Genomic DNA, 62,866 nt, shown 5'->3' with positions numbered 1-62,866 from the left:
GGCATTGGTGTCACTCACATAAATATTTGTTGAATGAAGGAATGGGTGTCCAGAGCCCTGGCTTCTGTTTGTGGCTGTGTGCCACTTGCAGGCTGTCACATAATCTTTGGCATTCCAATGTCTTCATCTATGTTATGTCCTCTCCGTGCATCAAAGGTCCTTGCTGGTGAGGTCCTGTGTACTGTTTACCCAGTTTCCCTCAATGGTGACATTTTGCAAAACTATCGTACAATATCACAACCAGGATACTGACATTGACACAATCCACAGATCATGTTCAGATTTCCTCAGTTATATTTATAGTCATTTTTTAGTTTGTATTTAGTTCTGTACAACTTAATCATGTGTAGGGTTTACACTACATTCAAGATTCTGAACATTTCCATCACCACAAGGATCCCTCCTGTTACCCTTTTATAACCACACTCACCTCCCTCCAGCAAGGCCCCCCTTCTGTAACTCCTTGCAATCACTAATCTGTTCTCCATTTCTAAAAGTTTGTCATTTCAAAGCATGTTATATAAAAGGAATCATACAGTCTGCAACTTTTTAGGATTGGCTATTTTTACTCAGCAGAAGCATAATTTCCCAGAGACTCATGCCGTGTGTGTATGTTTTATTTATTACTGAGTAACAATATTCTATGGTATCTGCAGTTTGTGCAACTAATCACTTTTGAAGGACATCTGAGCTGTTGCAGGTTTTTTAAAACATAAATAACAGCTTTATTGAGATTTATGAATTTTACCAAAAAATTTATACTTTCAGTGCCCAATACAGTGGTTTTTAGTATATTCAGAGTTTTGCAATCATTGCCACTAATATCAGAACATTGTTATCACTCCCCCCAAAACCGTGTAACCATTAGCAGGCACTCTCCATTCATCCCTCCCCCAGGCCCCTGGCAACCACTAATCTACTTTGTGCTCTGGATGAGCTGTTTTCAAGGTTCATCCATGTTGAAGCACATATTAGTACTTTATTCCTTTTTATTGCCGAGTAATATTACAAGTATGTATGTGTATGGCTATATCACATCTTGTTTATTCATTCATCAGTTGTTTGGACATTTGTGGTTTCCATTTTTTGGCTATTATGAATAATGCCACAATGAATGTTCAGGTACACTTTTTGTGCACACGTTTTCATTTATTTTAGGTATATATGTAGAAGTAGAATTGCTTGGTCAAATGTTAACTCTATGTTTAACCTTTTGAGAAATTGCCAGACTTTTATTTTTTTAAATAAATACATTTATTTTTGGCTGCGTTGGGTCTTATTGCTATGTGCGGGCTTTCTCCAGTTGCGGTGAACGGGGGCTAGTCTTTGTTGCGGTGCATGGACTTAATTGCGGTGGCTTCTCTTGCTGCGGAGCACAGGCTCTAGGTGTGGGCTTCAGTAGTTGTGGCGCATGGGCTTAGTTGCTCCGCGGCATGTGGGATCTTCGTGGACCAGGGCTGGAACCCGTGTCTCCTGCATTGGCAGGCGGATTCTTAACCACTGCGCCACCAGGGAAGCCCTGCCAGACTGTTTTCTAAAGCAACTGCACCATTTTACATTCTGACCAACTGTGTAAGGGTTCTAGTTTCCCCATATCCCTGATAACCCTTGTTATTGTCTGATTATAGCCATCCTAGTGGGTATGAAGTGATTTCTCATTGTCGTTTTGAGTTGCATTTCCCTGATGACTCATGTTAGCGTCTTTTCATGTGCTTATTGGCCATTAGTATGTTTTCTATGAAGAAGTGTCTATTCAGACCCCCTTTTTATTATCGAGTTGTAAGAGTTCTTTATATATTCTGGATACAAATCCCTTATCAGTTATGTGATTTGCAATACTATTCTCAACATTTTTATAAGATTATCATTTAAAAAAAAAGAAAAAGTTGGTCTTTCAGTTATTAGATATAAATAAACCAATAATTTCTATTAAAATTGTTTTCCAATCAACTATACTCCAATAAAATTAATTTTAAAAATTTCCACAGGGCTTCCCTGGTGGTGCAGTGGTTGAGAGTCCGCCTGCCAATGCAGGGGACGCGGGTTCGTGCCCCAGTCCGGGAGGATCCCGCGTGCCGCGGAGCGGCTGGGCCCATGAGCCATGGCTGCTGAGCCTGCGCATCTGGAGCCTGTGCTTCGCAACGGGAGAGGCCACAGTGGTGAGAGGCCCGCGTACCGCAAAAAAAAAAAAAAAAAAAAAAAAAAAATTCCACAGCCTACAAGTAAGGAAAAAAGTTTCAAACAAAATTCTCAAGTTGGTTGAGTGAGCTGGACTTTGGCTGTTTAGATGTAAGCCTAAGGCAGTTGTTCTAATAGCACCCAATGGCTGGCCCATGCATCAGCTGTATCTGCACCACCTAGAAAGTTTTGTTTTTCTCATTAAAAAAAATAGATTTGCAAGCCTTACCTGAGACATATTGAGTCAGAGTGCCTAGAGGTAAGGCCAGGGAACTAATAATAATTAAAAAAATCCAGATTTGGGAACTATCCTACCTCAACTGATGGTAAACAAGGCATGACTACTCTTTCTGGGCAGGCAAGCTACCTCCTCCATCAAGTGGAAGAACATCTTAGACCCTAGTAGGAAATGAGGAAAAGGTTGATGGCCAACAGACTGAACTGTGAGGAAAACATCAGGTTCACACCCTACATGACTTTTCAGTGAGGAATAGGACTTGGTCCAGGGTGAGCTGGAAATACATGTGTTTAAAAATAACAAGGTCAGTCGGGTGGTCAAGTTCCTTTTCCAGCTGAGGTCTTGGCATCCAACTTTGAATCATTTTGGCTCCAGACAGGGAGACTTAAAGCAGTTTCTTCTAAGCTAGGCAGTCATCTCCTTTACAGAGCAGCTGACTAATATGTTTACTGTTTCCCCACTTAAGATAGTTTCCCAAAGACATTCGGGGAATCAGTCCATTCACTTGACCTTTTACCACCTTGGTGTATCCATTAGCAATAGGAACACAGAAAGCCAAGAAGGAGTGAGCCCATGATATACTGTGTCTCTCAGAGAGCGAGGAGAAGCAAGGGGGAACGAACAAGTTGAGCCTGCTTTCCCCTCCCAACAATAATCAGAACGCTGTGGTTGGGCTCTGGGCCTGAGTCCTGCTCCACTGCCTGTCTGCCCAGTAGCTGTCCTATCCTGAATGGCTCCTGGCATTAAGCAGAAGGTGATAGAATTACCTTGGGATGTCTGCTGACAGAGCATATAACTTTATAGTAGAGGCTGCACACTGGCGATCCACTGTTTGCATCTTGCTTGCAAATCATTAAAAAAAGAAAAAAAAAGAGTTGCCAGCTTTTAAGCATCAATAGACCTCCCATAAAAATCAGGATTTCGGGGCTTCCCTGGTGGCGCAGTGGTTGAGAGTCCGCCTGCCGATGCAGGGGACGCGGGTTCGGGCCCCGGTTCGGGAAGATCCCACATGCCGCGGAGCAGCTGGGCCCGTGAGCCATGGCCGCTGAGCCTGTGCTCTGCAACAGGAGAGGCCACAACAGTGAGAGGCCCACATACCACAAAAAAAAAAAAAAAAAAAAAAAAAAAAAATCAGGATTTCCATTTTACTTGAAAAATTTAAGACCTGCAGCCCTGGGCTTTCATTTTCACAGTGCCTGTCACTTACTTCCCTACTATGCCTCATCTCTGAGGATGCGGGCTGGTCACTGACAATCATCTCACACCCAGTTCACATCGCTTTTTTACTTTACATGCACTGTTTGTTTTATATTACCTACTTGACTCCTCTAGACACCCAAAGTTGCCACCTCCCCTCCCCATCTCCTCATCACTGCCTCTATCCACAGGATCCTTTGAGGCACTCCATTTACTTGTCTACCAAGGTCCAAAGGATTGTACCAACATTTTCAGCGTTGTTGGACTGGACATGAGGAATGACACGACAAAGAGGTGGCTTTGGTTTACATTCGAAACAGCTATAATATCTCTTGGCTTATGGTCATCTGGACACAATTCCAGATTCCAGGGATACATACCCACTCCTAACCTTTCATCCCATTAAAGAAAAAAGATAACATGGTAAATGGCGGTTGGGTCTACAGTAACTTTATTGTAACAGAGAGACCAGGCTGCAATAAGTCTACATGATTAGAGCAAATGGTGGTTATCCTTCCAAAGGGTGAAGCCTGAGCCCAGCTGGCAGCACACAAAAGTTGAAATCAAAGCCCAGAACATCCTCTTTCCCGATTCTATCCTGCATTGCCTGACTCATGATATGAAATGAGTGACTGCACAACCATACTGAACAAAGCTACGAGGTCCAACTGGGCAGAGGCAACATCCCTACAGGAGATGACAATCATTGAAGGGGATGCTGAAATAAAGTGCAGTTACCTACTCTCCGCTATTCTTTGCCAAGAAAAGCGAGGGTATGGGATGAGCAGTAAATAATGTTCTTCATTCTTCAAATAAGTAAATCCTATGGGATGGGACTGATGGTCAATCAAGGAGTAGAACAGGATGAAAATCTAGGCTAGTTATAGATCTTTGTGCCTAAGGAAAAGAACAGCAGTGAGTAAGAAGAGGAACATTAAAATGCCTGCAAGTACTAAAAAGGAGAGCCTTCTTTCTTTTTTTCTTAAATAAGACGGGAAATTGCATCTTTTCTTTGCTGCAGCGGTAGCAGACTCGCTGTAAAACATGATTTCTGTCATACGGTTTTTTGATAAGGTTGCTCAATCATGGGAGGACAAACATGAGGTTGACTGTTAATGTTAGAACTAGGTCTTTTCACAAAGCCTCTAATAGGTGCTATTTTCACGCTGGTTTTACAGAGGAACCCGCAACACCAAAAGGTGCTTCTGTTAAAGCTTCTGAAATATTGCAATGGTGTGATTGACAGGTATTTTTTGGGCTTATATCTTTCTTGTACATGTAAACTCTGTTGGAAAAACTGGAGATAAAAGGATGAGTGAGAGTTTGGTTTACAGCCACAAAGTTCCCAACACCAGCCACAGGTGCCTCCGCCCTATTTCACTGCACATTCTTTTCTGAGAAACACATTCAATCGCTGAGTTTTAAAGTACTGTGGTTGAAAAAAATGATCCGCTCACCACCATCCACTCTCCCTCTTCCTCCATGTGAATCTCACAATAGCAGAGGCTGAAGACAGGAAGGTTGTCTCTGTTCCCTCTGACCAGGGGAATTACTTGGTGACCTGGTGAATGGCATGAGCAAGGTAGCCCACGTTGCCCGAGGTGACCCCTGCCACAGAGATACGGCCATCCTTTGTCATGTAGATGGAGAACTCCTTGGTCAGCCGCTCCACCTGCAGAGAGAAGAGTGTGTGGGCACTTCCTGGTCAGGGGGGTCTCCCCAGCCCTGGCATGGCACAATTAGCCAACAGTTAGGACAGGAAAATAACAGGTCTGTTTTCTCACTTAAACCCTATTCCCAGAATTTGGTATGCTAGCTTAGAATGAAAGAAGAATAAAAAGCTATTTTAAAGTAGGGTGTTGAATTCTGAAGTGTGACCAGGTGAAAAAAATCTTATATATATATTCAGCCTTTGTAGAAAAATTGATCCAGAATCCAGCTATGGAACAGCTACTCTTCCTATCAATATTCAGGCTCCTGCTTGTTCTGGAATCTTTCTGAGAAACAGCAGTGTTTATAAAAATGATCAAAACAGGCTCTGTTTTTCAGAAGTTTGCAACCTCATAGAGGATACAGACAGGTAAACGACCAACAAAGAAGAAAACGAAATGAAAGCTTCATATTTCTTTTACCTATGAATGAAGCTTCAAAATGACTGTTTTTAGAGTAATCCTAAATGGGTAGGTGACCTGAGGAATTTTGGTTTGCAAGCACTGACCAACTGGTCTGCTGCGGAGAAATCGGAGTCCACTCACCTGTTCAGGCTTTAGGCCTGTGAAACAAAACATGCCAATCTGGTCAACGATGTGCTGCCAGTTGTGGGAGGAGCCCTCCTTCTTGAGGTTGGAGACCAGCTGAGTCCGCATGCTAATGATGCGGTCGGCCATGCCCTTTACTTCTTGTAACCTGGAAAAAACCCCCAAGATGGAGCTCAATTCTGGCCAAGCACTAACAGATAAGCCAGTTCCCGGCATTTTTACCTCCCTTGAGTACTGCTCTAGCTTGCCTCAATTCTCCGTTTTTGACCGAGTCCTGTGCTGTCACTGGTCTCGGAAGAAAGCTATTTTACAGCATCCTGCTTTCTATCAGAACACCATTTTGATCAGGCAACTAAAATAGCTGACATTATTGAGTTATTAAGAAAAATGAATGCGGAGTGCCTTTCTATTTACTAGATGGATACTGCCCAATTCATGAATTATTTAATAAAGCCAATTAGATGTTCAATTTAAAAAAAAAGAAAAATGAATGACTAAATCACTCTAAAACATAGGAGGACTAAGGCTCTCCATCCCTTACTCAAGGGGCAAAAGCTGCAAATTAAACAGTAAAATATAACCTTATTCTTTAACATGGATGGAAGAAACATTGCTGCCTTCACAATTAAAGACGGTGTGCTGTGAACCTACCATGTGCCCAGCCATGTGCTAGGCGCTGAGGAGAAAGGGAGGACTGAGACCCGGCCCCTCCCTTTAAAAGCTTACCATTGTGGCTGGCAGCAAACCTGCAAACAACTGACTATGGAACAAGGTGGGATAAGAATCGACAGAACTGTGCTGTGTTAAGAGAGGCCCTGAGAAGAGAGGATGAATTTTATCTGGGGGAGCACAGAAGGCAGTCCTCTGACTGTGCATGCTCGCTGGATTCAGGACACAGTCTTCCCCTTCCTCAGAATCTACCCATTCATTCATTCTGTTCCTATGGAGCTATGGGAAATTCTTGTTGGCTCTCACTAACTAGATGACTGTAAATAATTTATCTCATTGTTCTTACGTGTTCACTTTTCAAACCATCTCTCCACCATGATGTCATGCATAGGTAGAACAGAGGTTACATACTGCCAATGAAAGGCCAAATAAGAGTCTTCATCATGTCTTATTTGACCCAGTTAAACATTCTTAGATTTGGTACATGCACATAAAGACGTGGATTTGTAGCCTCTCTTGAAAAACAAGAAGCTGGCAACACTGCACCAGCCTTGTGATTACCGGCTGGAGCCCCCAGCCCCACTAAGGATGGCATATGATTTTATATTTCCTGTAGTCCTATCCATCCAGCTTCATTCACTTTGAGGCCTGGGCCCTAAAGGCACTGAGTACATGACCATGGCTAGATCCAGGGCCACCTTAGCAACCACTGCCCCCGCCCTGCCCCCTCCCGCCCCCATGCTCCTTGTTGTCCACAGAATGAAGTTCTAACTTCTCACAATATCAAGGTGCTACACGACCTGCTCCCACCTTCCCAGCTTTGCTGCCTTCTCCACCCTCCTTACACTCCGTGTTTCTGCTACAAAACCCACTTGGTTTGAAGCACACCCTGCACGATGCACATCACGTGCCTGTGCTGATCCTCACGCACATCTTTCCCCTTCCTTCCTTTCCTTTCCTTTCCTCTGCCTTCTTTCTTCAAGGCAGAGCTCAAATGCTGCTGTCTGCATCACTTCCTCCTGCATTCCCCACTAATCAACAGTTCTTCCTTTACTCAGCATTTATTCCATCTATCTTGTAGCAATGCTATACGTGTATCTCTCACTAGATTATAAACTCCCAAGGGAAGAGATATCTTAGTCACCTAGCACAGTATCTCTGTCATCTCTGTACACTACAGACTTCAAATAAGTATTGAAATGAACACATTAAAAAAATAAACATCTTGATAACCATTAAGGACCATGGAAATATTTTTAAAAACCACTTAAAAATATTAAGAAAAAAAGCTTAGAATAATTCTTAGTGACAAAAACAAAACCAACCCTACACACACATATATAACATATTTACACATACATATGATACATGGACATACTATTCATGTTACAACTATGAATAATAACAGGCAAAGAAAAAAAATCTGGCTTATAGTGACTTGCCCAAACTTTCTGAAATGTACTCACACATTAATTTTACAACAGATCTAATTTAAAAATTAGTTGATTTTTTGGTAAGCCTTGCATAGATCTGTTGTACTGAAAAGAAATATCCTGAACCAGACTCTATTTACTTCAATGTTCAGAGGATTAATCTAAGGTAGAAAAAACAGTTGTTCCATGATGACCAGGTGAGCTGTGGAAGAAGTTTCTCACAGACTTAGCTTTTCTATCCAATTAGCTGCTTAGGGATCTACACCCTCGGTTAATCAGCTACACAGGATAAACTCTTATGTAACAAATCACACCTTCCATGACTCCGAATTATATATAGCAGGGGTTGGCAAGCTTTCTCTAAAGGGCTAAATCGTACATATGTTAGGTTTTGTGAGCTGCAGACTCTGTCACAACTGCTGAACTCTGCTGTTGTGACATGAAAGCATCCATACACAATTCATCAAGAAATGGGGGCAGCCTAGATTTGACCTGCAGAACATAGTGTGCCAACCCCTAATCTAGACCAATGTTTTCTCTTACAGGGAACAACCAACTTATTTGTTCGAAAGTGCTGACAAAATGTACACTCCTCTCTCCTTCCTCCCCTTCCACATATGGAAGCTGAGTGACACTGAATGTCCCTATAAGCCAAGTATAAAGGAGCTCTGAAGGATCAGTGGTGGGAAGGGCAGACGGCTGGGGAATGGCAAAGCGCCTTTACCATTGTTTCCGCAAATCCGGGCTGGTCAGAATGGTGGAGGCAATCCGGGCACCATTGAGAGGAGGGTTGGAATACATGGGACGGATCAGGATCTTCAACTGTGATTCTACCCTCTTGGCTTCATCAGCATCTTTGCAGACCACAGTGAAGGCTCCAACACGCTCACCTGAAAAGAAAAAATGGATCTTGTCTTCTGGTTCTCCTATCTAAAATACTAAAGGCAGTCATGATTCCATTCGCTATGTGTTATCTGTTTCCACGAGAAGCACAAAATAACGCTTTGTTATAAACAAGAAGTTTTCAACAACCAGCATGGTGAATCTACAACAGAAAGTTGGAGTACTACAGAGTGGTCACAGGTCTCTCTTCATTGTATCTATCTTCCTGGCTCACAGAGCAGTCGCTTTTTGTTTAGAGAAGCCGTGATAGGTTTCTTTGCTGGAGGAATTCAGGGACACTGAATAAGATATGGCTTAGAGCAGTAAAATCCACTTTCCCCGTCTTTCCTCTCTGGTTAAGAGGGACATGGACAACACACGCACACGCACAACCCACCCCTTCCAAGACTCTACACCTTTGTGGCACCCTCTCCCACCACTTCTTCAATCTCAACAGAACACATATCACCCTAGGTCCTTTAGCTTACCGTATAAGCCCATGTTCTTGGCATAGGACTGGCAGAGACAGACATTAATGCCCTGTTCGATGAAATAGCGCACAGCCCAAGCATCCTTGTTACCATCGCCACTGGCAAACCCTTGGTAGGCCATGTCAAAGAATGCAAAAAGATTGTTTTTCTGGAAAGGAAAGAAAAGATGACCAAAGCTTTAGGCAGTTCTTCTCAAGATGCCCCAGATGGTTACCTGTGCTTATTGGGACCATGCCTGCTTCACTCAGACAAAGTCAACAGTTTTCTCCCCAGGTGGCAGTTTGGAGATGTTTAATTTTCCTAGAGTTAATATATCAACATATATAGTTTTTTGTTCAGTACTTTGGTGGATATGGGCCTTCAAGAAGACATTAAGAAAAGATAATCTTAATCCAACCTGGACAGAATGCTGTCTGGTCAGACAGGAAGCATGGCATGTGTGATCTTAGTTCCAGTGACCAGGGATCGAACCCATGCCCCCTGTATTGGAAGCATGGAGTCTTAACCAGTGGACCACCAGGGAAGTCCAAACAGGAAGCTCTTCTAAGGCCCACAGTGGTCTGGGTAGTTATTTTGGTCCAGCCAACACAGGACGAGCCTCAGCCTTTCCTGGGGCTAATGAGACTCTGGCAGGCCATCTTATTCCCAGGGTTCAGGGGACAGTCTCACTATAACCATCTCATTTTGAAAGTGCTCTCTGAATGCTGTTTCTCTGTCCCACTCTGTTCGCAGCTTAGGTTTGACAGAACGTAAAGAAAGGGAAACCGAAAGGAATGAGAATGGGGACACGAGCCAACAGGAATATCTTCCTCCTTGGGAATTTTGACTAGTGCCTTCTCTCACAGAAGAATAAGAATCACTGTGAATAATTAACGGCAATGCCAAGGAGAGTGGAAAAGACAGGAGGGGATGTGAAAAAGAGGATAAAAGGATGAACAAGGAGCCACTGACCAGGGCAAGTGTAGGCACCAACAGCAGATATCCTGGGGCCAGGGGATACCGACTGTGCAGACTAGCCAGCGACAAGTTTTATCAGAATTCTATACATCTTAGCTGAGGAGCAAAAATTATTTTCAAACTGCTCATGTATCATCAATTACAGAACTGCTAATTATGCAAACAAGGAGTTCTTTCTTGGCAACTACACAATGCGTGGAAATTTCATGCAGTCTCGAGGTTAATTCTCACTGTTAAGACTTCGCCAAGTGAAGCATCCAAGGCTAGTTACTAAACACAGAACAGTCACCGGTCAGTTCACCTGCCTCACCTTCACCACTGCAGCCATCTCCTTCCACTGTTCAGGACGAGGGTCCACTCCCGTGGGGTTGTGGGCACAGGCGTGCAGGAGAATAACACTCTCTGCTGGTATTTTCTGAAGAGAACAACAACCAAGAGATTACTTTGCAGCTTTAAAGGAGATCATTTACCTGAAATGCCATAGGGTCACCATTATTTGATAAGTAACGAAAATAACATGAGGTCTGGGAATTAGCTCATCCTGGTATTTTTGGTTTCTTTTTTTGGCTGCTCTGTGCGGCATGCAGGATCATAGTTCCCCGACCAGGGATTGAACCCGTGTCCCCTGCAGTGGAAGCATGGAGTCTTAACCACTGGACCACCACCAGGGAAGTCCCTCATCCCAGTGTTTTAAGTTGGATATTGAGACCTAAGTGGGAGACATCAAATCTCCACAGGGAGGTTTATTCCTTGTTCCTTCCCTGTCCTGCCCTGAAAGCCACACTTACTGAAATGTCCTCAATAGCGCCTGTGAAGTCAAAGCCACACGTCTTGGGGTCGTAGTATCGATAACTATGTAGCTGCATGCCAGCGTCCCTGAAGATGGGCGTATGATTTCCCCAGGTTGGTTTGGGCAGAAAGACATCTCGGCTGAACTTAAAAAATCTTTGCTAAAAGATGGAATGAAAGGGAATGGAAAAATGAAGAAAGGAGAGGCAAAGACAACAACAAAAAAGTTGATATATTTAACTGAGAAGACATTTTTCTCTACTGAAAGTTGGCTTCTCTCTAAGACTGAGAGACAGTGATGACTCAGCAGCGAGACTGCCTAGGTTGGAATCAGGCTGCAACAATTACACTGGCTATGTAGCCAAGGACCTGTCTGGGCCTCACTTTCTTCCTCTGTAAAATGGCATTAACTAAATCTCCCTCAGAAAGATTAAACAAGTTAAGATATAAAAGCTCCTAGTTACAGTAGGTGCTCAATAAATTGTACTTATTATTATAATTATCTCTTCCTTATAATTTCTTCTAAGTACTTCCATTCCCCCCTCTCCTCCCAACTCCATTTATTAAAGAACCGGAAATCTTCCAGCTTTGTGGAAAGAGGAAATCTACTTCTGGGTCAGAAGTCAAACACATATGCAAGCGGGAACCCCATCATCCCCAGCTTACAGACCGTCTTACAGAAGGAGTTTCCAGACTCACCAGAAAATTGGCTCCAATCCTTAAGGCCCCGGTTCCAGAAATGGTCTGCACGGTGATATACTGAAGGAGAGACACCCCTGGTCAGTGAGGTGCAGCACTCTCTCTACGGGCCCACGACTTAACAAACTTGAGCTCAAGCCCACAGGGAGGCACCGTATGGTCAGTACCCTTCTTTTTTCAGAAGATGAAGACACCCTTCCAAATGAATATTTAGAAACAAGAGAACAGTACTACTGTTTCATTCCATTTTCTAAGAGAGAACAACTCTCCTTACAGGTTCTCAAAAGAGTTGGCTCTTCAGTTTCTAACACCTGTGCTGATGTGGAAGCTAATTCCTTATGGCCTGCCCTGAAAGTTGTTAGTATCATACTGTGTTATATGAGAAACTTTCAGGACACAGCCCCCCACGAGATATGAAAAAGGAGTGATTTATACAGAGAAAAAAAGACACGATGAACAGTCACTACATTAAAATATTATTCTAGACTTATATGAAATTGAATGACTCTCTGAACATCAAAAAGCAAGTCATCTTAAAAAGTCAACAAGTGGGCTTCCCTGGTGGCACAGTGGTTGGGAGTCTGCCTGCCGATGCAGGGGACATGGGTTCGTGCCCCAGTCCGGGAAGATCCCACATGCCGCGGAGCGGCTTGGCCCGTGAGCCATGGCCGCTGAGCCTGCACGTCTGGAGCCTGTGCTCCGCAACAGGAGAGGCCACAACAGTGAGAGGCCCGCGTACCACACACACACACAAAAAAGTCAACAAGTATATTAGAACAACATTATTACATGAGTAATATTCTATGAGTTTTCATAATCTGAAAATACTTTTTGGGTAACAGGGAGATGGCATGAGGTAAATCTTCAAATTGGTCAACTTTAGGGGATGAGTAAGAAGCTACAGTAGGGTTTTTTTGTTTTTGTTTTTGTTTTTAGGCACCATAGAAGTACAAGGCTCTACAAAACATAAATCTACTTTCTGGACTGGGAGGCAATGGATTAAATGGCGGGAGGGGGAACTCTACTAACAAACTCTTTAGTAAACAAAGTTTGCCTGTGCAAACTTTGGCATGTTAGAAATAAAAACCTAACTGTAAATCTGATAATAAGAATCAGAAAGGCATAGCAATTTATAAAAGAGAAGCTGATGTGATTTTAAGATAGGCCAGTCTTACACTTAGGTTACAATTTGCTAGATGATACACAGACTAAGCAAAAATTATAGAAAAATACAGACGTTTTAATGAGAGGTTAACAGGTGGTTGATTATATGGATAGCAATCAAACCATATTTTGTCCATGACTTAGGATCATTACTACATTACCCTGGGGTCGAGGTTTACCCAGAAAAATAAATATTTAAACACACAAATCTATTAAAAAACCACATTTGTTTCAAAAGCAAGGAAACTATAATGCACATGAGACCACATGTCAGGCTGGCTGGCTGCATCCCACCTGCATGATGTGAGTCTTCTACTACAAGTGCTGGGCCTGTGTTTACTCTGTGGGTGCATACAAGAATCTGTTTGTAAAAAGCTATGTTCAGTGACCTTTAGGGACCTCTTTCTTCCACAGTAAGAGGGCCCCCAGGGAGCTGGAGGGAGGAGACACCTGGGAACCACTTGTGCTTCACCTCTTGGCTGCAGTGATGCTCTCTGCCCTCTGAGAAGGGAGACAGCATGGAGGGAGCATGGTCTGCTCTTTCAACATCCAAGCTGGCTGTGAAGGGGTGGCAGAGGAGTGCCAGGCTTGTCCTGGCCCTGACAGTCACCCCGTGGCTTGTTTTCTGCCTGTTTCCTCTACCTAAGCTGGCAGCTTGGGACATGAGGGTGGGGCCTAATTATAGGCCTTAAAACTTGACATAGTTTGGCATTCCTCAAAGCCATTCAGTGTAAAATGAACATAAGCACACACAGAGACTAACAGCAAAAACTGTCAAATCTTAAGTCAAATCACTACATTTTTAGGATTACTACTACATTTTTGGAATTGGTATTATATGAAATCTTTTATTGAATTAGTGGCAATTTACTACCTAAAGAAGAGATATTAGTCATCGTGCGGCTACCTCAAAACAATCATCACACACAAAGTGGTGTATCTTTTCTTATTTAAATTATTTCATATTTGTTTAAACTGCTAGATTTAAAGAGACCCGTATGGTGCCAGAGTCTGTTCTCCTTACCCGGCCACTTTTCAACACTTCGTTGCTCTCACCCAGGGCTAGTTCTGCAGATGCCTTACAAAATTCAGCCAGTCCCCCAATGGGCAGGTATTCTTTGTCCAAATTTCTTGCAGCAATCTGGGCCTCTGCCTAGACAAGAGAAAATGCATCCATTTAGTTTCTTCTCCTTACCTGGAATTACCATGAATAATATCTAATGTTTTATAAGTTAAATTTTAGAAGTAAAGCCTTTTAAAAAAATTTGGAGATATTGTTCAAGAAGAAGGGTAAGTAGAATATATCTTATATTACAGAACAGGAATATTAAATTTTTATCATATTTTACTTCATTTTTAGAAGTTAGACTTTAAAAAAAAATTTATTTATTTATTTTTGGCTGCATTGGGTCTTCATTGCTGTGCACGGGCTTCCTCTAGTTGCAGAGAGCAGGGAGCGCAGGCTCAGTAGTTGTGGTGCACAGGCTTAGTCGCTCTGTGGCATGTGGGATCTTCCCGGACCAGGGCTTGAACCTGTGTCCCCTATACTGGCAGGCAGATTCTCAACCACTGCACCACCAGGGAAGCCCATTAAGTTAGGTTTTATGTGAATGGGTAGGTATATGGTGTCTCTCGGTTTAAAAAAAATGGCATTCTTGGGATGCACAAGAACAAGGTTTAAGAGCAACACTTAAAATACATGTAAGATGATAAAACCAAAACAAATACATAAAGAAGTATTTCAAGGTATATACCAGTCTAAGAACTTCAAAAGGTTAATAGTAATAGTCACATATCTTCATGCTTTGGAGTCAGAGGCCTGGCTGTCCCTTACTAGCTGTGTGACCCTGGGTGATTTATTAACCTCCCTGAACCTCAGTTTGCTCACCTGTTGAATGGGGGAACAGCTGTTTCTACACCTCATACGACTGAGGTGAAGAGTTAAGAGGTAATGTACAAAAGTGTGTGGTGGTGTTTCAGCTTGTATCAATAGCTAACACATGCTGAATACTTTAAACTGATTTACTGAGAACAAAAGCAATCCCTGCATGACCTGAGACCCAGTAGCCAGCAGTTTTTTGTGAGTCTTCTCATCACAACCATTTCTTGAGTCCTTTTTTCTACTCAGAGAATTAGAGAGAGGACACCTAATCCACACTCCCATACACTCAGAAATTTCTTCTTTCAGTGGTTCATTCAGCCCATGCTCTGTTACTACAGCGACTCAAGAGGGCCTGAGCCAGCCTACTGCAGCTTAGATGATCACAGGGTTCTTTATTCCCACCCCAAAGTATGCTTCTGTAACTTCCACTCAGGATGCCTAGTTCTGCTATATGTGGGAACAACACGTCACTACCCCATGTTTGGAAGTGACAAAGCAGCACATATTTCGTCAGAGGAGGTGCAGATGGAAAGGAAACACATACTTTCTTTTAAAAAATTGTTCTGGGGGCTTCCCTGCTGGCGCAGTGGTTGCGAGTCCGCCTGCCGATGCAGGGGACATGGGTTCGTGCCCCAAGGCCGGGAGGATCCCACATGCCGACGAGAGGCTGGGCCCGTGAGCCATGGCCGCTGGGCCTGCGTGTCCGGAGCCTGTGCTCCGCAGCGGGAGAGGCCGCGGCGGTGAGAGGCCCGCGTACCGCAAAAAAATAAATAAATAAAAAAGTTTAAAAAAAAAATAATAAAAAAAAATAAATAAAAAAATAAAAAATTGTTCTGGGACTTCCCTGGTGGCGCAGTGGTTAAGAATACGCCTGCCAGTGCAGGAGACACGGATTCGAGCCCTGGTCCTGGAAGATCCCACATGCTGCAGGATGTGCAACTAAGCCCGTGCGCCACAACTACTGAGCCTGTGCTCTAGAGCCCGCGAGCCACAGCTACTGAGCCCATGCACCCTAGAGCCTGAGCTCCGCATCAAGAGAAGCCACTGCAGTGAGAAGCTCATGCACCGCAACAAAGAGTAGCCCCCGCTTGCTGCAACTAAAGAAAAGCCCATGCGCAAAGAAATTAAGACCCAACGCAGCCAAAACAAAACAAAACACTGTTCTAAGGAAATTAGTTACGTTATTTAAGTTGTGATAACCAATAGAAAGACTACTAATAAAAATACGACAAAATAAAGAAAATTATTCTATAGTTCAATAGGAAGAAAGGACAGAACACGCCTGGGTAGGAGGGTTTTATTAAGGCAATCAAAATGAGAGAAATGGAAAATAACAATGGTAACCCTCATCCACAAAGGGCTATTCCTATCACCAAGAGACAATGTTTAAATGCTTGGTCCTTTTGTGCATCCTCAGGATAAAACATGACACTCTGCCTGTTTTACAGATAATCATAGAAGTTCAATCTTGGAAAAGACCATATAGTTCCAACCTCTCACTTTTATAGCCAAGGAGACTACAGCCCAGACAACCTATGTGATTCAAGCAGTATCAGAACTAGAACCCAGGTCTCCTGACTCCCAGTCCAGGAGTCTTTCTGTCTCTCTTCAGGACTGCCCTTCAGTTATTCATCCCCATCAAACAGATGTCTGGCAAGCTTACCTTCCGGACACTGGGGAGCACGTAAGGCTTTCCGTTATCATCCCGGTAGGCACCAACTCCCAGATTCATCTTTTTGCTGTTGGTGTCTCTCTTAAAGGCTTCTGTGACTCCCAGGATGGGATCTGGGGGCCCCATCTCCACATGAGCCCACCAGGAGCTGAAATGGGAAATATAAGACATCAGTCACAGCAACTAGATTTCCACGGCCAAAGACATCTTGGATCTGCCAAAAATCCATTTCAACAAATGTTTGCCTGTCTACCATGCACATGATATAGCAATAGACACCAATAATCCAACAATGCATGACTTCAAAGCACCTTGCAGAAGAGTGGAGGCCAATAATATTAATACAAATGCTGTGAAAAGCAAAAGGTAGGGGCACCTGAATCATCCTGGGGAGGACAGGGTGCATGTGTACACTTTCAAAGCAGTCCAAACCTGACCTGGATTCCCAGGCAAAGGATATTTCAAGTAATTTGGCAGTGAGAAGCTGTGAGTGGTAAAAGATGAGACTAGAGAAGTAAGCAAGGACCAATGTAAGGGTGTTCTGTGACATCCAACCAAAGGGATTGCATTTTATCCTGTTCCCAAACTTGTTAAGGGCATCATTTGGAAAGCTTATTAAAATACAGGTTCCTGGGCTCTACTTTGGATGTAGTGAAAATATACAGAATCATTTAAGGTTTTTTTTGGAGGGGGGATGGTGATCAGGTAAGAACAGTGACACGAGGAGACTTGCATTTTTGGAGCTCATCTGGTCACAAGGTGGGGTACTGAATGCAGAGAAGGAGGGGAAACGCAGAAGGATCACTGAAAAATCTGGTTCAGCAACCAGCGAGAGAGAGAAAGATGAGGGCTTGAACCAGGATGGGGGGAGTAGAGGTGGAGAGGATGACAGAGAATTGCCAGGTATTTAGAACTGGTTGTAACATCTTACTGATTTCCTCATTACTTATTGAGTTAAAATGCTTAACAATATTCGTTATTTTATATTTGTATGAGTCATGATTTTACATTAAAAAAATATCTTTTAAACGAAATCTTGCCATTTGCAGCAATACGGATAGACTTGGAGGGCATTATGCTAAGTGAAATTAAGTCAGAGAGAAAGACAAATATTGTATGATATTACTTATATGTGGAATCTAAAATATACAACAAGCTAATGAATAAAGAAGCAGACCCACAGATATGGGGAACAAACCAGTGGTTACCAGTGGGGATGGGGGAGGGGTGATATAGGGGTGGGGAGTGGCGGGTACAAACTACTGGGTGTGAGATAGTCTCAAGCATGTATCGCACAACACAGGGAATACAGCCAATAATTTGTAATAACTGTAAATGGAAAGTAACCTTTAAAAAATGTACAAAAAATAGGGACTTCCCTGGTGGTCCAGTGGCTACGACTCCACACCCGCAACGCAGGGGGCCCGGGTCTGATCCCTGGTCAGGGAACTAGATCCCACATACTGCAACTAAGAGTTCGCATGCCACAGCTAAAGATCCCACGTGCAGCAATGAGCACGCAGCAACAAAGATCCCGTGTGCCGCAACTAAGACCCGGCATAGACAAATTAAATAAATAAATAAATATTTTAAAAATGTATAAAAAATGAGAATTAAAAAATAACTTTAAGCTCTCCTGACAAGCTGAAAATTGTCTCAGTCTCAGTAGCTGTAATTGGTATGTACAACTAATTCTCTCTTAACAAAGGGTGGATTATTCCATTTGCAGATGTCCCAGGCTTTTACTTCTTTTAATAGCTTGCCCTGTGCAATGTCAGTAGGGCAAACTGCATGGATTCAAATGCTCAGCCACCTACCAGCTGTGTGAGCACAGGCGAATCAATTAACTTCTCTTAAGTCTCAATTTTTCTTACCTGTAAAATGGGGGCACAACAGTACCTATCTCTCAGGGCTGTTACAAGGATGAAAGGAGCTATTAAATATAAAACAGTCAAAAACAGAGCCTGATACACAGTGCTTGATGTTAGCTGGTATCACTGTTACTAAATTATTACTACTACACCTTTATTTATAACCACCTTGCCCCTAGTATGAAGACTGGTGAGGCCAAGTATGTAAAAAATTCAAGAAGCATAAGTCATAACTTTATGACCAAATGCAGGTCTTTCCTGCTTTTCAATTATTACTATTTAGTTTTCTCTGGAGTCTCTGAGATGTTATCATTCTTCCTCTTCACTAGCACTACTGCCAGGACTCAAAATCCTTCTCATTCTTTTTTCAGTGTTCTAGGCTGCTTGGTTGTCCCAGTATCTAAGCAATAGTAAGAAACAGATACTACCTCGAAGCAACTTCTGAACTGGGCCTGACAAAAGCTTTCATTATGTCCTACCCATGATTCAGACCCTGAAAACATGTAGCCACCTGCCCACCTATATCACTGTCATTAACTGATGAGTGCAAGGAACACCTTGAATGCCCAATGACATACAGAGAACTTTTAATAAACAATTTTCAATTTTAAAAATATGGTTGTTTCCAGGGCCTTCCATCAACAATGACAGAGCCACTGCTCCTAAACCACAAGGAGAAGGCACCATTCTTATTAAAGGGTGTGAAAAGCACTTATTTGTCAAGTTCTTTAAAAAGTTTATCTAGTAGAGAAATTCTCTCAGAAATCATAGCCTTAAGTCTTCTAGCAGAGAACTGATTGAGAGTGGTATCTTTTAAGAAGGATTCTAAAAAAATTTCAAAACATTAAATCTGAAACAATCTAAATAAAGGAGCAGGAATACTTAATTTGATTAGTCAGTCCTAAATCAGTAATGATGTTTCAGTCCTCTGCCCTTTATTATTCCATTCCTTCTAAAGATAAAGATCACGCCCACATTGCAAGAACTCTAATGATTTTAAGGGACAGTACTAGAGGAAACCAAGAGTGTTCCAGGGACAAAACTGATACTGATAACTTGCGGCCTACAAAGCATTCCTATCTATGTACTTTGGACAAAAGTGCAAAGCTTCAGCCATTGAGCAATATTGACCAGCCAGCCAAAAGATGTTAGGTACAAAGTATTCAGATAAGCATTTCCAACTCAAATAGCTTGCAATTTTTCTGGGAGTCTACCTAGTGCTTTATAGTTTTTAGAATGTTTTCCCTCACATTCTTATTTTAAAATAAGAAGAGAAGTTAATTAACTTGCTCATGATCATAGAGCTAAAAAATGGCAAAGACAATACTACAATCACGATCTTCTTACTGGTTATTGTACCACTACTGAGCACTGCCTTTCTAAAGGGTCTCATGATACTCCTTCAGTTATTTAACTACAAATTAAATAATGAGAATTAAATAATTAAGAATAGGTATTTATAATAAAAATACATTAGCATATTTTCCTTTCTTCACTGACCTGTGACTATGTCTGATTTCATGTTACTATGCTTTTACAGCACAGGTCAGGAAGAAAAGGTTAAAGGTTAGTTCCTTCTGTATAAAAAATGCAGCTATAGGAACACTTGAACTTAGAGAGTTCCATTTAAATGACCCAAGTATGAAAATTAAGTATGTCATAGGATAAATCCTCAGTCCTTCAGAATACCAACTGCCAAGGTTTCACTGTATTAGATGAGCTGTTTTTTTAAAAAAATAAAAACAAAAAAAACTTCAATTAGTTGTTTAAATGTTTTCCAATTTTACCATTTGGCTTTAGGTAAAGATCATATCCACCGTGGCAGGAGTGGAGATTCTTAACTTCCTTGTTGTCTGAACAGTTAACAATCATAGTTAGATATGGCATCTGGTTCTATCACTGAATCATGCATCATTGTTAAACCTGAACAGCACCTCCTCAACTGCAGGGGCTCAAATATTTTAAGACTTTTTTGGTACACATTTTGAACCACTCTGGTTCCCCTACGTTTAGACTTTGAACTAAGGTACAACGCTAAAATGTCATATGTTTCCATTGCATTAATTTAAAAATCAAGGTTTAAAATTAAAATACTCAATTTGTTCTACGTCCTGAAATACTATATTATAACAGTGAACAAAGTAGATACAGTCTCTGCTCTCATGGAATTCACATTCTAATGTGGAAGAGACACAAAAGAAAAACAAGTTAGGCTGTCAAAGTGAAAGAGAGACTAAAAGGTAACACCCATAGGGATTTCACCAAGCACTTTGTAAGCAGAGCTGTAGGCCACTCAACCAAATCCATAAAACAAGAGATTATTTTAAGATTACTATTTAAGATTTTAAGATTACTACAATGGTGAAACAGACTTTCACTTGCCCATAATTTTAGGCAGTATTTTCTGTTCTCCAAATCTGCTGCATAAATGATAACCCCTCCCTAATTCTAGTCCAGGTAGGCTGCCTTAAAGAGCACACCTTGGAGCTTCCCTGGTGGCGCAGTGGTTGAGAGTCCGCCTGCCGATGCAGGGGACACGGGTTCGTGCCCCGGTCCGGGAGGATCCCACATGCTGCAGAGCGGCTGGGCCCGTAAGCCACGGCCGCTGAGCCTGCGCGTCCGGAGCCTGTGCTCCACAATGGGAGAGGCCACAACAGTGAGAGGCCCGTGTACGGCAAAAAAAAAAAAAAAAAAAAAAAAAAGGGCACACCTTGACAGTGGGCCAAGAAGGAACCAAATTAGGTAAAGAAGAAAGTGTGAAAGCCTGGGCAAAACTGTACTGCCAAGAGTGTGGGGCTTTGGTAAGGACAAACTGTTCTGCCGCCTTAAAGACACCGTGCATACATTCAAACGAAAGGCTAAGGCAGGTATGGGAGCTCAAAGCTTTGCTCTTTGGAGTTAAGGTCTGATTGGGGTGGTTTGGAGACTCGGTTCCTGATTAGGTAGTCATTAAGGGCACTCTCCCAAATCGGCTTCTTGTGTGAATTATATAGCCTGGCTTGGCTCTCTCCACTAGGAAGGGATTACTAACTCGTTTAATGCTCTGTAACCTTTTCTCTGCAACACATCACACAGTTTGAAATTACATATTTGGAAATTTTTGAGTGACACCGGTCCCTCCGTCAGGCTTGTTCACCGCTGCATCTAACACGAGCATCTGGTCCAGTGCCTGGCTGCGATTAGGAAATACTAAACGAAGAGCAGAGCAAGAGGGAGGGGAAGAAAGGCAACTTCCCTACAGCCAGACCTCCTAAGGGATAAAACGGGGGAAAAAAAGTCACTACACCCCGACTCTTAACATCCAAGGGTCAAAGGGCCAGGGAGAGAGGATCACCGGTGACTCAGGAGGCGACACAGGCGGGAGAATGCCGCGCGCCAAGGTCACAGGATGCGGGGAGGAACGCCAAGCCCGAAAGCCAGGGCCCTGAGAACCTTCCTCCCTTGAGCTTTCTTCCCCCGGCACACAAACGGGAGCCAGCCGCCGCCCCTCCAGCCCTGCCACGGCCCAGGGAGACCCCAACAGGTGAGCCCCGCCACCCCCCAGAGCAGCGGGTCAAGGGCTCACGCCCCCCATCCCCCATCCCCGCCCGGCGCCGCAGCCAACTAGCGCGAGGTATTCCCGGCGCCGCAGCCAATCCGCGCGAGGCCGGCTCGGCGCCACAGCCCGGGGGCTCTCCCCTTGCCCCCACCCGCACTGCGCCGAATCTGCGTGTCGTGACCTCTCCACCTTGAATGGGAGTCCGGGTGCCGTAGAGGGCCACACTTCCTAAGCCAGGGGAACGCGTTGGCAGGCTCTCCGACAGTCCTAGGGGCATGGGAGGGGTGGGAGGTAGGACCCGAAGGGTCATTGTGAGGCGCGGACGCTCAATCCTCAGCCCCCTGTGAAGCCGAGGGAGTAGCAGAGAAAGTTGGTGTGTGAGGGTGCACGCGTGTGCTTTGAAGGCGGGTTAGGTGTTCTGAGGCGTCGGCAGCTCGCAGGCCCGTCGCCCTGGCTCCTTTTCCCCCCGCTTACCTGGCTCTGGCAGAAGCCGCGGCAGCGACGCCTGGGTGGAAGGCGGCGGCGATTCCGGACAGGACGCGGCCGGAGTGCAGCAGGGCCATGGTGGGCGGCGACAGGGCAGTGGGTAGCTGGAGGACGGAGCGGAGATGCCAGCGGGCACGGACACGGAGGCGCAGGGTCCTGCTGAAGGTAAGGACAGCGACTTCCCCGGGCGAGGCTAGAGCGGCCTCCCGCCAGGCCCCGAGCCGCGTCACAGCGCACTCTGGCGGCCGGAGCGGAGCGGCTTGGCTTCCGTGAGGCCTTGGGTCCCGCTGCAGGGGTGTCTGCACCGCCGGCGCCACGTGGTCCCGGAAAACAGTGACAACACAGTTTATTGCCGTTCACAGCGCTCGACACGCTTCCTTCATTTAATGACGACGGACCTGACCGAAGAGGTAGCTGTTACTACTGACATGAATGAGCTCAGTTTATAGGTATCAACACGTATAGACCTCAAAAACGTAAAAAAGCAAGTCGCAGAACTATAGGTATAATATGGCGCCGTTTAGATAAAATTTTAAAATACACAAAAGCATACGATACATTCATTCACAAATGTATGTAAAAGTTTGAAAGAATACACCAAGGAGACTTCAGTTCAGGATCAGGAGGGCACAAGAGGATATTTGCTCTTATGGAGGGAGTAAGACAACTTCGTCATATTTGCTTCATAAAAAATTACCGATAATATTAACGATTATCACCATTCTGGGTGTGGGTCTCTGTAACATATACATTTAACTTTCTCATTAGAAAGCTAATTTGAGTCGCTGGTATGAAAGGTGGATTGGAAAGGACACTCCTGAGAGGTAGGGAGACAAGGTCAAAAGAAGGCTGACACAATAATCCAGGCAAGAAATTCTTGGTTGTCTGAATTCAGGTAGAAGTAGCAATGATGGAGAAAAGGTTACAGATCTGGGACATATCATGGAGTAAGAATCAAAAGTGTTTGGTGATTAAATGCAGGGAGAAGTAGAAAAGGAATCTGAAATAATTCCCAGTGTATCAGTTAAAATTGGGGTTGTCTGCAGATAACAGAGACCCAAAATAATCGGCTTAATCAAGATAAAATGTATTTCTCTAGCATAAAAATATGGAGATGGGTAGTCAAGGGCTGGCGTGGCATTTCTGCCCCACAAAGTCCATTTCCTGGTCACCCTCTGTTAGACCCAGAGGAAGTGTTTCCGGGATGAGCTCAGAAAAGTCAGCCCCCAGGGCTCCAGGTAGATCCAGATGTTCATTGGATTCTCCTGGGTGAAAGGGGGCAGGAATATCTAATAGTGAGGAGGTCCTGAGTCACAGAGAAGTCCGTTCTTCACCGTCCTCAATCCTCATCATCGTTTGTATTATTATTTTTAAAATTACTCTTACCACAGCTGGGAATTCTGCTGGAGTCATGAAAGCTGACTGGAATTGAGCTGTCTGGTCACCAGGGATCAATAAAGACAAAACTTCGCTGGCAAATCAGTAACCCCTCTCAACCCAAAGGCCCACACCCTCCATCCCAATCCTGGTGAAGTAGTGTATCATAGAACTCTAGAAACAGAAAGGGCTTTCCGAGCTTATTCAGGACGGTGCTTCTCACACTGTAATGTGCATCGGAACCATCCAGGGGTCTTGTGAAAATGCAGATTATGATTCAACAGGTCTTGAGTCGGGCTTACAATTCTGCTTTTGTAATAAGTTCCCAGATGAGGCCAGTGCTGCTGACCAGTGGACCACATTGGAGCAGCGTAGATCTAAACCATGCCTTGCAGCCCTTTATAGATGTCACAGGAAGCCTGTGTCCCAAACTCCAGACTTCCCACTATATATATGGAGAATCTGAGGCCAAAGGAGGGAAGTATTCCCTAAGGTCACATAGCCAACTATGGTTTGAGACTAGGAACAAAAGCACAGATTGAGGCTAGATTCCTTTTGCCAATTTCAGTACCAAATGCAGATAGCTAGGAGGATTCCCTGATCTATTCCCAGCCTGGAGTCAGCTCTTTGGTGGCCTGTCCAGGAATCATCTTGGGGCTTTTGCCCAGGCCCAGGCTGTGGATTTGGTGCTACAGGTCAACCTCAGGCAGCAGGTAGAAAAGATGTAGTCTCTTCCAGGCCAGGGGACTGAAGACCCTTAAGGAAAGAGAGCTCAGCACAGACTCATACTTTTTTGGGGAGCACTCTGGCCATCACCACCTGGGGGAATGACTGAAGCAGGACTGGATAGAGGGAGGAGCTGTGTTGCAGCAAGAACAAAGGCTCTGACGCTATAACGGCCCTGAAGAGTGGTCCTGAACCAGGGCGAGGGGGCCTGGCTTTTGTACCTGTGCACTGACTTTCTGTCCTGCTGCGTGACCTTGCCTGGCAAGTGAATGGGTTCAGTGGAAAGAGGGCAGGGGATCTGAGTAGCAGCCCCCAGCAGCTACTATATAGATATTTATATAAATTATATAAGGAGAGAGTACTTATGAGGGGCCCGCGTGTACATTGTGTGTGTGTGTGCGTGTGTGTGTGTGTGTGCGTGCACATGTGTGTATGAGTAGCTGTATGCCTATCTTTGGAGTCTATGGAGAATGTTCATGTGCACTTGGGGTGACTGTTTGAATGTGACCTTGTCGTGTCTTGCATTTGTGTGCATATGTGGAAGTCAGTGAGTGGGGTGTGACTCTGTGCAAGTGTCTAGGTGTGCCCTGTTTGCATGCATCCTGAAGAGGACAGAAGAGGCCACCTGAGCCCAGGGTAGGGGATGCTGGGCTGCCTTAGTGGCCTTGGGTGGGGAGGGGATGGTGCTGGCTGAGGGCCACCTCATCTGAAGAAGCAGCCCTTTCTTTGGACTGACTGGGGCCTTTTATATCCCCTCAACCCTAGTCCTCCATGCCCAGCCTGCCCTCGGGAAATGCACAGCCTTGGAAAAAGAGCTTGGGGGAGGCCTGAGTGCAGGCACTCCTGCTAGCAGGAGACGGGGTGTGTGTGGGGGTAGTTTCTGGTGTCTCTGCCCCTCCTCATGGTCAGAGAGCATCTTCAGAGCCGCCACAGAATGTACTGGTCTTTGGCTGGTGGACCCTCTGGAAACCTCTCCCACTGGCTCACAGAATGTCTCCAAACACTTATCTGTGTGTGTAAAATCACTCTGGAAAAGCCACCCACCTCCACCTGATAACTGAGGATTTTAATAAATGATTTTTTAAAATCCTTTGTTAATGTTGTCCATCTGTGGCTCCCCGTGTGCAACCCCTGGGTGTGTCTTGATTCCCCTGTGTTCCCTGTGCTGTGCTTCACATTCAGACGCCTCACCTGAAGGACGCTAATTGCCCTGTCAGCTGGGATCATGACTAGCTCTGGGTTCTGGACCAGCCCTGGGCTTATGCTGGCCACTTGCAGGGAGGATGTGCGGCAGACATGGCAGCGCGCGGCCTGTGTATGCCATTTTGTGCGGGAGCTGTGAGGTGGGTATAAGGAAGTACGTGCCCATAGTGTGGAGGTTCTGGGAGCCCAGAGTGGAGAGGGGTTGCTTCTGGCTGGGGAACCAGGAGAGGTGACAAGGAGGAGGTGACACGTGAGTGGATCTTGAAGGAAGAGGAGGTGTTTCAACATCACTGTCGTCTGTACTTCATGGCTCGGTGTCTGGGAGGCCAGGGCTGGGCCCAGTTGTCTCCCTCATTCACATATGTGTGAGCTCAGGCCCCAGCCAGTAAGGTGAATTACCCAGGGCCACACAGAGCACCTTTGATAGGGTCTAGCCTTTCAGATAGTTGGCCCGTTGTTTTTTCTAATCAGTTCTGTCCCTCTGGCTGCCTATGCTGGATCCACCCTGCCCTGCCCATGGCGGTGAAGACCAGGATTCAGAGCGAGCCAGGGCTGAGATGTGAAGGCCTGAACTTATTCCACCCACAGATCCCAAATATGCCCTCCCATCATGACCTGACATGCTCAGCGTTGAGTCATGTCTGACTTGCCTACCCATTTCCAGAAATCCAAGAGTCATCCTTGATCCAGCTCTCCATCACCTCCCACATTCCCCAGTTGACCTCGAGAATATGTCTGGAATACTACTACTACTACTACTACTAAACATTTATTCCCTCATTTATTCCTCACAATGATGCCAAGAAGTTGGTGCCCAAAGTCTATAGCCAGGGAGAGGCTGAGCTGGGATTCAGGCCCAGCTCTCGTTACCACAGGAAGTAGAAGCCACCTGCCTCTCATCCACGTGGTCACATCATCACAGTCCTCTCTTGGGTCACACCAGAAACCCCTCCTCTCATTGGACTGTTGGACTCTGTCTTGCCCCTCAAGAAATTCCCCATACAGCAGCTAGCAGGATCCTTCTAAAACATATCACCACCCTAGGAGGACATTGCAAAAAAGGGCAATTATAAAAGAATATGCAGCATCTGCCATAAGACTGTGAGCATCTTGAAGGGCAGAACTGTGAATTGGGGTTCTCTACGTATAAATGTAAATGCAGATGCCACTGCCAGAGGAGTGCGAAACAGAGACACCCAACCTGGGATGTCAAGAAAAACCGCCTGGGTTTTCCAAAGAAGATATGCAGATGGCCAATAGGCACATGAGAAAATACTCAACATCACTAATCATTAGATAAATGGAAACCAAAACCACAGTGAGGTATCATCTCATACCTGTCAGAATGGCTATCATCAAAAAGTCTACAAATAACAAATGGAGAGGATGTGGAGAAAAGGGAGCCCTAGTGCACTGTTGGTAGGATTGTAAATTGGTGCAGCCATTATGGAAAACAGTATGGAGGTTCCTTAAAAAACTAAAAATAGAACTACCATATGATCCAGCAATTCCACTGCTGGAATTGAAAGAAAACGAAGAAACGAAAACAAATGTGAAAAGTTACATGCACCTCAGTGTTCATAGAAACATTATTTACAATAGCCAAAATATGGAAGCAACCTAAGCGTCCATCAAGTGATGAATGGATAAACAAGATGCAGTATTTATATACTAGAATATTATTCAGCCATAAAAAGAATGAAATTCTGCCATTTGCAACAATGTTGATGGACCTAGGGGGTATTAAGGTTAGTGAAATAAGTCAGAATGACAAATACTCTATATTATCACTTACATGTGGAATCTAAGAAAATAAAACAAATGAAGGTATATAACAAAACAGCAACAGACTCACAGATACAGAGAACAAACTAATGGTTACAAGTGGGAAGAGTGAAGGGAGACGGGAAAGATAGCAGTGGGGATTAAGAAGTATAAACTATTATGTATAAAATAAGCAATAAGGATATGTTGTACAGCACAGGGAAATATATCCATTGTTTTGTAATTTAAATGGAGTATAAAAATATTGTATCACAGTGTTGTACACCTGAATCTAATATTAATATTGTAAATCAACTATACTTAAATTTAAAAAATGGATGTAAAAAAAACACCTGGAGGAGGAAACACTTGACTTGATCCTAGAAGAATGAGTACAAGTTTATTAAGCAAAAAAGGAAGGATGTTACCAGGATGAAAGAGCAGCACTTGTCAAGACCGGAAGACATCAGAGAATGAGGTGCAGATAGTCAGACATAGTCAAGGTGGTCTCAGATATTACAGCACAAATTGGGGAGGGGCAAGAGATGTCCCACCAGCAGCCTGATGTTTTCATGGCAGGGTTATCAGACCTTTTGTACAGAATAAGAAAGTATCTGAGACCCATAGAGTCACATGCCTGGCTCAAGGTCACGGATTGGTAAAGTCAGAGCCAACGAAGTCTTCAGTGTTCCTCTTCCTGCAACCGTGTGGTTCTGACCAGGTGAGGAGATTCAGACAAGCCCCAGACCTCACTCAGCTGACAACAGGAAGGGCAGGGAGAGGGGTGCAGTCAGCAACCTCAAAGCCAAGGCTAGCAGCTGCACTGGGGAGATGTTCCCTGTGCTCAATAGTTAACAGGATTTGAGCTTCTGCTAAGCACGGTTTGGAAAAATAGAAGACAGTGTGTGCATTCACAGCACTTAGTTCTCCCAGCTAAGTTATGCTTGAATCATGACAGACAGATACACACACACACACACACACACACACACACACACACACAAAGAACAAACTTTAACTTCACACTTGAAGCTGTTCTCCTGCCTTAATCTAAGCTATTGTGTCTGGCTCCACTTCCAGGCCCAGGTATAGCTCTCATAGATTTTGTGGGTTGAAGTAAACCCCTTAGCATAACTTAAATGAGGGTTCTTGTTGATTTTTTAATTATTAAAAAAGAAAGAAAATATGAGGATCGCAATAGTCCAAGCCACTGATTCAGTGGACACAGATTGTCCCCAAAGCTGGAGAGAGCATGTCCCAAAGAGTGAGGGTAACCTCAGTGTGGGCACTGACCATGAGGGGTGTGGTGTCGCCTCCTTGAAAAGACCCAGATGGGCTTGAGATGTTCCCATCTCCAGCTATTGCTTGTTGGAGGGTAGAGAGGTTGCTGCTACACACTCCATTGCACCAGATGGACACTACCGAAGGCTATACGGCCAAACCATGGAGTTGCTGGATCAAAACTGCCTTCAGATGCCATTTACTCAGAATGAAACAACATTCTCAAACTGGGTGAGAACACAGGGACCACCTCACTTAACTCCCTCACTTCCAGATGGAAGATGCAGGATTCGATATGGAAGATGACTTGCTTCAAATCAAAAGTGAGTTCATGGGTTGGCAGAATTAGAATCCAAATCTTCCAGGTTCTAGACCATTACTCTTATTGGGTTTAGCTGTTTAGAAGGCAGAAAAAAAAAAAAAGCCTTCTGGTTCCAGGCTTTTCTTTCCATCTGATTATTAAAGAAAAGGCTTCCTGGGAACAGTGGAAAACAAGGTGTTGGTGGCAATAAGTATGTTGGGAAGCTCGTTTACAAACTTCCAATATCATTGTTTTTGTGCACTTGCTGATGGGTGTATATTTTACTGGTGTGGCTCTGTGTAAACACCTGTCAGTTGCTTATGCCCTGTGACTTAGAAGTGACAGATGTCAACAAGAAGACCATCTCCACTCACACCCGAGTCTGAAATTACAGAAAGAAACATTAGATGTAGGTAATGATGGCAGAGAGACAGAAGATTGTTAACATTGGAGAAACTTAGATCACCTGGTTCAGTATTTCCTACGATATGGTCCATGGGATGCTAATTTGCTGTCATGAGGAAAAAGGGTCCTGTGGTCAAATGACTTTTGGAAACTGTGGCTTCATTCAAATTAAACAGGTTTCCTTTCTGAGGGCTTCTCAGAGTTTTTACTATATGCATTATAGATTTCTAGGGGAGATATATAAGATGCAAAGTTTCCCTGACTTTTGTGTCCATGGAACACTTTTTTCCCCCCAAGAATAATCTCATGAGTCTAATGTTCCTTGGAATAGATCTTTTACGTGTTGACCTCTTCCAATATTCTAATTTTACAAATGAGAATACAAAGGCTCTGGTGACTATCCTAGGTCACAAAACTGGTTAATGCATAACCAGAACTCGAACTCAGGTTTTCAGACAGAAATCTAAGAAGCAGATCCCTTTATTGCTTCCTACTGTGTCCCTAGTACTTAATTTTGTGTCTCCAGTAGAGTAATTAATAAATATAGTAAGGCACAGTGACTGACTGATAATAGCTAAGTGTTTACATGCATTATTTCATATGGTCTTGATGAAAACTCTAAAGTGTTGGTTCTGGTATTATCCATTTTACAAAATTTTAAGTCAGAAATTGAGAAAAGTCTGGGATTTTACCTTGCTTGTAAGCTTATGAGTTAGCCTGTTACAATTTTTATGTACTTACAGCAGACATGAGACCCCTGGGTCAGAGACACAGATGATTTAGTACTCACAGCCAAAACAGCTGTCAGGGCAGCGTTTCTCCTTGCCCCACGCTCCATGGGGAAAGGTGATGAAGGCTGGAGGTTACCTGCTCATGCAGAGGGGTGCCCCTTAGGAGAGGAACCCTGAAATTAGGAAACTGGTGATCTGTCCATTTCCCCTGTGGAGAGAGAGATTACTTATGAGACGTAAGCAAGTTTCCACTGGGGGAGAGGGAAGGAAAAGTCTTATCTTTATTACCTTGTGATATCTCCAGAGAGATAATCTCCAAATGTCTCATGAGATACATGTCTCTAGCTTCCAAAGCTGTTTGCCATTCAAACATATCTTGCTTAGAAGGCCCAGACCTTGCAGAAAGTGAGAAATCTGAGGAGACTTGTCTCCTAACAAGGATAAGGAAATTGAAGCTTAATATGCAAATTATTTGACCTTGGGCTATTGAAAGCACTAGGAAAATAAATAAATGAATGGATGAATGAATGACCTAGGTGAAGGTTAAGATATAAATGACCACCTTTATATACTTTCCTGAAAATAGATAATGATAGGGAAAAAGGGAGGGATCAAGGTTTATGAGTGCCTTGTGATCATGGCAGAAAACCCTCTATCAAAACTGAGTTGAAAATGATTCCTGCCATACACAACCAGCTGCAATAGCTCTGTGACTCAGTCACGTGACCAACACAGCTTTTGCACAACTATCCTGCACAAAATAGACTGCATTGGTCTTGTAACATAGCTCTATTGTAAACCTGGTCAAAGCCTGAGAGCTCCCATTCTAGCTATAAGGAAGCCCTCCCACGCTGGCCTTATGTTTTCTTTTAAGAGTTTTATGATCTTGGCTCTTCCATTTAGGCCTTTGATCCATTTTGAGTTAATTTTTGTATATGGTATGTGGTAGGGGTCCAGCTTTATTCTTCAGCATGTGGCTATCCAGATGTTCCAGCATCGTTTGCTGAAAAGACTATTCTTTCCCCAGTGAATGGTCTTGGCATCCTTGTTGAAAGAACAGTTGACCATAGATGTATGGATTTATTTCTGGACTCTTAATTCTATTCCGTTAATCTATATGTCTATCTTTATGTCAGTACCTCACTGAAACCATGCAACTCAGATTGGGACTTGAACCCACAGTCTTTTTAAAAAAATTTTATTTATTTTTGGCTGCATTGGGTCTTTGTTGCTATGCGCAGTCTTTCTCTAGTTGCAGTGAGCTGGGGCTACTCTTCATTGCAGTGCATGGGCTTCTCATTGTGGTGGCTTCTCTTGTTGCAGAGCACAGGCTTCAGTAGTTGCAGCACAATGGCTCAGTAGTTGTGGCTCGTGGGCTCTAGAGTGCAGGCTCAGTAGTTGTGGCACACAGGCTTAGTTGCTCCGCGACATGTGGGATCTTCCTGGACCAGGGCTCGAACCCGAGTCCCCTGCATTGGCAGGCAGATTCGTTTTTTAAAAAAATTTAATTTATTTTTTTATACAGCAGGTTCTTATTAGTCATACATTTTATACACATTTATACATGTCAATCCCAATCTCCCAATTCATCACACCACGCCCGCCACACCTCTTTCCCCCCTTGGTGTCCATATGTCTTTTCTCTACTTCTGTGTCTCAATTTCTGCCCTGCAAACCAGTTCATCTGTACCATTTTTCTAGGTTCCACATATATGCGTCAATATGCGATATTTGTTTTTCTCTTTCTGACTTACTTCACTCTGTATGACAGTCTCTAGATTCATCCACGTCTCTACAAATGACCCAATTTCATTCCTTTTTATGGCTGAGTACTATTCCATTGTATATATGTACCACATCTTCTTTATGCATTCATCTGTCGATGGGCATTTAGGTTGCTTCCATGACCTGGCTATTGTAAATAGTGCTGCAGTGAACATTGGGGTGCATGTGTCTTTTTGAATTATGGTTTTCTCTGGTTATATGCCCAGTAGTGGGATTGCTGGGTCATATGGTAATTCTATTTTTAGTTTTTTAAGGAACCTCCATACTATTCTCCATAGTGGCTAGCAGGCAGATTCTTAACCACTGAGCCACCAGGGAAGTCCCTGATCCCACAGTCTTTTCACTGAGATCACACACCTGGTCTCAGGACTTAATGAAGCTCAGGTTCTTGATGTCTCATCACAGAAAGAATTCAGTAAGAGACAAAGTGATAGGTAAGAAGTGGATTTATTTAGAGAGAAACACGCTCCACAGACAGAGTGTGGGCCATCACAGAAGGCCAGTGCGGCCCCAGGGTATGGGGTTGTCAGTTTTTTTTTTAAATTAATTAATTAATTTATTTTTGGCTGCATTGGGTCTTCGTTGCTGCACGCGGGCTTTCTCTAGTTGCAGCGAGCAGGGGCTACTCTTCATTGCGGTGCGTGGGTTTCTCACTGCGGTGACTTCTCTTGTTGCAGAGCATGGGCTCTAGGTGCGCGGGCTCAGTAGTTGTGGCTTGTGGGCTCTAGAGTGCAGGCTCAGTAGTTGTGGCGCACCGGCTTAGTTGCTCCGCGACATGTGGGATCTTCCCGGATCAGGGCTCGAACCTGCGTCCCCTGCATTGAAAGGCGGATTCTTAAGCACTGCGCCACCAGGGAAGTCCGGGTTGTCAGTTTTTATAGGGGTGAGTAATTTCATAGGCTAATGAGTGGGAAGAGTATTCCAGCTATGTTGGGGAAGGGGTGGAAATTTCCAGAAATTGGGCCACCACCCACTTTTTGACCTTTATGGTAGGTCTTGGAACTGTCATGGCACCTGTGTATGTGTCATTTAGCTTGCTGATGTGTTACAATGAGCTAGTAACACATCAGCAAGCTAAATGAGACTCAAGGTCTAGTGGAAGTCGACTGGTCCACCATTTTGGACCTGTTCGGTCTAATCGGTTTATATCGTGTCCTTGGGCTATGTCATTCTTTTAAAGGTTGTGCCCTGCCCCCTTCCCTCCTGTTTCATTACTGTCTCTATTACTGTGGTTTAGAAGTAAGTTTTGAAACTAAGTGTGAGTCCCTAAAAAGTCCAACTTTGTTCTCTTTCAAGATTGTTTTGGGGATTCTGGGTGCCTTAAATTTCCATATGAATTTTAGGATCAGCTTGTTAGTTGCTGCAAAGAAGCCAGCTGAATTTTGGTAGGGCTTGTGTTGAACAACAGGTAGATCAGTTTGGGGAATATTGCTCTCTGAACAATATTGAGTCTCCTAATCCAGGAACATGTGATTTCTTTCTGTTTATTTAGATCTTAAATTTCAACAGTGTTTTGCAGTTTTCAGTGTATAGGTGTTGCACTTATTCAGTTAAATTTATTTCTAAGTATTTTATTCTTTTGGATGCTATTACAAGTAGAATTTTTTTCTTAATTTTATTTTTGGATTGTTTACTGCTAGTGTATAGAAATACAACTACTTTTTATATCTTGATCTTGTTTCCTTCAACTTGATGAACTTGTTTATTAGCTCATAGTTTTTAAGCAGATTCTTTGGGGTTTTCTATATGTAAGATCATGTCATCTGCAAACAGAGATAATTTTACTTCTTCCTTTCTGATCTGGATGTCTTTATTCCTTTTCCTTGCCTAATTGCCCTGGTACGATGTTGTACCTCCAGTATAATGTTGGATATAAGTGGACATTCTTGTCTTGTTCTTGACCTTAGGGGGAAAGCATTCAGTCTTTCAACATTAAGTATGATATTGGCTATGGGTTTTTCACAGATGTCCTTTATCACGTTGAAGAAGTATGTTCCCTTCTATTCCTGGTTTGTTGAATGTTTTTATCATGAAAGGGTGTTGGATTTTTCAGATGCTTTTTATGTATCTATTGAGATGTTCATGTGGTTTTTGTTTTTATTCTATATATGGTATATAATTTTGACTGGTTTTTGTATCCTAAACTGATCTTATATTCCTGGGATAAATCTCACTTGGTTATAGCATATACAATTATTTTTATATGCTGTTGGATTCAGTTTGCTAGTATTTTGTTGAGGATTTTGTGTCCATATTCATAAAAGAGATTGGTCTGTAGTTTTCTTTTTCTGTCATGTCTTTATCTAGCTTTGGAATCACTGCAACAATATTGGTCTTATCCAGTGAGTTAGGAAGTGTTCCCTTCTATTCTGTTTTTTAAGAAGAGTTTATTGTTTCTTGAATGTTGCTGACGTCCTTTCTGCCACCGAAGACCCTTTGGGATCTGAAAATATTTCACACCCTTTCTCTTGACTTTGTGGTCTTCTCTAGTAATGGAAAAATATCAGTATTTAAAGTCAGAAGACCTAGAATTGGAGCCCACTTTCACCTTACCTGTTATGTGACCCTGAACAAACTGTTTCAGAGTTAAGATAATCATTATCCTCTTTGTCTCCATCATTTATTGACTATTTATTATGGACTTCATATGCTTTTTATCATCTTAAAATTTTACAACAAACTTGTGGGTCAGCTGCTATTAGTGTCCCCATTTTATAGATAAGAAAATGTGGCACAGAGAAGCCAAGCTTCTTGCATTTGTTAGCTTTGGCAAATAGCAGGCCTGGCATTTTAACCCAAGTGGTTAGACTCCAGAGGTCACAGTTTAATAACCACTTGCTAGACTCTTTAGAAGCGCCAGACATTCTGTGTGTATGTATGTGTGTGCATGTGCGTGTATGTGTATATGTGCATATGTGTGTATGTGCTTGTGTGAATAAATTCTCCTGTAGTTCTTACAAGCCTATGAGAGGGCATTATCATCATCACTATAAAGATGAGGCGACTGAAACTCAGGTGTAAAAACTTTCCAAAAGTCATTGGGCTAATACGTTGTATTTAAGGCATTTGAACAAAGAGCTCTATGTCTACAACAGCTAAGCTCTGTCCACTATATGATTCTGATGTTTCTGAACATCAGTTTCCTCACATGCAGATAAATGTAATTAAAATCATTCCTGGCAATGACTGAGAAGAGTATCACATAAGACCCTGGTGTGTGAAAGCCCTCCCGAGGGGTACCTGGGATCACGGTTGCCGACGCTCACCTTTTGTCTGTGTAGACCACTCAAGAGGCTCCTCTGGCAGGTGCTATCCTGCTGACTCTCAGCTCAAGTCTTGGCTGGACATTAGATTCATTCGTCTAATGTCTTCGGGGTCTTGTACAACATAGGAGGTAATTTGCCTTTGTTAGAAAGATAATTTAGTGATGAATCCACCCTGCAGCACAAATAGCCCCAGACCTGTGTGTCCCTGAGGGATCCCTTCCTATTTTAGCAAAATATAGTCAACCTGAGGCCCGGGAACGTGTCATCACTGTCTTGCAAACCTAACACAAAATGCATTGAATCAACAGGTCTTAATTCTTCCCACCTCCAAGAGATTCTACTTCTCCCCACAAAACAAAACAAGATAGTAGTTTTTGCCAGCATTGAGATTAATTGGATGATGTAAATTCCAGCTGATAGCTATCAAGTTCTTGGATTCTTGACCTGCATTTATATAGATGCTCCCTTTGGGCTAAACAAACAAAGGGCACCATTAGGAAGCAGAAGATATTTATTATACTCATTTTTGCCTTGAGAATATATCTCCCCTTGTTTTTTGCTTTTTTTTTGGCTACACCATGCAGCATGTGGGATCCTAGTTCCCCAGCCAGGGATCGAACCTGTGCCCCCTGCAGTGGGAGTGCAGAGTCTTAACCACTTTACCGCCAGGGAGGTCCCATATCTCCCCTTGATTTTGAAAAGACTTACTGAGCATAAAGGTTAGATTAGAGGATGGTTGCCAGCCAGCCTCCAAATGACAGGATTTGCGTGAAAAGAGAGTTTATTCTTTAATTTAACTTAGTTTTTTGGAACAGCGTTATTGATATATCATTCACATACCATATATTCACCCACTTAAAGTGTACAGTTTGACGATTTTTAATGTATTCACAGAGTTTTATAACCATCACCACAATTGTTACCAAACCAAACTTGGGTGTGCTCAGCTGCACACAGTAAAGCCCATCTACTGACACCGAGTTGTGGTGAAGGAAAGTGCAGCATTTATTGCAGGGCCAACCAAGCAAGGGGTCCAGGCACCTAATGCTCAGAAGGCCCAAACTCCCCAAAGGCTTTCCGGGAAAGATTTTTAAAGATAGAGTGTGGGAGAGGGTTGCAGGGTATGTGATCAGTTCATGGACATTCTTCTGGTTGGTTGATGGTGAGGTAACAGGGAGTCAACATCATCAACCTTCTGGTTCCAGCTGGTCTGGGGTCTACGTGCTTGTGGGCAGCACGCAGATAACTTCTCCCACCTGGTGGGGGTTTCAGTATCTGCAAAACAGCTCAAAGGATTTGGCTCAGAAGATTATCTATAGCCCTTGAAGAGGAACGGAAGGGCCTTGACTTTGTTTAACGGCTAAACTATTATTATTTTGTCTTGCTTGACTGCTTTCCTTTGTTCCTGCATTTTCTCACTTCTCTGATTAAATTTATTCTTTGGAACTTGGGGAAGCCCTAGGAGGCCAAAGTTTTTCTACAAACAGGAGGCAGGCAGGGGACTTCCCTGGTGGTCCAGTGGCTAAGACTCCACGGTCCCAATGCAGGGGGCCTGGGTTCGATCCCTGGTCAGGGAACTAGATCCCACATGCCGCAACTAAAGATCCTGCGTGCCGCAACTAAGACCGTGCCGCAACTAAGATCGAGGGCAGCCAAATAAATAAATATTAAAAAAAAAAAAAAGAGGCAGGCAGAGCACGTGCTGGGGAGTGGGGGGGAGGGTCTGTCCCAGGAAGGCCCCATAGGGTCCTGCTCCAATACACAATCAAAGTTTGAACATTTTATCATCCCCCAAAGAAACCCTGTGTCCTTTAGCAGCTACCCTCCATTTCTCCTCACTCCTCACAGTAATAGGCAACCATTAATTTACTTCCTGTTTTTATAGATTTGCCTCCTCTGGGCCTTTCATGTAAAAGGAATCATACAATAATAATACGTGGTCTTTTATGACTACACTTTCATCGTGCGTCATGTAAGGTCCTGCTCACAGAGCAACCACAGATATGAGAAAATGTTTATTCTGTGTTCTTAGTGGCTTAAAGCATTTGATCCATGTGACCCTGGGCAATCTACCACTGTAGTCACAAGTTACCACTATTAGGGCTTTGCCAGAGTTGATTAGTTCCAGAATTTCAATCTCACTTCTCTCTCTCTCCAGCCTCTTAGCAATAAAATATCTCCTTTCTACTGATTGAGGCAAAAAAAAAAAAAATCTTGTGTGAATCCAACTGGAGGGAGATAATGTGTGTTGGATTAGATGTTAGCCATATGCCTTCATACCTGCTCTCATCATGGTCCTCTTGTTCCAGTGTCCATTTTCATGTCAGATGGGGTCTCTGCAACTTGCTGAGGACATTGCATCTCTCCTCTACTCTGAGTGAATTGATGTGATCAAAAGAAAGATCCAGAATTCGCACAGATAATCAAGTCAGGGGCCACAGAAAGTCCAGATGATGAAAGGTCTTGACCAGACCCACGGGAACAAAATAGTTTGGCTGCTAATTTATGCAGTGTCTATGAAATGACATCTCGGATGTGCAAGGAAAATTCTCATTGCCTAACTCCCCTGATTAAAAATTTTCTCTTGGGGGCTTCCCTGGTGGCGCAGTGGTTGAGAGTCCGCCTGCCGATGCAGGGGACGCGGGTTCATGCCCCGGTCCGGGAAGATCCCACATGCCGCGGAACGGCTGGGCCCGTGAGCCATGGCCGCTGAGCCTGCACGTCCGGAGCCTGTGCTCCGCAACGGGAGAGGCCGCAACAGTGAGAGGCCCGCGTACCGCAAAAAAAAAAAAAAAAAAAAAAATTTTCTCTTGGCAAACTCCTGTATCTACCATAGAGGCTTTCATGATCTTGTCCTTGATTGGACACAGTCAGTATTTATTAACCGTATCATGAGCAGCCACATGCATGTGGGACGGTGCTAGGTGTGATGATGCTCTTCTCCTGATGGGTCTTTCCCCACAATTTTGTCCCCTGAGCCAATCCCTGTGTTCTTTTTCAAACAGGTCACCTGTGTTCTCTGACACCTCCACGTCATTGTAATGCTGTGCACTCCTTCTGCTCTCCTCGACAAAATCTTACTCATCCTTTAAGACCGAGCTCCATCTCTTCTCTGGAATCTTCCCTAGTTCCTTCCACTTTGGGTTTTCTCTTCATCTCTTGAGCTCCATCTCAAGCTCCATCTCTTCTCTGGAATCTTCCCTAGTTCCTTCCACTTTGGGTTTTCTCACCATACTTATGGTAGATTGACAAACAGAGCCACAGTATTTTGTAGCTCCTCCTGTCAAAAGGAAGAGTCTGTTTCCCTATTGCTTGAATCCAAATTGGCCTTATGACATTCTCTGACCAATAGAATGTGGCAGAAATGATGCTATGTGAGTTCCAGAGCCTGGGCCCCTAGATGCCTTAAGACGTCCTCCTTTGCCCTCTCAGAATGCAGCCCTGAGACCACCGTGTAAGGAAGTTCTTTCTAGCCTTCCAGAGGGTGAGAGGCTGTGGAGGAGAACCAAGGTGCCCCTGCCGAGGCCACCTGGCCAGTCCATCCCAGTGGAGCTATAGGATGATTATAGCCACAGGAGTGAGCCCAGGCGAGCCAGGAGACATTCCTGTGTGAATTCAGCCAAGATGCAGTATCATGAGCATATAAATGGTGGTTGTTTTAAGCCACAAAACATTGAGGTGGCTTGTTATGCAGCAATAGATAACATAACAACAGGCTATTTTCCTTGGTGTTTATAAAGGTCACGTATGTGAAGGAGGTCACAGAGAACTGTATTTGGGAAGGAGCATTGTGCTCAGGGGAGAATCTTCTCTTTCTCCTATTTTCTTTATTCAGTTAATTCTCATTCACTATTTAAGTCTCATATTCTCATTCTCTGGGAATCCTTCTCTGTACTCAGAGACAGGGGCAGGGGCCCCTTGGATGGGCTCCTTTGCACTCTTGTTCTTATTATAGTACATTTCATACTTTATAGTTAAAACTGGATACTTTTTTTTTTTTTTTTTTCTGGTCTATCTTGTCTGTGAAGCCCCTGTGAGGGCAGAGACAAAGCCTACCTGAAACACCACTGTGCGTCTAGAGTTTGTCACAGTACATCACGTATATGGAATGATTTTCTGCTTATGGTATCACTGGTTCATCAGATATTGATGCCCTTCCCAAGCTACCTATTCCACTGTGGGACAGCACTTGGTGAGACAGTACTCTTCCTTATCATGAGATAAACTCTATCTGTGTGCCTTCTGTTCAGAGGCCTGCATTGATCACCAGAGCCAGAAAACAAATGCCCTGCATATTTGAGTACAGGTGCTATGTCCCCCTTATTAAATCATTTCTTCCTTAGTTCATGGCAGGAGAAACAGCTGAGGACCCCCGGGGATGTCTGGCCTGGAGCCCCTGACCATCCTGCTCTCTCTTCTCTTATTAACAAAATCAATCCTAAAATGTCATAATAACTTTTGGCATCAAAACCCATTCTTTTTTTTTTTTTTTTTTTTTTTTTTTGCGGTACACGGGCCTCTCACTGTTGTGGCCTCTCCCATTGCGGAGCACAGGCTCCGGACGCGCAGGCTCAGCGGCCATGGCTCACAGGCCCAGCCGTTCCGCGGCATGTGGGATCTTCCCGGACCGGGGCATGAACCCGTGTCCCCTGCATTGGCAGGCGGACTCTCAACCACTGCGCCACCAGGGAAGCCCCAAAACCCATTCTTTAGGTTGACAAAACCTATCATAAAATGTCATAACAAGAACTTGGCACCATTGGGAGAGGTCTGACCAAGGCAGAGGAGAGTGTGATAATTACTTTATTCTTTTATTAATATGACTTACGCTTATATCGATTTGCTGATTATAATGGCCCTGTGGCCAGCAGTAGCATAGAAAAGTCTTCTGGGTCAGAGTTACATAACATCTAACCTCAAACTAAGAATGCACAGTTTATGAACATTTTGAGAACAAGTGTGGCATTCTTCATAGAACTTAAATTTTATGTGGTGATAAGGCATTTCAGGTGCTATCGTGGTCACAGAAAACTTTTTCTGCAATACCTGTGAGAATTCTTGTTGACTAGAATTCCACATTCCATTCCATTTAACTACCATTTAACTTCCATTCAGCATTTGGCAAAATTCTTTAATTCTATTGGATTCTATTTGTAAAAAGAAAAAAAACCCAAGTGACACTAAACCTTTTCAGAGAGCCAGATATTCTTGTTTTCTTTTCCCCCCACCCAGTATTGTAGGAAAAGCTCCAATAAAGTAGATAAACACTACAGTAAAGTGATAGTAGAAAAAAAGGGGGTTTGAAATCAGACAAATTTGGGTTTGAATCTCTCTTCTACCACTAGGTGGTACACGAACACAGAGACGTGACGAAACCACACTGAAAATCAGTTACCTGGAGTGGAAAAAGGGAGTGAAGTTACTTCACGGTACCAGGGAGTGCTCATCAGACGTCAGAGATTCCCTAGTTTGTGGTTTCCTGCGGGTCCTGGCTCTGCAGAGTGCAACCCACACCGAGGGTGACCTGGTTGACATTGGGGGCTGGTGCATCCTGACACTGAAATTGTTATTTAATGTGCTGCATCTCCAGTGACGTCTATGTTTAAAATAGAAAGGAAGGAACAGATGCAAGAGCCCTCTGAACGTTGAGATTTGGTGGTCAGGGGCCTTTTCTGGGCTTGGACATCTTGGGTGGGGTGTGTGTGTGTGTGTGTGTGTGTGTGTGTGTGTGTGTGTGTTTAAAATGGCCACAACTGTATAGAATTGTGACAGGACCTTCTGAGTGAATGAGGGCAGGAGTGTGTGTGTACCCGTGGAGGCGTGGAGAGGACTGCCCCCTACCAGATGTTTTCTGAGCCAGCATCCTCTGCTTCCCCCTAAACAGATGGTGAGGCTTCAGGCCCTCTAGGGTTCCTCAAACACGTGTAGTTCCTTGTTGCAGAGACGGTCTAGGCTGGTTGCAACATCTGTGGGCGGATGCTGCCATCTCGTGGTAGCTTCCTTGAATACTCCCTGCAGGACGCTGCAAAGTCTGAGCAGTCCCCATTTTACTTTTGGAAGAGAATTAAGCAATTTTACCAGGAAATAATTTAAAAAAATTATAAATTGGAATAAAAATGGCTGTATTCTGGTGTAAAATATATGTCATATTTATTTATTTAAGACCATTTTAGAGTAGTTTTAGGTTCACAGCAACATTGAGTAGCAGGTACATTTTCCCATATCCCCCCTGCACCCCCACACACATAGCCTCCCCCATTATCAACATCTCCTACCAGAGTGGTACATTTGTTATAATTGATGAACCTACACTGACTCATTAGAATCATCCAGGGTCCATAGTTTACATCAGGGCTCACTCTTAGAGTTGTACATTTTACAGGTTTGGACAAAGGTATAATGACATATATCCATCATTATGGTATCATACAGAATACCTTCACTGCCCTAAAAATCCTCTGTGCTCTGCCCATTCACCCCAAAACTTTACAAAATGCCAAGCCACTTAAGGACATCTACACAAACCCCTATTAACCCTTATGCTTGGCTTCAAACTGTGTTTACTTAAGGAAAAAATAGATTTTAATAATACAGGCATACCTCAGAGAGATTGCAGATCAGGTTCCAGACCATTGCAGTAAAGCGAATATCGGGAGGACCAGAGTGCTGATGTCTGAGGGTAGCAGAAGGTGAAGCTCAAGCAAAAAGCTAATTTGCCCTTCCTTTACATTTTTGTTCAGTTCAGGCCCTTAATGGATTGGATGATGCCCACCCCCATTGGGGAGGGCAATATTTTTTTATTAATTAATTAGGCTGCTTCCGGTCTTAGTTGCGGCACGCGGGGATCTTCCTTGAGGCATGCGGGACCTTTCGTTGCAGCACACGGCCTCTTCATTGTGGTGCGCAGGCTTCTCTCTAGTTGTGGCGTGCGGGTTTTCTCTTCTCTAGTTGTTGAGCGTGGCCTCTTTAGTTTGCGGCTCGCAGGCTCTCTAATTGAGGCGGGAGAGTTCAGTAGCTGTTGCCGGCCCGGCGGGCTTAGTTGCCTCACAGCATGTGAGATCTTTAGTTCCCTGACCAGGGATGGAACCCACATCCCCTGCATTGGAAGGCGGACTCTTTACCACTGGACCACCAGGGAAGTCCCTCCTTCTCCTAACTTTAGGTTTAGTTTGTTCTTCTTTTTCTCTTTCCTTGAGGTGTGGTTAGGTTGTTTGTGAGATCCTCCCTCCCTCCCTCCTTCCTTTTCTTCTTTCTTCCTTTCTTTTAAATAAGATGACCTTATTTTATTTTTCAAACAAAATAATTTCAAAGGAGATTTGTGCATGGGTTAGTTATCGAGTTTGATTTGCAAAATAACTTCGAGTCTCAGGCCTCCCCAGACCCTTCCTCCCCTCTGCGCTCAGCCCCACGTCTCCGCTCGATGCACCAGACGTTGAGTCGTGTTGGGTCACCTGTCCTTTCAGTTGGACAGTGGTTTATCCCTGGGGTCTCGCGGGTCTCCGGCCTGGCATCAGTCAGGTAAGTCCTGACTAAAGCGGGGTGAGCCCTCAGCTGGGGAGGTGGGTATCACGGCGCTGGGAGGGTACTGGTCCTGAGTACCTGCTTCTCCAGGATGCCATTTCCAGGGCGTTGGACACTAGCAGAACCCCTGGACCCACCTCCTGCCCTGAACGCCCACCGTGGGGCACATGGCCTGTGGGGGCCGGTCGTTCCCTGCAGCTTCCCGGGAGCCCGTGGGCCAGAAGGACGGGACACGATTGTTTCCTGCGGAGAAGGGCAGGGGACATGGAGCCACGCCTGCACTCTGGGCCTGCGGCCTCTGCAGAGGGGTGCGCACCCCCGATCCTGCTCTGGGCGTGCCTGAGGTCAGAGGACATTTCTCCACGAGGCCGGTGACTCGCTCTGCGTGCGCGTAGGAGGCAGGCTGGGCGGGGCGGGGCGCGGCGGGGGTGGGTGGGTGGGGTGAGGCGGCCGCGTGTGCCCCGTGTGTCGGGCTCAGGCCTGCGCCCAGGTTCCGGTGGCCGATCCAGGTCGAGGTCGGTCTTCCGGGCTCCCGCCGGTTGGAGCAGGTGACACAGGGACAGGAGTAGATGCAAAGCAGGCCGAGGTCCGAGCCCTATGAGAAACGCAGGCGCTGGGATGGCCTCAGGAGCAGGGCGTGTATCCTGGTCTGCCACCTCCTGCCGGGCCGTCCGAGTGGGTCGTTGAGAACAGGAGAGTCAGGCACACGCGGTGACGAACGCGGTGCTGGCCACGGTCACGATCCCATAAGTGGAACCGATGAGGTTGGGCGGAGAGGAGGCAGAGGAGGGAAGTGTGTCAGGAAAGTCACAAAGACATAAGAGAAGAAAAGGCGGGTGTGGCGGGAACCCAGGTGGAAGGAGACCTTCCAGCCGCCTGATAGGAAAGAGGTTCTCTGAGACGTGTGGGGGACGGCCCACCAGACTGATGGGGACTTAAGCTGCTCCTCGGGCCTGCGGTGCTCAGGGTCCCCGCCCACCTCTCAGCTCTGCCACCCAGACCACAGCCCGGGCCCCTCCGTGAGCTCTGGCGCCACCAGCTACGTGCCCCTTTAACGCCCCCCACCCCGCCCTACACAGTCAGTATCTGACGCCGCTGGTGTGCGTTGGCTTCGCGGCCCTGACCCCCGTGTGGGTCCTCGTCGCCAAGCAGAACCTGCCCGTCGTGAAGATCCTGAAGTTCGGGTGGGAAAGTTCTGAGGATGGTCGTCAGCAGGTGCGCGCGCGGGCGCAAGGGTGTGGCGACGCCTCTGGGTCCGGGTGGGGTGAGCAGTGGACGCGGCGTCTTCGCTATGCTCGCGGCGCCTTCGCCATGCTCTTCCCCCCAGAACCCCGGACCTCGTATATTCCGAGGGGCAGCGCTGTTTGTGGCGGCCACAGCACCGGGGGCCTGAGGAGCAGAGCCTGGTGACAGCGGACGAGCACCGGCCGCGGCCTCAGCCCTGGCGCCCGGGGCCCTGCTCTCCTGCTGCTGACGCCCTTACCGGCCTGGCCTCGCTTAGCTGGCCTCAAGGCGACGGCACTGTGGACGCCGTGTTTCCGCAGCACGGCCGCTGGTGGGACCTACAATGCTGAGGGATTAGTGCCCCAGGGCCCTGGGGCCTCCAGCCGAGCCCCGGCTTTCTGCTCTCCAGACCCATCCTTGGGGCCCCTTTCTGCTCGTGGACGCTGACCGGGGCCACCCCAGTCCCTTATGATGTGCTTTCCCGACTGACTCTTGGGGAGGGGAGGCTGTGGTCGAGGTGTCTTTGCTTCTAGAAGCTCCTGGGCTCCAGGCCTTTGCTAAACCACAGGGGCTGGTGGGGCCAGGTTCTGGGGTGGCGGCTTCTGGGAACGGGGTAGAGGGGCGGGAGACGTTGTGCAGGTTCGGCTTTCTGCTGAAGAGCAGCTCGCAGGCTATCACTCGGCAGAGCCCAGCCAGCTAAGTGGCCTCAGAAAGGGTTCGTTAGGTTTTCAGTGGGCTGACATCATCAGATGGGCTTTTTGGAACAGGTTAGACTCAGAACAGAGGGGAAAATGCATGTGTGGGGTGCAGAGGGCACTGGGGAGACCAGCTGGGCCAGGGAGCCGGGAAAGCGCTCGGCTGATTGGCGGTCTGCGTGGGGAAGATTGGCAAGCGTCCACTCTAATCGTTTGCTGTCTCTCCCCAGTTTCGGAGGGCTCAGCTTCAACAAGACCATATCCAAGCAGCAGTTCAAAGGCGTGGACATATTTAACCCATCGTATGTGGTAGGTACTGGCAATCCTGTCACCGGGGCTTCCGGGTGGTGGGGCTGGACAGCAGCGACTTCGGAGGTCCGGCGCTGCCACCTGGAGGCAGCTGGGAAGCCGAGCTGTGGTCGGGCTGCTGCAGACAACCTGGGAGAAAGCCCTGCCCGCTGCTCCTCCAGCTCACAGCTGCCCCCACAGGCACCCAGGACCAGAGCTGATGCCACGCCTTGAAGGGTTTAACCTGGGATCTGCTGGCATCTGAGGCTGAATGTGGCTTCAGAACCAGGGTGTTGGCCTCTTGTGGCTTTTCTTGTATTTTAATTTAGATTCATTGATGACACTTAAAACTCAGACATTTACATCTAAAAATCTGGATTCCTGTCTTAAAAAGCAAGGCTGTGACAATACTGGTTCATGTCAGGGTGGGCAGGAATCAGCTGCCACCAGGATGGGCCTTTCTGTCTAGTTTGCCTCAATCCCTTCCATCCTGTGTTGTCTCCTCCCCAACTCGCCACTGGTTCACCTTCTAAGCTTAAACCCTGTGGGCATTTGTGGTAAGGACCCCTCCTTTAACCAAAGCTTGGCTTGTGTCCAGTTTCTGGTAAGGCTCTGTAAGTGGGACCGGCTGGTCGGGGAGGAACCAATGTGACAACCCACTGCCCATGCCCTGGCCTTCTGGCCCTGTGTGTCAATGGGCCACCCAGCAGGTCTGCACCCAGGCAGAGTCCAGAGGGCCTTTCCCATCACAAGGGCTGGCCACTGCAGGGAGGACGGCAGCAGCTAGGGCAGGCCCAGGGGGCCACAGGTCTGGAGAGAGTCCCCTGGGGGTCCCCTGCTCAGCTGTCTGTAGAGGCTGAGTGAGCAACGTGAATGAGTTACACAGGGGAGATAAGCTGAGCGGTGGGGAGCGGTGGGGAACCGGGCAAAGTGCATGGGTGAACAGCATGGTGCCCAGCCAGTTGCTGGGAACAGAGGTCCAGAGTTGCCAGAGAATATAGATATCTAGTTGTTACAGCACTGTTTGTTGATAAGGCTATACTACCTGCATTGTATATGTGCCTTTGTAAAAAAATCAGCTGTTCATATATGTGTAGTTTTTTTTTTCTGGACTTGCTATTTATATTTGCCTGTTTTTATGGCAATGCCATGCTGATTTGATTACTCTAGTTTTAAAAAAGGCCTTAAAATCAGGTATGTTAGTCCTTCAACTTTGTTCTTCTTTTTCTAAGTTATGTTGGTTATTCTAGGTTCTTTACATTTTCATATGAATTCTAGAGTTACCTTCTCAATTTCTACAAAAATACCTGCTAGGATTTTGATTGAGATTGCTTTGTATCTACAGATCAGTTTGGAGGAGAATTGACATCTTAACGACATTGAGTCTTCTGACCCGTGACCAAGGTATAGCTGTCCATTTATTTAATTCTTCCTTAATTTCTCTCAGCAGTATTTCATTGTTTTCACTGTATGGGTCTTTCCCATCTTTTTTTTGATTTATCCCTAAGTATTTAATATTTTTAAATACTGTTTTAAATAATAGTTTAAAAAATTTAATTTCCAATTGTAGATAGCATATACAAATATAATTGATTTTTTAATATTGATCTTGAATCTTTACAACTTTCCTATACTCATCTATTCGTTCTGTAATTTTTTGGTTGAGTTCATCTCTTTTTCCACATAGGTTATCATGTCATCTGTGAATAAAGGTTCACATTTTCCTTCTTCCTTTACAATCTGGATACTGTTTATTTCTTTTCTTGCTTGAATGTACTGTCTAGAACTTCCAGTACAATGTTCAATAGAAGTAATGAAAGTGGAAATTCTTGACTTGTTCTTGATCTTAGGGGGAAAATATATATTTTTTTAAATTAATTAATTAATTAATTTTTGGCTGCATTGGGTCTTCGTTGCTGTGCTCGGGCTTTCTCTAGTTGCGGCGAGCTGGGGCTACTCTTTGTTGCGGTGTGTGGGCTTCTCATTGCGGTGGCTTCTCTTGTTGCAGGGCACGGGCTCTAGGTGCACGGGCTTCAGTAGTTGTGGCACGTGGGCTCAGTAGTTGTGGCTTGAGGGCTCTAGAGTGCAGGCTCAGTAGTTGTGGCACACGGGCTTAGTTGCTCCGCGGCATGTGGGATCTTCCTGGACGAGGGCTCAAACCTGTGTCCCCTGCATTGGCAGGCGTATTCTTTTTTCTTTTTTTTCTTTTTTGCGGTATGTGGGCCTCTCCTGTTGCGGAGCACAGGCTCCAGACGCGCAGGCTCAGCGGCCATGGCTCACGGGCCCAGCCGCTCCGCGGCATGTGGGATCTTCCCGGACCGGGGCACGAACCCGTGTCCCCTGCATCGGCAGGTGGACTCTTAACCACTGCGCCACCAGGGAAGCCCTGGCAGGCGGATTCGTAACCACTGCCCCACCAGGGAAGTCCCAGAGGGAGAATATTCACGTCTTTCACCATCAAGTATGATGTTAACTGTGGGTGTTTTTTGGATGACTTTTCTCAGATTGGAGAAGTTCTCGTCTATTTCTTGTTTCCTGAGGGTTTTTATCAGGAATGGATGTTGGATTTTGGGAAATGCTTTTACTGTATCTATTAAGATTATCATGTTTTTTTGTCTTTAGTTAGTTAACATAGTAAATTACCTTGATTGAATTTTGAATGTTAAACTAACCCTGCATTTCTTGGAAAAATCCCACTTGGTCCTGATATATTATCCATTTAATATATTGTGGGTTTTGATTTGCTAAAATTTTCTTTAGAATTTTTCCATCAATGTTCAAGAGAAATATTGGTCTATTTTTTTTCTTGTAATGTCTTTTTCTGATTTTAGTGTCAGGGTACTGCTGGCCTCAGAATAAGTTGGGAAGTATTCCCTTCTCCTTAATTTTTGGAGGAGTTTGTATTGAATTGGCATTACTTCTTCTTTAAACATTTGGTAGAATGCACTGTGAAGCCATCTGGCCCTGGAGTTTTCTTAATGGGGTGTTTTAAATTATAATTTAAATTCCTTTCCTTGATAGATATTTTCAGGTTACCTAACTTTTCTTTAATGAGATTTGGTCATTTGTGTCTTCTAAGGAATTTGTCCATTTCATCTAAGTTTCTGTATTTATTGTTATGAAGTTGTTCATTATATTTGCTTTTTATCCTTTAATGTCTGTAGAAATTTAAATGCTGTAACTCTTGGGACTTCCCTGGTTGTGTAGTGGTTAAGAATCCGCCTGCCAATGCAGGGGACATGGGTTCGAGCCCTGGTCTGGGAAGATCCCACATGCTGTGGAGCAACTAAGCCCATGCGCCACAACTACTGAGCCTGTGCTCTAGAGCCCGCGAGCCACAATTACGGAAGCCCGTGAGCCACAGCTACAAAAGCCTGAGTGCCTAGAGCCCGTGCTCCGCAACAAGAGAAGCCACTGCAATGAGTAGACCCAGCTCACCGCAACTAGAGGAAGCCCGCGCAGAGCAACGAAGACCCAATGCAGCCAAAAGTAAATTAAAAAAAAAATGCTGAAACTCTTTCATTCCTGATGTTGGTAATTTCTGTCTTTTCTCTTCTTCTCTTAATCATTATGGCTAGAGTTTTATTAATTTTAATGATCTCAGCAAAACAGCTTTGATTTCGTTGTTTTTTTCTATTGCCTTTTTGTTTTCTATTTCATTTGTTTCCCCTTTGATTTTTATTATATCCTTTCTTCTGCTTAATTTGGGTTTAATTTTATCTTCTTATTCTAGTTTTTAAGGTGGAAGCTGAAGTTATTGATTTGAGACCTTTTTTCTCTTTTCTAATATAGACACATAATCATAAATTTCTCTGTTAATACTGCTTTGGTGGCATTCCATAAATTCTGATATTTTAGTTTTCATCCTGTACAAAATGTTTGTTTTTGGTTTTCACTGCTGCACATGGGCTTTTTCTAGTTATGGCGAGTGGGGGCTACTCTTCGTTGTGGTGTGCGGGCTTCTCATTGTGGTGGCTTCTCTTGTTGCGGAGCACGGGCTCTAGATGTGCGGGCTTCAGTAGTTGTGGCATGCGGGCTCAGTAGTTGTGGCTCGTGGGCTCTAGAGTGCAGGCTCAGTAGCTGTGGCACCTGGGCTTAGTTGCTCTGTGGCATGTGGGATCTCCCCGGAGGAGGGCTCGAACCTGTGTCCCCTGCCTTGGCGGGCGGATTCTTAACCACGGCGCCACCAGAGAAGCCCAACCTATGGGTTATTTAGATGTGTATTTAGTTTCCAAAATTTTGGGGATTTTTTTCAGAGACCTATCTGTTATTGATTTCTAATTTCTAATTTAATTAATTAATTAATTAATTTAATTAATTAATTAATTAATTAATTAATTTAATTTAATTTAATTTAATTTCTTTGTGGTTAGAGAAAATGCTTTGTATGAGTTGAGTCCTTTTGAAATAATTGAGGTTTGATGTATGACCCAGAATAGGGTTTTTCTTAGTAATTGTTCTGTATGCATTTGAGCAGAATGTGTATTCTGACATTGTTAGGTTGAGTGTTTTATAAATGTCACTCAGGTCAAGTTGGTTGATAGTTGTTCAAATCTGCTATCTCCTTGCTGATTTCCTATCCATTTGTCCTGTCAATTATGGAGAGAGAGATGCTGAAATCTCTAACTATGATTGGGGATTTGTCTGTTTTAATGGACCACACTTTGAGTAGCAACTGTTTAAGTATCTCCTGCTTTTTATTTCCCTGGGAAGCTGGTTCTGCTCTCCCAGCTTACACCCAGAATGAGGTGCTTTAAAGAACACATTCGACTTTTCCTGTAGGAGCATTCACCACAGTGTTTAATTGTCTATTAATTTTTCGGTCCCCCCACTAGATCATTATGTCCTAGACCACAGTAACTGGGTTTTGTTGCATTCACATATGAAAGACTCAAGAAGCATTTGATGATGTAAAGAAAGATATTTGAGGCTCAGTAAATGCACATGTGGCAGGATTAAAACCAGGAACAAGAATTCAGTGGATTCAGGAAATTGCAGCAAGGAGTGGCAGTGAGAATATAAAGACCCTGGGAATTAACAAAAATTATTGAGGAGGGCATGACTTTTCACTTGATGAAAAGTAAAGAGTGAAAGCTGCTGAGCACATCTGGCGCTGGGTTTCATTCGCATCTACTCAAACTAGCAAGGTCATATCCTTGATCCTTTTGTTTCCCTTCCTAACCCATTTCCAAAGGATCTATGTAAAATGTTGACCAGCAGATGGGATGTGGGCTTCATTTGAGATCTCATGTGTAATGCCCAGGAATTACAGAGATTACAAGGGTTTACACTGGATGCTGGGGCCAGGTGGTATGTTTGAGGGTTTCACTTCATCCACACAACCTGAAGTTGGAGAGTTCATGGGAAAATAAACCATTATGGTTGGTGAAGAGAGCTTGGGATCAGAACCTCTGGTGCGCAGTAAGCTTGGGGTCAGAACCTCTGGTGCACAGTAACCTCTGTGTCTGAGGACACAGGCAAGATTCTTAACAGAAAAGAGATGCAAAAACAAGAGGGTTATGGTTCAGGACAAAACTTGAGAAAGAGAAAAAGCTGGAAGAGATAACTTCTTTTCAGGTCTTTTGATCTGGGGATGGGCCATCAGGCTTAAAGGGACAGAGCTAGACTCTGCTAGACAAGGTATAATCTTAAGAGGTGGTACATTTGATATAATTCTGCAGTAGTGACAGAAGGAGGCTCTTCCAGTGCTTAAAGACCCAACTTTCTGGGGCCAACACAGATGGTGAGCAGCAATCACTACATGAATGGGTAGAAAAATGGACAACATCACGGAACATTTTATCTCCCATCTGTTTCCCTCTGCAATTTCAACTTGGTGCAATAAATCCAAGTTTCCCACTTCCTTTCCCCAGGCTACCCAGGTTGCCACTGTCTTCGAAGTTGACAGGCAGCCAGGTTGTTTTGGAAGAGACCTATTTAACCAAGATGTTGAGCATAAAGCTTTCAAAAATGGGGTCCTCCTGCTTATGTTGTCAGATTGTATTAATGTTTTTGTGCCCTGGGCTTTGATTCTATATGTCCAGTATCCTCATAAAGAGCTAGGACATAATTCATTCAATAGCTTTCTGTTCAAACATTCTGCCTTAGCCACTCACATACTTAGTTCACTGGTATATTAATCTATGAATTACTTCAAATTTCTGTCTGTTTAGGAGCTGGCAATACAGATAGAAATCTGATATGGTCCTTACCCTTAAGGAGCTCATGGTCTAGTAGAAGGGAAAGTAGATAGAAGTTGTTTTAGTTAACTCTATAATCATTTATGATTTCCCGTAAATCCACGGCTGGCTGTGAGGTTTCTAAGGCTCCGCTGGGCAGTTATTCTGCTTGTCTTGCTTGGGGAGTCTCTCATGCCTATGCATTCAATTGCCTGTTGGGCTTGGCTGGAAGATCCAATATGGCTTCACTCACGTGCCTGGTATTTCAGTGCTCTTCCATATGGCCTATCTCTTTCCTCGTGGTATCTCACCACCCAGTAGTCTAGTCCAAGTTTCTTTACTGCAGGGTGAGTGGCTTTACCAGGGGGAAGGCAGAAGCTGTCTGGCTTTTTAAAGGAGACCAGAAGGGTTATCACTTCTGTTGCATTTTACCGATCAAGGAAAGTCATAATGCCAGCCCTGGCTCAAGAGGAGGGGTAATGGTATTAGTAGTGGGTGAAGTAGCACACACTTATAGAGAGGGAACCCTTTTTGGAGAGTTATCTTCCACAGATACAAATAAATAAGAACCATAGCTAACAGTTAGTGAGCTCTTCTATGTCAGACAGCCAGCTAAGGAAGTACTGGACATGTATGATCTCACAACATCCTCATACTAACTCAGTGAAGTAGGAATCATTCTTACCACCATTCTGTAAGCAAGTGAATGGAGGCTGGTAGAGGTTAAATAAATAACCCCAGGTCTGATAAATGGCCAGGATTCAAACTCCGCAGAGATTGATTTGCTGCGCTAGGAGGAGGCTGAGTGAAGTGGTGAAGAACTCAGTCTGTGGAGTCATCACGTTGTAATAAATGCTCGAGAGAGGGCAGTGAGGTTCAGAGAAGAGAAAGATCCCTTCTGTCTGGGAGTTCAGGGAAGTCTTCAGGAAAGGTGACATTTGTTGCTGAAGGATGATTTAGATATGAACAGATTGGTGGATTAAGGCCTTCTTGCAGGTGGGAAAGATCATGAACACGTGTTGAGGAGAGAAACCAGGAGTGTACTCTGGGGCCAGCAGTCAGCTTAGCTTGAGTGGACTCTAGAATTCAAGGAGGGAGACAGAAAGGGGTGATGGATGCAGGACATTTGGGGTCAGATTATGAAAATAATTGAACGCCAGGCTGAGATATTTGGGCCTTTATTTCTTGGGGAGACATTTAGTGTTTGGGAATAAGAACTTTATTTTAGAAAGGTTAAAGTCACAGAGGTAGATATGGTACGCTGCAACGCAGATACTTAAGACAGGATGAACAAAGGAAGCCTTTCTCTGTTGGCTAGTTGAGAGGGGATATAGGTCTGGAGCTCTTTACTGACCACCGGGATGGATTAGGGGTATAGAAGAGTAGAAATATTGAAGGACTTGGTAGTTGAAGGAGTCAAAGATGAGTGCCAAATATTCAGCCACAGTAACTAAAATAATAGGATGGGGCAGACTTGGGAAATATAGAGTTGTTTAAATTTTGGGCTACTGAATGGACTTCGTCAATGCTATTGACCTGAGGAGGGGCCAAGGTGGGCTTGCGGGAGTTGATCCAAAGGGAGAGTCATTGTTTGTAATGAGGAAATGTGACACGTTTCCTTTAAATTAATTTGGCAAGCTATAGTAGACTATTAACATGATCTTCTCCTTTTCTCTTTGTTACTCTCAGTCAAACCTAAATGGAGCCCAGTTACTTTTATGGCCTGCTCCATTAGCTGTGTACATCTCCTATCTGTATGCCTCCCCCTGACATCCTCGCATTAACTTCATAAGAGGTATTGCTCTGTATCAGGGCATTAAGGGCTTGATGGGGCACTATGCCTTGACCAACTGCTTTACATGTAAGAAAATGAGGTAGAGGAAGTTAAATGACCAGTAGTACAACATTGAGTTAGAATCTGTGTGCTGACCTAAGTCTAGGCAGATGGGAGGATATTTATGACCTTTATTCACAGGGCATGGGGAGGTGGAAGGCCAAGTCATAGTCAGATAAACTAAACACACCAGGAAGAGATAGGTACTGCTTTGTGGCCTGTCAGCATCAGGAATAAGCCTGGGATAGACAGAGCTATGAGCTGATGACTCAGTTCCCTTTGCAAGGTATTTACTTATAAGAGTCCTAATAGGTTCAGGATAGAAGATTCTGTAGTTTGCTATGACTAAGGACTTTCATTCTGATTAGAATTACACACTGGCAACAAACACATGAAAGGATGCTCAACATCACTAATCATTAGAGAAATGCAAATCAAAACTACACTGAGGTATCACTTCACACCGGTCAGAATGGCCATCATCAAAAAATCTACAAACAATAAATGCTGGAAGGGTGTGGAGAAAAGAGAACCCTCTTGCACTGTTGGTGGGAATGTAAATTGATAGAGCCCCTATGGAGAACGATATGGAGGTTCCTTAAAAAACTAAAAATAGAACTACCATACGACCCAGCAATCCCACTACTGGGCATATACCCTGAGAAAACCATAATTCAAAAAGAGTCATGGGGCTTCCCTGGTGGCGCAGTGGTTGAGAGTCCGCCTGCCGATGCAGGGGACACGGGTTCGTGCCCCGGTCTGGGAAGATCCCACATGCTGCAGAGCGGCTGGGCCCGTGAGCCATGGCCGCTGAGCCTGCATGTCTGGAGCCTGTGCTCTGCAACGGGAGAGGCCACAACAGTGAGAGGCCCGTGTACCGCAAAAAAAAAAAAAAAAAAAGAGTCATGTACCACAATGTTCATTGCAGCACTATTTACAATAGCCAGGACATGGAAGCACCCTAAGTGTCCATTGACAGATGAATGGATAAAGAAGCTGTGACACACATATACAATGGAATATTACACAGCCATAAAAAGAAACGAAATTGAGTTATTTGTAGTGAGGTGGATAGACCTAGAGACTCATACAGACAGAGTGAAGTAAGTCAGAAAGAGAAAAACAAATACTGTATGCTAACACATATATGTGGAATCTAAAAGAAAATTGTTCTGAAGAACCTAGGGGCAGGACAGGAATAAAGACGCAGACATAGAGAATGGACTTGAGGACACGGGGAGGGGGAAGGGTAAGCTGGGGCGAAGTGAGAGAGCGGCATGGACATATATACACTACCAAATGTAAAATAGGTAGCTAGTGGGAAGCAGCCGCATAGCACAGGGAGATCAGCTCTGTGATTTGTGACCACCTAGAGGGGTGGGATAGGGAGGGTGGGAGAGAGACGCAAGAGGGAGGAGATATGGGGATATATGTATAGGTATAGCTGATTCACTTTGTTATACAGCAGAAACTAACACACTATTGTAAAGCAATTATACTCCAATAAAGATGTTTAAAAAAAAGAAAAAGTAAAAGAAATATAGAATCACTATGTTGTTTGTGTACCAGGAACTAACACAGTGTTGTAGGTCAAATATACTTCAAAAACAAACAAAGAAAAAACTAACAAACAAATAAACTCATCAGAAACAGATCAGATTTTTGGTTACCAGAGGCGGGGGTTGTGGGGAGGAGGAGTTGGAGGAAGGTGGTCAAAAGGTACAAACCTCCAGTTATAAATAGGTACTAGGGATGTGATGTACAACATGATAAGCAATTAACACTGCTGAAAGTTACATAGGAAAGTTGTCAAGAGAGTAAGTCCTAAGAGTTCTCATCACAAGGAAAAAATATTTATTTTGTGCTTCTTTAATTTTGTGTCTATATGAGATGGTGGATGATCACTAAACGTATTGTGATTATCATTTCATGATGTATGTAAGCCAGATCATTATGCCGTACACCTTAAACTTATACAGTGCTGTATGTCAATTATATCTCAATAAAACTGGAAGGAAAAGAAAAAAAAAGAAAAAGAATTACACACTGGCAAATGAGTGGTAACCATCAGAACTTAAGTAGCTGCTCAACAGAACGAATGCAGTCATTTCTGAAGTGGGTTGTTAACTTATTACTTGCTTTCTTGTTTTTCATTTGCTTCAGATCTGAGTATGTGAATTCTGGGGCCTTGGGAATGGCAGCTGGGATTTAAATATTTAATGGGGAATGCTCACTACTGCTCTGCCTCATGACTGACACTCACCCTCATCATTCATCAAAAACCTGGTAGCCCCTCAAGGAGGGGAGAGATTGCACTGTGTCTCTTCACATGTGCTTTGCCAAGCCCCTGACTATTTGTCTAAGTTGTCTGTACACGGTCCCACGCTGAAGGGAAAGGACTAATGTAGGAGCTGGTTTCCAATAGCCCACACAATTCATTAAGGACTTCCCAGGTCCATGTATTATTATCTGTGTTCATATGCTAAAACAACACTACTACTTCTACTACTAATATTTACAATAGCAACAATTTTCAACTTATCTTACAGTGGGCTGGGCAAGTTAAACTTATTATTTTGAATCCTCCTAACAACCCCTTTTACAGATAAGAAAACTGCTTTCTCAAGTTCCACAACTTTAAATCCCGGGTCAGATATCAAAATTTATGCTTTTTGTCTTCTGTGATGCGAACATTGTTTTCTCTCTTATGTGGTAGGGAATAGAAATGTTAGGATAAGCGTTGAATGTAATCTCCCATTATTTCCATACCCTCTTTTGGTTATTTCAGCAAATGTGGGCAACATGTATACACAGTTGCCAATGTTATATTTCTTCCCTACTGTCCTGGGGTAGCCAGGTTAGGATGCTCACAATAATAGTTCAGTCTTGGGCATCAGGAAACTGGGTCAGACACAAAACAGACCAAAAACTTGGAATATATGGATTTTTGGATCATCTTTTCCCTTGACGCTAAGCTGGCCTCTGCCAATGGGAGGTGAACATTTTGAAGCTACACATGAATCAGTACTTACCAGGTATAGCTTAAGGTAATAGGTAGTATTGATCAGAAAAGGCATGAATCTGTTGCATGCGTAGGGGGTACAGCAGGCTAAGAGGGCAACCCACTGTAATGAAAAGGACATAGACTCTCCAGTCTAACGGACACTGGTTTGAATTTTAGGAATTCTGTTAGGAATCTGTTACACAGCAAATCTTGTGACTTTGAGCCATTCTCTTAATCATTCTGAGCCTCAGCTTTCTTGTCTGTAGAATGCACCTACCTATTGGCTTGTTCTGAGGAAGTTATAACTGCTAGTTGCCAAGGCTTCTTACTCCTCAGGCACTGTGATTACTGCTTTAAGTACACTCTGGGTGTGTATTTATGCTTTTATTGTTGTTTGGATGTTCACAAATGTTTGTCCATTAATTTCTGCTATTATGTTTTCCTTTACTTTTATTTTCACCTTTTGGTGGTTATTGATGTTGTTTTTGAACATACAGCCTCTATTCAAGACAAAGAGGGCATGCTTAGTGGCCACTGTGGAATTCTAAGAAGTGAGCAGGAGGGACTTCCCTGGTGGCCCAGTGGTTAAGACTCCACGCTCCCAATGCAGGCGGCACAGGTTCGATCCCTGGTTGGGGAGCTAAGTACCTGCATGCCACACAGTGTGGCCAAAAAAAAAAAAAAAGTGATCCAGATACTCCTGGATGCTACTGTGGAATGAAAAGAAAGAATACAAGTAGAAGGCAAAACACAGAGCACTGTTCATGCAGCCGCCCTTCTCTCTGGGAGAACCCCCTTGGAGCCCTAAGCCATCAAGGGTCCAACCTCATAGGTCTTGATGTACTGAATTTAACAAAGGATCATATCCCTTTGCTAATTCCCTTAACCTTTTATTTATATCTTGTCTTTGGACTCTATCAAATGTTACCTCATACTATAATTTTCTAAGAATTTTATCACTTTTTTTTTTTTTTTTTTAGCATTTAAAAAAAATTTATTTATTTATTTTTGGCTGCATTGGGTCTTCGTTGCTGCCCGTGGGCTTTCTTTTTAGTTGCAACGAGCAGGGGCTGCTCTTTGTTGCAGTGTGCAGGCCTCTCATTAAGGTGGCTTCTCTTGTTGCGGAGCACGGGCTCTAGGAGCGTGGGCTTCAGTAGTTGTGGCAGGCGGGCTCAGTAGTGTGGCTCATGGGCTCTAGAGCGCAGGCTCAGTAGTTGTGGTGTACGGGCTTAGTTGCTCCGTGGCATGTGGGATCTTCCCAGACCAGGGCTTGAACCCCTGTCCCCTGCATTGGCAGGCGGATTCTTAACCACTGCGCCACCAGGGAAGTCCTAATACTCCTTTTTATTATTTTTATTTTTTTATTTTATTTTTTGCGATACGCGGTCCTCTCACTGTTGTGGCCTCTCCCGCCGCGGAGCACAGGCTCCGGACGCGCAGGCTCAGCGGCCATGGCTCACGGGCCCAGCCACTCCGCGGCATGTGGGATCCTCCCGGACCGGGGCACGAACTTGCGTCCCCTGCATCGGCAGGCGGACTCTCAACCACTGCTCCACCAGGGAAGCCCGTAATACTCCTTTTTAAATGGGAGGACTTTGGTGAATGGATCCATGTGGGTGGGTGAGGAAGAAGTGATGTATTTAGTATGACTAGATTTATGGCTCTGCGTGTGGTGATGCAACGAGGAACAGAGAACTCTGGAAGGTTGTATAGGTTCACAGAGGTTTAAACATGCTGAGTTTGAGGGACTTAGGTATCATTTAAGTAAGGATGCTTTCAACTAGCTCAATGTATGAATCTGAAGATCAGGAGAAATTTATTATTGTTCCCATTTTACACGTGATGAACTTGAGACTCAGAGGTATGTCACTTTCCCAAGGTTCAAAGACCTTGTCTGTCTGGTCAAAGCTCATATGTTCTTCACACATGATTTTTTTTTACACATGTTACCCATTACATGGGTAAATAAATTAATGAAGAAATGCATAAAAATAGTCTTTTTTGAGCATACTCAGTGTTCAGCCCACTTCTTATTCTGTTCATTCTCACCTCTCACTTCACTCCTTAAAGAAGATACAAGGGTGGTCTTACCCTAAGGAAGTTTAGAAGCTGTATTTGTTTACTGTTACTTCAAAGATCCAGTACCCTTTGGCTGTTTAAGGTCGTTTAACTGCTTTGCTGCTATTTGAACAGACAGCATGCTTTGAAATGAAGGCAAAACAAACAAGAAAACAGACAAAAGTAAAACCACTAAAAACCCAGTGAGACGGATAGGGTAATGAAATGGAAAGATTGGGACGTACCAAATAGGCTACCTAACCTTCCGAACTTGGTCTAGCTCTGTTTGGGGGTTCTGCTCCCTGGCTGTTTGTGGAGCCCAGTGGCCACTCTGTCCAGTAACCGTCACTGCTGATTTAAAGCTTTAATCCTGTGAAGCCGAGTGTAATTCATTTATTTCATGCGGAGAATGGTCGGGGATGAGTCAGTGTCTTCCACATGAAACGAGGCAAGGGAGAGAATGATCTAATAAGGTGGCCTGCACTTAAGGCGTGACCATAGTGTATACAAGTCTCCCCTGGGCCCCAGGGGAAAAGACCTCGAAGTGCATCTAGGTTATCTTTCTTCTCACATCTGTCTCTTTCTCCAACATAGCTGGCACATTATTGCCCAACGCACGCACGCACACACACACACACACACACACACACACACACACACACACACGACACTCCATTGTGGATCGTTGGACCACAAGCATTTGCCCTCTTGGACTATCTCCCATGGGACCTAGTTCTTCTTTCTAGAGCCACACAGAACATGGTCCCCACCTTGTCCCCATGATGTTGTTTTAAAGAAATTCAGGCATTACAATAAAACTTCCACATGATTCATTAGTCTCCTTAAATCTCCTCAATTACTTCTCATCTGATAGTTTTCCACTTTGGTACCTTTTCTTTCAAGGTGTGGCATCCAGAATATTGCTGTACTTAGAGTTTTAAAAAGCTTACTGTGGAATCTTAATATGTAAGTATAGAATGGAAATTTGGTAAAAAGCATTGAAAGTTAAGAGGCCTTAGTCTGGGGTGGGATAGGGAGGGTGGGAGGGAGATGCAAGAGGGAGGGGATATGGGGATATATGTATACATATAGCCGATTCACTTTGTTATACAGCAGAAACTAACACAACATTGTAAAGCAATTATACTGCAATAAAGATGTTAAAAGAAAAAAAGAAGAGGACTTAGTCCCTGAATTGGCCATACCAGTTACTGTGTGGAGACTTGGGCAGACAGCTTCTCTAGTCTAAGCATCACTTTTTCCATCTGTAAAATGAAAGTCTTGGATTAAAAGATCTCTATTCCTCCTGGTTCTGAATGGACCCAGTAACAATGGAGGATGAACATTATTAAAAATTACCTTTATTAAAAGATTCAACACAGAGGATTATAGAAATGAATACAGAAGGATCTTAAATCTAACACCAAGATACCCTCTGCTGACTTAAAAGAGTTATACGTGTCAAGAGTAGAAAATTCAAAAAAATATTGTAAGATGTAAAGTAAAAAGTAAAAGTCCCTCTTCTGGTTCCTGGTTCCTTTTCCCAAAGGATTTCAATATAGCTAGTTACTTGTTTTTCCTCCCCACTCTCCCCAGAAAGAGAATATCAACTTTTAAAACAAGAATATAGAATTTCAAAATGTCTGTTTCTTCTCTATAGTCTTGAGGAGGGGTTGCATGCCCACTCTCTTGTGGCACATGCAATTAAATAAGACTGCCCTCAACTTATAATGGTTTAACTGATGAGTTTTAGACTTAACGATGATGCAAAAGTGATATGCGTTCAGTAGAAATCGTACTTATAATTTTGAATTTTACTCTTTTCCTGGGCTAGCAATACACAGTATAATGCTCACTTGTGCTGCTGGGCAGTGGCAGCGAGCCACAGCTCCCAGTCAGGCATGTGATCACCAGGGTAAACAACTGATACACTTATAACCATTCTGTTCTTCACTTTCAGTACAGTATTCAGTACCTTACAGGAGATATTCAGCACTTCGTTGGAAAATAGGCTTTGTGTTAGATGATTTTGTCCAACTGTAGGCTAAGTGTTCTGAGCATGTTAAAGGTAGGCTAGGCTAAGTGATGATGTTTGGTAAGTTAGGTATATTAAATGTATTTTCTGTTTATTATATTTTCAACTTACGTTTATCAGGAGGTAATCCTTGTAAGTCGAGGAAGATCAGTAGTTGAACAGAGAGGCGCTTCAGTCGTAGAATCTTTGGTAATCATTGTGGTTTGACTTACAAACCTGAGTGCTAAAAGGACAATCTTGAAGTGCTCAAAGATGAGTGAAATTGATTACAGGAGGTTTCACTGGCTGGCAGCTTTTAAGTAGACCCCAACACCTAGTGAAATGATTTGTGGGAGTCCTTACGATTGTGATGGACCTTCACTTGGTGATTGAAAAGAAACATTAGCATGAAGCATTATCTATTGAAATAAGTTTTTTTTTTTTATCCCAGATTTATGAGTCAGTGTTGAAGGAGCCCTGTTTAACGGTCTCAAGAGGAGAAGAGTCCTTGTATGAATGGTTGAAATAAATCTCTTGAAATTCGGTAGATTTTCATTTTAGATTTTACTCCTATTTGTACTTACAAGACAAATAGGCAATTATCACCAGCTTGGTCTGGTCCATGAGGTATTTTAGCCATGCTGGATTTTCAGATTGATATCTTATAGGAACTGAAGATTCCACTTCCCCTAAAATATCTCCCCTTATTATAGCAACTGAAATTCCCACTAGTTTAGATATCTCTTTGGATTTATTAAGATATGTTTTTAATGCTTTATGATTATAAAATTGCAAGTGCCCATTTTTGTTAAGGCATAATTGATGTGCAATAAGTGGCACATATTATAGTTTGTAAGTTAAAAAATTTTGACTTATGTATATACCTGTGAACCTAACAATCAAGGTAGTAAACATATCATTCATGACCTGTATTTTTCTTGTTTCCCTTTAAAATTCTTCCTTCTTGTCCCTCATCATCCTGGCTGCTCCCCCTTCCCCCCAACCAATGATCTGCTTTCTATCACTGTATCATTTTGCATTTCTAGAATTTATATAAATAGAATGACACAATATGTTTTTTTTAATTAAAAATTTTTTTTAGTCTGGCTTCCTTAATTTAGCATGATTATTTTGAGATTCATTCATGTAGTGTATATCAATAGTTCATTCCTTTTTATTGCCAAGTAGTATTCTGTTGTATGGATATACCACAGTTGTTGTATCCATTTACCTGTTGATGGACATTTGGATTATTCCCAGTTTTGGCTCTCACAAATAAAATTGCTGTGAGCATTGTTGAATAAGTTTTTGTAGGTATATAGCTCTTCTTTTCTCTTGAATAAATATCTAGGGGTGGAATAGCTGGATCATATGGTAGATGTCGTTTAATATTTTAAGAAGGTGCCAAACTGTTTTCCAAAGCAATTGTACCATTTTACATTACCACCGGCAGTGTATGAGAGGTCCAGTTCCTCTACAACCTCACCAAATACTTGGTATGGTCAATCTTTTAAATTTAAGCCATCAAATTAAAGTGTGTAGTGCTATATCATTGTGGTTTTAATTTTGCATTTTCTTAATGAATAATGATAGTGAGCATCATTTTATACTTCTTTGCCATTCATATATATACATATTTTTTTTTGCTGAAGAGTCTAACTCTTTTGCCCACTTAAAAAATCGAGTTGTTTGTTTTCTTGTTTTTTGAGGTTTCAGAGTTAAAAAAAATATTCTGGAAACAGTCCTTTATCAGATATATACTTTGCAAAATTTTTCCCCTAGTTTGTGGCTTCTCTTTTAATTGCTTTAACAGTGACTTTTGAAGAACAAAAGTTTTCAATTATCATGAAGTTCAATGTATCAATTTATTCTTTTATGGATTGTGCTTTTGGTATTGTAGCTAAGAAGTCTGTCTAATCCAGTGTATTTTCTCCTATGTATTATTCTAGAAGTTTCAGTTTTATATCTGTGTTCAAATGAGTTAATTTTTGTATGTGGTATAAGATATGGATCAAAATTATTTTTGTTATGTTTGTATATGGATATACAATAGTTCCATCTCCATTTTTTGAAAGATTATTTTCTTCAATGGATTGTCTTAGTATCATTGTAAAAAAACAACTGATTTTTCCATACATGTATAGGTCTATTTCTGGACTGTATTCTATTCCATTGATCTATTTGTTTATCTTTAGTTGTGTCTTGCTTTTTATAAATCTGACAATTTCTGCCTTTAATTGGAATATTTGAATCATTTTCATTTAATGTAATTACTCACTTGGTTAGGTTTAAGCCTATCATCTTTCAAATTGTTCTCTATTTGTCTCATCTGTTCTTTATTTTTCTGCCTTTTTTTCAGATTATTTTTTATGATTCTATTTTTATCTCCTTTATTGGCTTTATTAGCTGTGACTCTTTGTTGTGTTATTCTAGTTTAGTAATCACCTGCTTTTACCTCCCCCACCCCCCAGCTCTAAGCAACCCCTCATCTACTTTCTGTCTGTATAGCTTTGCCTATTTTGGACATTTTGTATAAATAAAATAGTATCTATAGACGTTTGTCACTGACTTCTTTCACTTAGCATAATGTTTTCAAGGTTCATCCATGTTGATTTGCTTTTATTTAGAAAGACAGTTTTGCTAGGTATAGAATTCTTTTTTTAAAAAAATTTATTTATTTTATTTATTTATTTTTGGCTGTGTTGGGTCCTCATTGCTGCGCACAGGCTTTCTCCAGTTGTGGCAAGTGGGGGCTACTCTTCGTTGCAGTGCATGGACTTCTCATTGCGGTGGCTTCTCTTGTTGC

The 62,866-nt window shown here is 43.7% G+C and overlaps 1 protein-coding gene across 1 annotated transcript; it reads right to left on the bottom strand.

The window, feature by feature from the left end:
- Positions 1-4,047: 4,047 nt before the first annotated feature.
- GOT2 (glutamic-oxaloacetic transaminase 2) lies at positions 4,048-22,598 on the bottom strand. The gene is made up of 10 exons (XM_004264958.4): positions 22,393-22,598; positions 16,501-16,657; positions 13,980-14,108; positions 11,792-11,851; positions 11,092-11,253; positions 10,614-10,718; positions 9,344-9,494; positions 8,698-8,863; positions 5,869-6,019; positions 4,048-5,285 (listed from the first exon to the last, which is right to left on the bottom strand). Exons 1-10 carry the CDS (start codon positions 22,479-22,481, stop codon positions 5,163-5,165), a joined length of 1,293 nt encoding a protein of 430 aa, XP_004265006.1. The 5' UTR covers positions 22,482-22,598; the 3' UTR covers positions 4,048-5,162.
- Between the last annotated feature and the right edge of the window lie 40,268 nt (positions 22,599-62,866).

Source organism: Orcinus orca, chromosome 20 (genome assembly GCF_937001465.1).
Source record: "Orcinus orca chromosome 20, mOrcOrc1.1, whole genome shotgun sequence".
NCBI classification, from domain to species: Eukaryota; Metazoa; Chordata; class Mammalia; order Artiodactyla; family Delphinidae; genus Orcinus; species Orcinus orca.
Note: the sequence above shows the minus strand (reverse complement) of the source record. Positions and strands in the feature narration are given on the sequence as shown.

What these genes read in the sequence shown, in the direction of transcription:
- GOT2 (XM_004264958.4), bottom strand. Translation starts at nt 22,481, where the DNA reads ATGGCCCTGCTGCACTCCGGCCGCGTCCTGTCCGGAATCGCCGCCGCC. An exon ending in GCGGCTTCTGCCAGAGCCAG is followed by an intron (nt 16,658 to 22,392) that starts GTAAGCGGGGGG and finishes TTCCCATTTCAG; the next exon opens with CTCCTGGTGGGCTCATGTGG. An exon ending in CAAGAACATGGGCTTATACG is followed by an intron (nt 8,864 to 9,343) that starts GTAAGCTAAAGG and finishes TTTTCTTTTCAG; the next exon opens with GTGAGCGTGTTGGAGCCTTC.